Source organism: Nerophis ophidion, linkage group LG24 (genome assembly GCF_033978795.1).
Source record: "Nerophis ophidion isolate RoL-2023_Sa linkage group LG24, RoL_Noph_v1.0, whole genome shotgun sequence".
NCBI classification, from domain to species: Eukaryota; Metazoa; Chordata; class Actinopteri; order Syngnathiformes; family Syngnathidae; genus Nerophis; species Nerophis ophidion.
In genome coordinates, this window is record NC_084634.1 from 25,712,699 (window position 1) to 25,784,787 (window position 72,089).

The 72,089-nt window shown below is 40.8% G+C and overlaps 2 long non-coding RNA genes across 4 annotated transcripts; one reads left to right on the forward strand and one right to left on the reverse strand.

Annotated features, from left to right (window-relative positions):
- The first annotated feature begins 3,556 nt into the window (after positions 1 to 3,556).
- LOC133542267 (uncharacterized) lies at positions 3,557 to 12,095 on the forward strand. The gene is made up of 5 exons (XR_009804108.1): positions 3,557 to 3,800; positions 7,094 to 7,198; positions 7,350 to 7,443; positions 7,521 to 7,645; positions 7,733 to 12,095. It is a non-coding gene; the product is annotated as an uncharacterized LOC133542267 (long non-coding RNA).
- A 22,678-nt stretch (positions 12,096 to 34,773) lies between these two features.
- Positions 34,774 to 54,692, reverse strand: LOC133542600 (uncharacterized). 3 transcript variants are annotated; one of them, XR_009804197.1, is made up of 8 exons: positions 54,553 to 54,692; positions 51,614 to 51,748; positions 46,015 to 46,101; positions 45,310 to 45,408; positions 41,796 to 41,934; positions 36,606 to 36,696; positions 36,041 to 36,142; positions 34,774 to 35,114 (listed from the first exon to the last, which is right to left on the reverse strand). It is a non-coding gene; the product is annotated as an uncharacterized LOC133542600 (long non-coding RNA). The 3 variants fall into 3 exon arrangements; XR_009804196.1 differs by having other exon boundaries at positions 41,801 to 41,934; positions 51,601 to 51,748; XR_009804195.1 differs by having other exon boundaries at positions 51,601 to 51,748.
- Positions 54,693 to 72,089: the final 17,397 nt, after the last annotated feature.

A 72,089-nucleotide genomic window follows, 5' to 3' on the forward strand; every position in this document is an offset into this window, starting at 1 on the left:
GGCCTCCATCCTGCAGGACACCACACTGCATCAACATCCATGTCAACGAAGGTCACTAACAGCAACTACAAATATTTTAGGTCCAACATTCTAAAATGATCAACACACACTGAAGTGTGTGAACTGATCACAAGTCCATCACACAATGTAAAAAACATTTAAAACATATTTTTATTTAGCACATTTGATTTCCCTAAAACATTCTTGTATTATCTGCGATGAGATAGCGACTTGTCCAGGGTGTACACCGCCTTCCACCTGATTGTAGCTGAGATAGGCTCCAGCACCCCCCGCCACTCCGAAGAGAATAAGTGGTAGAAAATAGATGGATGGATGGGTTCTTGTATCATATCTACACTTTATAACTAATGACTTTAGGGTTTTTGTTAGTTTTGAAAGATCTTGTTGAATCCAGTATGTACACACGTTAAGATAACACAAGCCCATTTTAACTAGTTTGCTTCCTTGAAACGTCGAGATGGCAACATCCTACTCCTAAATCTTTTAACACACACTTAGCTGCTAACATCATGTACACCTGTGTCAAATAATAGTATATTGTGTTTTTTCTACCGTTTGTATTCATCGAAAGGAAGACAATAACTGTTGAGGACTGTAGAAACATTGTCGGTTAAATGGACAGCAAACACGACGAATGGAATAAAGAGTTAAAGAGTGTCGAACTTACATTTGAACTCATCGTCAAAATGTCTAAAGGTGACATGTTTGGAGCAGGGGCATCACTAGACCTAATACTGTACTGGGGCACACCTGAGGCACAAATAATTCATGTGAGTGTGCAAAGCGTGCAAGCCAAAACATTTTTAGCACTTATTTATCATAAAAAATACATAAATAGTGCTTTAAACTATGAAATCATATCAAAATATGTTGTATGGATCTTTGATTAACCACCTGAAATTAACTAATGCATTTGACCTACTTGTGCACTTTTTTACTCCAAACTTCTAAACTGCTACTGGTAAAAGCAAAAAGGAAGAGCAATGAATCTTTTTGAAATATATATCGAAGTAATCATCTGCAAATTTAACATGTACAAAAGTAAAACAAAAAATAAAGCACCCCTACATCTCTGGGTTGTTTTATATTATTTATTTTCCATTTATGGCAATGTGGCTAATCCTATTTCAGATACACAAAACCATAAAATATACACAAAACAATAAAGCCACAGTAGTACAATAAATGAACAACTATTGTGTGTCTGTTCAGGGAATCATTTTCTGAGAAGTAAACTGTAACGTCTTGTTTTTATTTTTGCAAAGTGGTCAATCACTCTGGACGGACATGGAAATATTACAGTAACTGTTATACAGTTGACCAGTGGTTCCCAACTGGTGGGTCGTCACATAAAAGTGGATTGTGTGTCATTTTCAGTGAGTCGCAGTCAAATGTGTGCATGAAAAAAAAAAAGTTTAGGGAGAAAAAAATCAAATTGTGGCAACAAAACCAGATTATTTTAGCCTTGTTTCTAGTGACTATTAGTGAGTATTTTAGTAAAAGGCAAACCGACTAACAAGTTGGAGGAGGACTCAGGACAGACATGGAAATATATTTTTTTTTAAATCCAAATGGGGCAACAAAACCCGATATCTTCAGCCATCTTTCTGAAAACAAATACAGAAATGTTACTATTTTTTTCTGGAAACAAAACCAGATGCTTTAGCTGTAGCCATTTTTCTGTGTGACAAAACACGATTATTTCAGTCAAAGTCACACCGATTAACAAGACAAGTCTACTGTGCTATTTTTCTGTGAAATAAACTTGAATGATTTAAAAATTTGGCTCCCAGCTTGATATGGAAAAATGTTTTTCTTCCTGAAGATAAACCATTTGAGAAGCACTCAACTCACACATGCTTATTCCAAATCATCATTGATGCAGAACCAGCAGACAATAACCAACATTATGTTTCATGTTCATTAGAAATTCCCCCGACAGCTCGTACAGCAAATTAATATGTTTGTCTTGATACAAGGAATAACGTTAGCTAACTTAGCATCAACTTAAGACAATGATGTTGCCTAGCTAGCTAGGACTTCACTTACATCTCTCATTCCTCGGTGCTTCTACTCTGCTGCGGGCGAATAACTTTCTGATATCCATCTAGGAGTTACAGTTTGAGTCAAATCAAAATCAAAATAATGTAATTAACAAATTGTTGTTGGCTAACGTTACCTACCTCACGCAGTGATTCGCATCGCCTCTCTCTCTCTCTCTCTCTCTTTCTCTCTCTCTCTCTCTCAACCGAAGTCTCGATCCACACTTGAGTATGTGCGCTGTTGTCTATCTTATGTAGACTTAAAACTCTGAAGCTTTTTTTTTTATTGGTGAAATTTATACTGGGGCACTGCAGATCAACAGTGGGGCACGTGCCCCAGTGAAATATGTCTGGCGACGCCCCTGGTTTGGAGATGTAACAAATAACGTCCACTCTGACCGATGTTCTGATGGGATTTAAAATTTCGTCTGCACGTGAAGGTATCGTCCAATCACTAATCGAGATGCTGCTCAGACATTCTGATTGGTGGAGGAAAGTTTTGTAAAAATGTTGTAAATTCATTTTATTTAAAATTATTATATTTGTGTTCGTTTTAGGTTCACACACATCCCACAATGTTTCTAAATGAAAAATACAAAGTAATAAATCCTCAAGATGTTGTGCACGGTTAAGTGACACGTGACTGACCTCTGACGTCATGAGTTTAAAGGTGAACTTTTTTAGATTGGTCACGTGTACTCCCGAAACCATCGAACACTTTTTAAACATCTGAGAAAACTTTGTGTCTCACAACTGACAAGTATATTCCTACAATGCCAAATGTAAGTTTTATTCACACTATTTGTTCATATATTAGTGCATGCTAACATGATTGTGTTTAAAACAAAAAAAAAATGCATCTTTTGCTATTATATTATCAGTAACAAGCTACGTATCTTAACTACATTTTCCTGTAGCTTGTCTACTTTTAGAGTCATATAGCTCGGTAGTTTACATCAACGCTACAAGTTACATCCATCCCTTAGCTACATTTAATCCAGAATAACTTGGAGTTTAGCTCACTACATTTTCCAAGTAGCTTGCTCATCACTGATCAGTTATGGGATGTAGTTAAATGTAATTAAAGGTGTTAGGGAGGACACTAATCAACTGTGAGGAGAATGTGCTAAAACTGAGGTGTCCAAAGTCCGGTCCCAAAGCCATTTCCAGCCAATGGTTAGGGTTTTTTGGCCCCCTACACGGTATAAAAATGATATTGATTTATCATCAATGATAACGCTAACAATTACCTGCTATAGTATTGTTATAGTCACCTGGGACGTAAAAGCAAAAAAATTTTTCAAATAGCTAATTCAATCTGGTTTGGTGGCTGCAGGATTAGGTCGCTGCTTTTTGCAGATGACGTGGTCCTGATGGCTATCTGACCAGGATCTTCAGCTCTCACTGGATCGGTCGCAGCCGAGTGTGAAGCGACTGGAAGTCGGGGTTTTCCTGCTTAGGCTGCTGCCCCCACGACCAGACCTCAGATAAGCAGAAGAAGATGGATGGCTTTTGGCACCCTGTGTTAGAAATACCATACCGACTTTGTGTTTTGGACTTGTAACCAGTTTATACACTTATTTGTTACACTTTAAAATGAAGAACAGTGTTTTCAGTTGCTGTTACTGATATTCTCTGACATGTATTTGAAGGTCGCTGTGGCAGCAGGAGTGGATCTGCACTGTCGTAAGGAAGCGTGCTGCCTTCATCAAGTGTCCCTGCTGCAGGGAGGACAAGGTAAGACATTTCAACCTATTAATAGGTCCAATCCTTACAAATGAATATGAACATTAGAAAAAAAAAATGTCAAAAAGACCACGTTTTTAAAAAGACAGATCTTCACATGGAGTATTACAAGCATAATGTTGTAGTAGTAAAGAGGACATCCTGTGTTGAACTTGTAGTCAGTCCACTGGTCAGAAGCTCCCCTGAAGAGGAAGCAATTCTCCAACATCCAACCTGTAGCAGAGGCACCCATTTCTCCCTCAGTCATCCCATATAAAGACCTACCAGTGGTGTCAGTTCTACAGTAATATATACTTTAGTCATTCCACAATGGGCAAATTCCACAGTTGCAGTGTAGATTTTACTTGCAGAAAAGCCTAAAATGTAATTAATACAATAACAAAATAACACTAGTATAGTAAACTAGTGGCTCTCAAACCTTTTTCATCATGCACCAACATTAAAATACAGTAGTGCAGTAGACCTAAGTATTCAGTAAAACAAGGCAGGTCTTATTTAAAAAGTACATTTAATATTTTGGATCACTGTAACATTACACACAATGCACAAACAATAATACTCCATATACAGTACATATTTACAGACTTCTTTGGCATACCAGTTTTAGAATCAGTAATGTAAACCAAAATATTGTACAAATTGCAGAAAAAAACAATGTAATAATACCCATATTGCACAGCAAATATTATACTATATACATGCAATAAAAATACTTGACATCCATATTGCACTTGGAGCAAACATTTTGCACACCAAAAAAAGATGAACATATATGTATTGTAGATTGTCATGGCTGTGGATAGAAAAGACCTGCAGTAGCACTGCCTCACATTTATTCTCCATCTGAACACATAAGTAGGGATGATGTTCAAAACCGGTTCTCCCGATTGTTCAATAAGAAAAGAACCGATTCCATGGATTCCAATCCCTTTTTGAGAACCGGTTTCCGTTATCGAAGCCACTATAGCCTATTTTCGCGGCCATAGGGAGCACTGTATTAAAATGTGCCGTGTCAGTTACCGGTGCGATTTCTGTATTTAACGCATAAATAAGGCCCGGTGCGGCGTCTTCAGTAATGCGGACGTTGCATCGATCCGTTGTGGTGAAGAAGGAGCTGAGCCGGAAGGCAAAGCTCTCAATTTACCGGTCGATCTACGTTCCCATCCTCACCTATGGTCATGAGCTTTGGGTCATGACCGAAAGGATAAGATCACGGGTACAAGCGGCCGAAATGAGTTTCCTCCGCCGGGTGGCGGGGCTCTCCCTTAGAGATAGGGTGAGAAGCTCTGCCATCCGGGAGGAGCTCAACATAAAGCCGCTGCTCCTCCACATGGAGAGGAGCCAGATGAAGTGGTTCGGGCATCTGGTCAGGATGCCACCCGAACGCCTCCCTAGGGAGGTGTTTAGGGCACATCCAGCTGGTAGGAGGCCACGGGGAAGACCCAGGACACGTTGGGAAGACTATGTCTCCCGGCTGGCCTGGGAACGCCTCGGGATCCCCCGGGAAGAGCTAGACGAAGTGGCTGGAGATAGGGAAGTCTGGGCTTCCCTGCTTAGGCTGCTGCCCCCGCGACCCGACCTCGGATAAGCGGAAGATGATGGATGGATGGATGGATAAGGCCCAGCGTATTTTTGGCCGCAGGCATGGTTAGACACACGCTAGCCTAAAACAAACGCTAGCATGCATGGACGCCGTTTTAAAAAGGCAGCTGGAGCCAAGTTGAGTTTGGTTGTACTTTATTGAATTATTTATCACTGTACTCACATTATTTTTTGATCAATCCTCATGCACAAATCCATTACACATAGTCATCTTCTGTGTCCGAAATGAACAGGTTGGAAAGTTCTACATCAAACACGCCAGATTCCCTCTCCTCATTTTCAAAGTCAGTCTTGTTGTCCGTTAGTATAACAAGCTACCACAACAGTAAAAGCAGACTTCTCTTGCCCGTTGTACGTATAAATTCACTAGCGTGCTGGTCCCCTTCTCCAAAAAGTGAAAGTGAGCGCCACCTCATCTATGTTGGTGATGTGTTTGTCGGCAATTTTTTAATTTACAACGCACATAGCAGCTCTATATGCTGACTGGGGGCGTGCCTTTAGCGTCAATTCGATAAGAGATTCAATAAGGAATCGGTTCGATAATGGCATCGAACTCGATAATTTCTAAACGAACATCACCCCTACCATAATCGTCCACGTCCCCTCAGTGGAGGAGTAGCATAGCATTTATCACCAGGTGGTGGATGACAATCAAATGTACGTTTGGCTTCAAAAATATGTTTTGTCAATGTTATATTTTTAATTTTTCTGAAGGAATCAATAAAGTACTATCTATTATGAGCATTTATTAATTTGACGTTTGTCGTAGGTTCAAGAATGGTCGGGCGAGTCTGTATACCGTATTTTTCGGATTATAAATCGTTTCGCACCGGCCGAAAATGCATAATAAAGAAGGAAAGATACATAAGTCGCACTCGAGTATAAGTCGCATTTTTGGGGGAAATTTGATTAAATTCAATACCAAGAATAGACATTTGAAAGGCAGTTTAAAATAAATAAAGAATAGTGAACTGTCTGAATAAGTGTACGTTATATGACGCATAAATAACCAACTGACAACGTGCCTGGTATGTTAACGTAACATATTATGGTAAGAGTCATTCAAATAACTATAACATAGAACATGCTATGCGTTTACCAAACAATCTGTCACTACTAATCGATAAATCCAATGAAATCTTCTTCCTCTGTGTCGCTTTTAAACAACTCTGTCAATTCCAAAGGTAGACAATGCGCTGCTACTCTTCTTTCGGTTCATTTAGTCTCTTACGTGAATGAGATAAATATTATTTAATATTTGACGGTAGTATGTTAAAAATTTCACACATAAATCGTTCCAGAGTATAAATCTAAAAAGAAAACTGCGATTTATAATCCGAAAAATACGGTAGTCTTAATCTCGGACGCGTCTTTAAACAAAAGTTGCGGGAGCGTCAGTCTCATTCCACGTTTAACGACACTGTGGGTTAAGATGGCCAAGTGAATATCACTCCCTCATACGGAAGTGGAGTCTTCCAATCTCTGTATGATATTGACCTTTAGATTGAGCCTAAACCACCTAAATTGCTGTGAAAGAGACTTTGAGCAAAGATGGAGAAGGGAGTAGACGACCAGAGGAGAAAGTGTGGGTCACCTTACACTTGTCCCTAAGTTTTCTTCATCTCTCCAACTATCCCTTGAAACGCAATTTATTCTTTCCTTTGTGATTTTTCCCCTTTTAGTGACCCCTAATCTGCCTCTCCTGACCTGTGCCTTCATCTTTGTATAACTGGAGTAACCCCACTAACTCAACAGCTGTGCAGAGCTACACAGAGACTAAAGTGTTGGTACGTAACACGCAGATACAGTGAGAGGAAGTTGATCATTATAGATTCTATAAATGATGCTGCGTGATGGAGAAAAGTCTGCTAAAAAAGCAAAGTGGGGGACAGAGCTGCATTGTGAGATTGACACCCTGACGTCTTTGCTCTCCAACAGGCTAAATTAGAACATCTAGGTGCCACACAGGGCGCAGGTGTGTGTTTTTTGCCCCATGGTCGAGGAAAGTGTTGATAAGGATGGCCAAGTACAGGTAAATATGACTATCAGACTAAGCTGTGTCCTCAAATGTAGAGGCACCCATTCCTTCCTCCTCAATCCCACACAAAGACCTGCAGGTGGCGTCAGTCCTTCCTCGTGTCCCAGAGATACATGTCAATTCTCCATCTGAACCAATAACTACCCAGTGGAGCAACGCCAGTGTGTTCATCACCAGGTGGTGGAGACAAACTGAGGTATGTTTGTCTTCAAGAAGATTTTTAAACAAGGTGTTTGCTCAATATTACGAGCATTTATTGATTTAAATTTGTTTCTGTGTTAAGTTCAAGAATGGTCACAGGCGTTCAAATAGCCTTGAGCTTGGGAGAAGCAGAGGGAGCGTCTGTTTTGTCCCACTTTGAAAGAGACTGTGGATGACGATGGCTAAGTCGCTATCAACTCATTATATAGAGTCTGGACAGCATCTCTGATTGGATGATTACCTGGTACCTGGATGACATTTGTGGTGTGTGGACCCACTCCAGGGAGGAGTTCAGTGTATTCCTGAACACGCTGAACACCCATAATAAAAACATCACCATCAAGCCTCCATCACATCACCTGGACTTCAAGGTCTTTTCCAAATAGACCGACACCCTCCTGTATAAAAGAAGCTTCCACCCCAAGCACACTTTTGCAGGGTTGGTGAAATCTCCACTGCTGAGGTTTAATAGGATCTGTACCTGGCAGAAGGATTTCACAGTAGCTACGAAGGTCCTCTTTTCAGCCCTGAGGAAGAGGGGCTACTCCAGGTCCTTTCTAAGGAGACAGACTAAGGTCTTCCTGGACTAGAAGAGGCCTCCCCCTGGAACATCCATGATTCCTCTCATCACCACCTACTCTCCTGCGGCCGTACAGGTCGCCAGAAATGTCAAGAACAACTTCCAAGCCTTTGTGGAGAGTAGTGGGAAGCTGCAGGACCACTACCTGGTGTCGGCCTATCGAAATAACCCCAACCTATATGAGCTGCAGGACAGGGCCCGGGCCAGCTCGCTCAGAGACTCGCCCCCGACTTGGAAGAGCGCTCTTTTCCGCTACACACCTTGGCTCGTCAACCGTCACAACGTGACCAGCACAAAAAAAATTGTGTGTAGGTCGTCTCCTGTCGACGATGGCACGTCATGTACGTTAGCAAAACGGGTACACGGACATCCAACATTTTTAGAATTCCAACAGAATCCATCACAATCGAATAGAAGCACAAAACTTTAGTTTTGAGAAAAGTTGTTAGTTTTATTAGAAATATCCAATTCAGACATTCTGACAAAGACATTTTCCCATGATTTTAAATGCAATTTTGACCCTTTTTTTGCAACCAAAATTTTAAATCACATCAGACAGAGTGGACGGTTATTTGTCACATCTCCAAACATGTCACCTTTAGACATTTTGACGACGAGTGCAAATGTAAGTTTGACACTCTTTAACTCTTTATTTCATTCGCCGTGTTTGCTGTCCATTTAGCCGACAATGCTTCGACATTCCTCAACATTCCTCAACAGTTATTCACTTCCTTTCGACAAAGACAAACGCTACAAAAACTAACTATTATTTGACACAAACAATGGCGTCTGAAGCAATATGCACTTTTAATGTTCACATTCCTTTGAAACCGGAAGAAAAGATGTTTACGACTGTGAATCCCTGATTAAGTCGCGGTAGAGGACGGATGAATTTGTAACACAAATCGACTGTCCGATTAATTAAACAAGAGAGAGGGATGTATTTAAAAATAAACACAACTGATAACTATTGTAACGACCTGCTGGTGGTTTAGAGCTCACGTTGGGAGATAAACCATGCTTTATATAACCTATTTTTAACACAAGATTGGCAATAAAAGTAAAAAAAAAATTACTTTCTGGGCACAACAACACAATATGCTGAAAAACGACACATTCCAACCACAGCTTTGCAGCCCGCATCGCCGCTAACGCGAAACTAGAATAATGGAAGATGCACGACAGGGTTTCAACTTTAAGTCAATATCACCAGCATTGATTGATCTGACGGTGACAATAGCTGTGTCCCAATTGAAAGTCTGCATCCCTCGAAGGGCAAATTTGAAAGCAGCTTACGTAACAAAGCTGCGGGAAGACTGTCCCAATTCATTCAATTCGAAGGCTCCTCCAAAAGCAGCCGACGAATGCGCCCTCCTTTTCCCTGTATTTGGAGGATGCACCACGACTATCCTTTGTGGCCTCCCATATCCCAATATGCTTTAAGCGCCTTTGTTCAACCCGGATCTTTTTGACGATGGCGGCAAATACAAGCAGCGGCACCAAATACACTTTCAAATGTAAGTATCCTCCGCAGGCTAGACTGTCCCATTTAACAACGGGTGATGCATCCTTCGGAGGTCCCTCGGAAGGTCCTGCCTACTGAGGCTGCGTAGAACGGGTCCTCCGAAGGATGCAGACCCTGAATTGGGACACAGCTACTGTTTTTGTTGTAGGTTCAAGAATGGCCAGCCACGTCCTTACAGCCTAGATCTGGGACGTGTCGTGAAACAAAAGCTGTGGAAACAGTTGCGCCCCACCTTTACTGAAACTGTGGCTGAGAAGGGAAGAGTGGATGTCACTCCATAATACGGAGGTGGAGTCCTCACACTTCTGTATGATGTCGACATTAGCCTGGAGCCCAAACCCCCTCAGTGGTTTTAAAAAAGTAGTTTGACTAAATATGAAGGAAAGGGTAGAAGACCAGAAGAGGAGGTCGGGGTCGTTAAAATGTCTCCCGTACTGTATCTTTAACAGTTTCTCCAAGAGCAGTGTTTTGGCGAGGAAAGTGGGGGTTGCGTGTTGTTGTGGGAAACACAGGATCTCGATCGGGTATTTTTAGCCATCCGTCGCATTATTTGTCCGTGCCGGATCTACCTAGTCATGTAGTTATTGACGAGCAGTTGTTTTGTTTCCATTTTAGTCAACACTCAGTATCAGGTGATGTGGGCGTTGAGCAGGAAAAACGGTCCCTTTGTGACTCTGCGTAATGGTTGAGAGGGAATTTTCAGTCAGTACAGCACATGTCTGCTGACACTGGTAACGTCTACATCTGCCCTCATCTGTGAGGATGGACAGTTCGCTGTGGTCGACAGTCACTCACGTAGCAGCTGTGGCTTGGTAGATGACAACGGTACCAGTGTAATACTGCACTTTTCCTGTTTAGATGAACTGCATCACTACATCTGTTGTTTGGCTGACGTTCACAGTCCAGGGCCGAACACTTTTGAGCTGTGTGGCGTTAGGGTTAGTGTAGGTCCAAGTCCAGCGTTGTCTGGAGCTTTTGTAGATAGTTGCATCTTTGAGATTAGATTAGATTAGATTAGATTAGATTAGATTAGATAGTACTTTATTTATTCCGTCAAGAGAGTTCCTTCAGGAAAATTACAATTTTCAGCACAATCCCATTCAAGATCAGACAAACATTACAGGGAGACAGAACAGGATCGCTGACGGGTCTGCCGGCTTCCAGCGCCCCTTACAAAAAAGATGACATACAGGTAAACAAGGGGGGGGGAGAAAAAAAAATAGAAGATTAAAATAAAATAAAAAAATAAAAACATCGGTCTTAGCCTAGGCCCTGGAGTGGGGGTGCAGACTGAGGCCAAGGGAAAAGAACAACTCATAGCCATAGTACACATCCCTCTTACTTGTGTGTAAGAGGGAAACATCAAACATCAAAGAACACAGAGGACATTAAAGACATTAAAGCAGCAGATACAACCAGACACTTCTACATACAGCTATGAATAAAAAGTAAAATAAACATATCCACTGTGGTGGCCTCTGCGGTGTTCCACGCCATCGTCCGCTGGGGAGGAGGGAGCATGGCCAGAGACAGGAGCAGACCCAACAAAGCAACCAAGACAGCCGACTCCACTCTCGGCCAGTGTCCAGTCCGCATGGATGAGCGAGGATACGTCCAAGGCGACTGAGGTGTCCGACACCTGCTCACCCAGTCAAGACACCGCGTAGCCTCTCCGTCCCAGCGCTCAGTGCGAGCTCCGCAGCCCTGTCCCCTCATCCGCATCTCCTCCAGTCCCTCCAAACAGACTCTGGTGTAGCAGACACCCAGCAGCTGGTCTCCATGGCCAAAAGGCTCCCAGGAGGCAGATCCAGAAGTCCACAAAAAAAGCACCACAGAGGTCACGAAAGTGCCACCCCTTGTCACACAGTCCCAAAGGGTCCCGGACCAAAAGGCAAAAAAATATAATAACACATGAAAACAAGAGGGAAACACAAAAGGATGACACAAGAGCACAGAGCTCCTGCCTACAGCAGCCACTACAGCAGCGCCATCTTGGAAAAAAAAAAACTGAACACTGCTGCAGCACCTGAGCTTAGTGACATCAATGATGTTTGTGCCACCACCTCCTTGTTTGAGAGTGATGCAGGTCAAGCTGTGAGCCAAGCACAATTTGGTGTTTCTGTGGAGAGTGGCTTCATAGAGATGAGCACTGCTCTGGCACCAAGATTTAGTGACCTTGAACATTTTTTTGCTGCCCCATCTGTGTCAGAGTGGGGCTGGTGTTGAAGCGAGCCCGGCACTGTCTGGAGCAGTATTTTGAGCATGTTGTAAGTATTGCCCCCGCAGAAGGTAATAGTCCGGTTAGAATGCTTTCTGACAAATTAAATGAGGCGATGTTTTTCCTTTTGTTGTTTCCAACGAGCACAAATACATCCCACATCAGCCGCATACATCGCTTAACATTGTCGCGCTATTTTAATAATTGGATAATGCATGCCGATGGCCGTTTTGCGCGCAATGTGGAGTATATATTCTTTAGCCATTATATGTCCGAAATGGACCAAGTGATATGTAGCATTTCGGTCGGGATGCGTTAAGGTAAGGGTGGGTCAGCCTTCTCAGGCGATTTTCCTGGGCATGCTACAGTTCGATGACGGTTTTCGTTTCCTTTGGCCCATTCGCGTTACGCCAGCTTTTTGGTCTTCGGGTCAGAAAGATCTTTTGGCTTGTGTCCGCCAATTGGGGATTCCAACATGGTTCTGCACCTTTTCTACTGCTGATTTGCGCTGGCAGAATCTCCTTGCCAGCATCCTGAGACAGGAAGGCAGACAACAGAGAGTAGAACAGTTAGACTAAGCCGCAACCCGGTCACAGCCGCGAGGTTGTTTGACTTTAGGTGGCACTGTTTTTTGAAGGAAGAACTCATGTCCCCATCTCAACCAGTTGGCAAGATTGTAGATTACTTTTATCAAATTGAGTTCCAGCAGTGTGGGTCCCCCCATGTTCATGTGCTGTTTTGGATTGAGGGAGCTCCCCAAATGTATAAATACAGCGATTTAGAAGTTGCAGAGTTTATTGATAAATATGTGACATGTGAGCTACCCTCAGACGATGACACACTATTAGAAGTTGTGTCATCAGTTCAAACGCATTCAAAACGGCATTCAAAGTCATGTCGTGATAATAAAACGAAATGCCGTTTCAATTTTCCAAAACCGATCTCTGGACGCACGTTCATCTGCAAAATCAAAAAATGTGTTTGTGCTAAAAAGGGAACGGGGACAGAGGGTAGTTGTATTTCAGAAAACAGGCCACAGTGCACCTGTCTGGAGGATGAGGGACAAAAGTATCCAAAGGAGGTTGCGCGGTTGATTATGTCGAGCGTAATGGATGCCATGGAGAGGAAGGAGCCTTTTGGTAGCATAGAAGAGTTGTTTGCCAGTGTGGGCATCAACCAGACAGTCTTTGAGCTCGCTTATAGACCAAGAATAAGGTGGTTTATTGGTGAGGGGTAAACGACACCTGGGTTAACCAGTATAACAGGAATTTATTTAAGTGTTTGAACACTAACATGGACATCAGCTTTGTCACTGACGCCTACGCAGTCATCGTATCCATAATAAAGTACATCACAAAAGCAGAGACAGAAATACGTCCGATATTGAGCAATGCCCTTAAATAAACAAGGAAATCTCTCTGCTAAGGATGCTTTAAAGAAACTGGGCAGTGTATATTTACACAACAGAGATGTCTGCGCTCAGGAGGCAGTGTATAGGCTAATGAGCATGCAATTGAAAGAATGTTCCAGGAAGGTTGTGTTTATTCCAACAGGGAATAACAATGTGCAGATGAGTTTACCCCTCAGTGTATTGTTGCAAAAGGCTTCCTCAGAGGGTCTTAGGTCAGAAGACATGTGGATGACAAGTATTGTAGATAGGTATAGGAACAGGCCCGATAGTGTCGTGTTTGAGAATACGTGCATAGCCACATTTTGTTCGGAGTATCGTGTTCTCAGCTAGAATGAAAAATCAGATAATAGAATTGCACTGCAAGTGGGTTTAGGGTTCATCTTGCGGAGAACACAAACTCAGTTTGCCGTCATTTGCTACATGCGATTCAAATTAGACAAACAGGAGGAAGCCCACTTTCAGAGTTTGCTGCAGTTGTTCCTTCCTCATAAAACTGATTTAAACCTCAAGCCGGAAGGCTTTGATTTCTATAAACAGTTCTGTGAGGAAGGTAATATGACGTTGGCTGGCGAGACCGCGTGGCCAGTGCGAGACGTCGTGGATAAAAACAGGGCAAAGTTTGAAGTGGACTGCCCTCGATTAGAGCAAGCACGGGAGATGGCGGACCGGTTCGATAATGTCGATGACGATGCGTGGGGGGACGTTTGTCGTGAACAGCAAATCGAACACATGGAATGTTTAGAGGAGAGGCGGCGACAGCAGCAGGGGGAAATTAGGGAAGAGCAGCTTGTTGAATTGGAGGAAAATGTCCCCGATTTGTTTTTTGGTGGTAAACAAGTAGCTCAATTTGAGAGAAACACCAACATTTTGTCTAGAAGAGAGGGTTTAGCTCTGGTCCATTCTCAGAATGAGACGCAGAGGAGCATTTTTGATAGGATTAGGAAATGGTGCCTAGAAAAGGTGAGGGGGAAAAACCCAACACCTTTCCATGCGCTCGTAACTGGTGGGGCAGGTACTGGAAAAAGCCATTCGATTAGAGCAGTGGTTCTTAACCTGGGATCGATCGAACCCTAAGGGTTCGGTGAGTCTGCCTCAGCGGTTAAGACACACCAGACTCATGAATTGATTAACGTGGACCCCGACTTAATTAAACAAGTTGAAAAACTTATTCAGGTGTTACCATTTAGTGGTCAATTGTACGGAATATGTACTGTATTGTGCAATCTACTAATACTAATAAAAGTTTCATTTAATCAATCAATCAATCAATCAATCGTGTAAATAAAAACATCTTCCTATCGGCGTATCTGTACTGTAAAGTTAACATTTGAATGACAATAAAAAGGAAGTCTAAGTATTGTGGATACCCCCCAATCAATGGTCCCTCTAATTTTACATCTAATTTGCAAGTGTGTAATTTGTTGTGAGTTCATGCACTGTGTTGGTTTTGTTCTTTGAACAAGGTGATGTTCATGCATGGTTCATGTTGTGAACTATTTAAAAAACAACAACATGTAACTGTCTTGAATTTGAAAATAAAAAAAACATTTTATTTTTCACTATAGATGTGTTCGGTGAATGTGCATATGAAACTGGTGGGGTTCGGTACCATCAACAAGGTTAAGAACCACTGGATTAGAGCTTTCCAGTACGAGGCAGGGAGACTATTGTCTCGTCTGTACCAACTGGGTGAAACCTGCGTACTCTTAACGGCTCCCACAGGCTTAGCTGCATACAATTTACATGCAGCCACAATTCACCACACCTTCAATATTGGCATGCAGGTTAGTTTACCGTAAATCCCTCTGGGTGAAGATAAGATAAACTCCTTGAGGGCTCAATTTGGTCACCTACAAATTCTAATCATTGACGAAATCAGTATGGTAGATCATCATCTTTTAGCTTATGTGCATGGCCGGTTAAGGCAAATTAAACAGACGGGAGACTTTTCTCCATTTGGCAACGTTAGTGTTGTAGCTGTCGGTGACTTCTATCAGTTGCGACCCGTCAAAAGGAGGCCGCTTTACACCAGTCAGGTGAATGTGGACCTCTAGTGTCATTTTACAAAACAGCACTAAAATAAATTGTGAGGCAAAAAGATAGTGTATTTTCTGAGCTGCTAAATAGACTTAGAGTTTGGTCAAAGCAAACCTCCTTATTGAAAAGTGACGTAGATATCCTCAAGTCCCGGGAGAAGAGAGCGCAGCTTTGCATATTTATCCCAGGAATATGCAAACCAGCACGCATAATCTGGAGCGATTATTCGCAACCTGTCCAGATTGTTACAATCGAGGCCCAGGATTTTATTAACAGTAAGAAGTCGGGTGAATTAAAGCGCATAACATCACGGCAAAACATCGTACACGTGTTTGGCCAAGAGTTTGTGTTAGGCTCCGAAAGCACGTGTAATGCTTTGCAAAAATGTTCACGTGGCAGACGGTCTGGTCAATGGCGCATGTGGAACAGTGACTTATATTCAATTTGGAGCAGATAAAGACTTTCCCCTCGCAGTCTATGTGAAATATGACGATCCAAAAATAGGCTCACATAGGAGGAAGCAACGTTCCCATGCTGCTGTAGAATGCACGCATTCTACTGCCATTGATCCTGTGGAGGATTCGGCGACAAAACATGGCGGTTTGCCTCGTCAGTTTCCTCTTAAACTCGCGTGGGCCTGCACTGTTCACAAAGTGCAAGGTCTAACTGTAGAGGAGGCTGTCGTGTGTTTAGGCAAGGTTTCTGCAGCTGGGCAGGCGTATGTCTCCCTCAGCCGTGTTAGGGATATGTCCGGCCTTGTGATCAGAGATTTTGAGGAAAAGGCCATTTACTGCAAGGATACCGTCATGGAGGTATTGGATAGCATGCCCCAATTTCTAATTGAACAGCCACAGCCTTTATTAGAAACTCACAATTATTTTTGTGTTTAATGAACGTTTGAAATTTAAGTTACCACGCCGCTCATTTGGTGTCTTACACGCAGCATTTACAGCTTAACTGTATTGCTGTCACAGAGACGTGGCTCAGTGCACAATCCTCAACAGACTGCGTCCAAATAGAGGGATACACTTTCCACAGGCGTCCTCGAGCCTTGTGTTACAGCAGCAATGATGTCAAATTATCTGAGACTAGAGATCTAGAACATGGCGGAGTGGGTTTAAATGTTGTAGATAATTCGGACTGTGAGATTCTGCAGGTGCCCAATTTAAATCTGGATTTGGTGTGCCTGTTTACCAAAGAGAACATTTTGATGGCAGTAATTTATTGTCCGCCATGTTATCCAAATTCACTTTTTAAACCAAATCTGGTTAAGTTACTTGATTGGGTAAATCCAATCAGTAAACCAATTGTTATAATGAGAGATTTTAATGAAGACCTTCTCAAACATACATCAATTGGTAAATTAATGGGCCAAAATAGATTTTATCAGCATGTAACACAAGAGACTACAGAAAATGGGACATTAATTGACCATGTTTATGTGAAAACAACGCAGTATGCTGTGTACTTTGAAGTGGTGTCCACTTATTTCAGTGACCACAAAGCCATCCTGTGTGGTTTTTGTGCTCAATATGAAGGGGATATGTTTGATTTGGATGTGTTGTTTGCAGATCATTTTGCTGATGAAGAGGGACTTTTTGATGGCGAGTCTAAGGCGGAGTAGGGTGAAACAGTCCCCAAACATCATCAAAATGATCTACAAACATATCAAAATATAACATCTTCATCTCGACCAGGAAAACCACTAGTAAATAAATAATTGTGTATGATTGACTGAAAGTGAAAACATCTAGCTTGTAGATAGAATTATTAGATGATTTGATGTAGAAATTTGATGTAGAAATGTTTTTTGGTGCATGCATTTTTCTGTGTTATATGTTTTGTTTGGTGTTTGTATGTCTTGTTGTCATGTCTTGTGATCATGTTTTGTTTAGTTATGTTCTGTTTGTTAAAAACGCCACTGGTTCCTGTTTTTTCACCCTCTTGTTTTGTTTCCATGTCAACTCATTAGTTTTACCTGTCTCACGTTTTGGACTCACGCACCTGTCTCAATCATGTCATTATTTAAGCCTGGTTTTTCAGTTGGTCATTTTGGTGTCGTCGATTTTTTTAATGCTCTGTTCATGCTGTTTCATGCAATACCTCTGCTCTTCTCATGCTCCATGCCTTACCAAGTACCGTATTTTTCGGACTATAAGTTGCAGTTTTTTTCATACTTTCATAGTTTGCACATCCTTTCAGACAGCAGGGCACTCCTATTATATCAAGGATCTTTGACAATGAGGCGCGACATACTCCGGAGCGACTTATGTGTGAAATTATTAACACATAACCATAAAATATCAAATAATATTATTTATCTCATTCGCGGAAGAGACAAAGAAAATGTCAGCAATCGTTACACACACGTTGACCAATAAGAATTCGGCGGGGTAGGGTCATGAAAGAAGTGCATTGTGGGTCATAGAATGCTAACTGCTATATGCTACGACCGTAGCTATTAATATGGATCATTACATCATTGGCGGTAACTTATAAAAACTGAGAAGGGCTGAACAAAAATGGCACCAAAAAGGAAATCATGTGCTGCAGATTACAAGCTGGACCTAGTGAAATATGCAGCAGAAAACGAAAAAAGGAAGCAGCGCGTACCTTTAGAGTTGGCAGAGTTGTTTAGAAGCGACATCGAGGAAGAAGATTTAGTTCATTTACCAAACGTATATTAAAGGCCTACTGAAACCCACTACTACCAACCTTGCAGTCTGATAGTTTATACAGTATATCAATGATGAAATCTTAACATTGCAACACATGCCAATACGGCCTTTTTAGTTTACTAAATTGCAATTTTAAATTTCCCGCGAAGTAACCTGTTGAAAACGTCGCAGAATGATGACGCTTATGTTAAAGCGTGCTTGTTACATTATTGGTTGGAGCGGACATTTCAGCCCAGCACTACTCATGGCTAAAAGTCCTCTCTTTTCATCGCATAATTACACAGTATTTTGGACATCTGTGTTGCTGAATCTTTTGCAATTTGTTCAATTAATAATGGAGACATTAAAGAAGAATGCTGTTGGTGGAAAGCGTTGGATTGCAGCTGCCTTTAGCAACCAAAACACAGCCGGTGTTTCTTTGTTTGTTGTGAAGCTTTAATATGGAGCAGGCTGGTCAAGCGAACATGTTTCTCTACCACATGTCAATCAGCAAAGTTTTGGATGAGAAAACTGTGATATTAAGTCGGCTCTTACCAGAGACTTGAGCAGAGTTTGCATCCCCCTGCAGCAGCTGTCAAAAAGGCAGCTGCGACTTTCTTGGCTCCTCCAATCGCTTCCCTTTAGAGACACTGGCGGTCACTGCAGCCCTCCGACATTCAGGTATGACTTTATAATCTCACTGAAATACTAGTAACACAATAAGCAGATAAGGGATTTTCCAGAATTATCCTAGTAAATGTGTCTAATAACATCTGAATCGCTCCCACTGCAGTCGCCTTTTTTTTTTCTTCTAGTGTTTCACCCTAACTTTCCTCATCCACAAATCGTTCATCCTCGCTCAAATTAATGGGGAAAACGTTGCTTTCTCAGTCCAAATGGCTCTTGCTGCTGGTGGCTATGATTATAAACAATGTGAGGCTGTGAGGAGCCCTACAACTTGACCTATTTTAAAAATGTGGGTCAAAGATCCTCCATTAGACATGAGCACTCTGCTGTTGTAGATACATATTTCGAACAAATCAAAGATAATGGTACTAAAAGGACCACTATGCTGTGCAAAAATGTTCATCCAAGATCCTCCCATATGACAGGAGCATGCTGATTTTTAGGACTTACTGTAAAATGTTGGTCAAAGAGCCTCTACATGACCGTAAAACTATTGTTTTTAAATATACACTGCAAAAAGGCTGGTCAGAGATCCTCTATATGGAAGGAGCACTGTACAAACACAAATCCATCCGTCCTTTTTCTACCGAGGGGGGGCTGGAGCGGCCTTTCCCGTTTGGAAGGCTATACACCCTGGACAAGTCGGCGCCTCATTGTCAAAGATCCTTGATATAACAGGAGTGCCCTGCTGTCTGAAAGGATGTGCAGCAAAAAAAAAAATACTCCTGACCGATCATTCTACATAACCGAAGCGCTCAGCTGTTTTTAACAACCTGCTGCATGAAATACATATTTCCACAACACAATTCAAAGATCATCTATATGACAGCAGGCCGCTGCTGTTTAAATACATAAAAAAAGAGACACAAAAGATCCTCTGTGACAGGAGCATGCTGCTGTTTTTAAGTACCTACCATAAAAATGTTGGTCAAAGATCATCTACATGGCATTAAAACTTTTTAATTACCCATTGCAAAAATGCTGCTCAGAGATTCTCTTCATGAGAGGAGCACTCCGCTGCTTTCAAATACATATTTCAAAACAGGAATCAAAGATCATGTATATAATATACCCACTGCTGTGCAAAATGCGTATCCAAGATCATCTATATGACAGGACACTGCTGCTTTTATGGACCTCCTGTAAAAAATGTTGCTCAAAGATCCTCTACGCAACAGTAACCCTGTTTTTTTTAACTACATATTTCAAAACACGAATCAAAGTTCATGTTTGACGGTGGCACTCTGCTGTGCCAAAATGCAGGTCAAAAATCTTTCCATGACAAGAGCACGTTTTTAACTACAGATTTCAAAAAACACAAATCAAAGATCATGAATATGACAGGAGAACTTTACCATGCATAAATGCTGGTCCAAGATTATCTATGTGATAAGACGCTGCTTTAAAGAACCCACTGCATCTATGTGACCGCAACGTTTTTTTAATTCTAATTTCAAAATAAATACCAAAGATCTTTGATGGGAGTACTGGTGTGCAAAAATTCTTGTCAAAGATCCTCAACATGGGAAGGAGCACTCTGTTGTTTTTAAATACAAATTTCAAAACACAAATCAAAGATCATGTTTGACGGGAGCAATCTGCTGTGGAAAAATGTTGTTCAAAGATCCTATAAATGACAGGTGCATTCTGCTGTTTTAAATGAATATTTCAATACACAAATCATATATCATGTTTGATGGAAAAACTCTGCAAAAATGCTGGTCAAAGGTCCTCCCCGCGACAGGAGCACTCTGCTGTATAATTCATTTTTCAAAACATGAGTCAAAGATCATAGTTGAGGGGAGCACTATGCTGTGGAAAATGCAGCTCAAAGATCCTCTAAATGTTAGGAACACTCCTATATTGAAGAAATATTTTAAGACATAAATCAAAGATCATGTTTGATGGCAGCACTGTGCTGTGGAAAAATGCATGTCAAAGATCATCTGACAGAAGCAGTGCTATTTTTTTTATAATTTTTTGAAATGCATATTTCAAAACAATCAGAGATCATGTATTTGACAGGAGCACTCTACTGTGCAAAAATGCTTGTCCAAGATCATCTATGTGACAGGAGGATGCTGATACTTTTAAGGATTCAAAGTAAAATTGTTGGTCAAAGGTCCTCTACGCGAAATCAACATTTTGGTTTTTAAATACATATTTCACAACACATATCAAAGATCATGGTTAACAGGAAGACTATGCTGTGCAAAATTGCTGGTCAAAGATCCTCTCTGTGACAGGAAGACTCTGCTGTTTTTAAATACATGTTACAAAACACGAATCAAAGATCATGTTTGAAGGGAGCACTATGCGCAAAAATGGTGCTCAAAGATCCTCTGTAACAGGAGCACTCTACAGTTTAAATTCATATTTCATTTTTCAAAACATGAATCAAAGATCATGTTTAAGTTTGACAGGAGCTATTTGCTGTGGAAAAATGCAGGTCAAAGATCCTCTAAATGACAGAAGCGTTCTGCTGTTTCAAAAAAAATTCAAAACATGAATCAAAGGTCATGTTTGATGGGAGCACTGTTCTGTGGAAAAAAAACAGGTCAAAGATCCTCTCTGTGCCATGAGCACTCTGCTGTTTTAAAAGAAATATTGTGAAACATAAATCAAAGATTATGTATTTGACAGGGGCACTCTTCTGTTTAAATGTATATTTCAAAACATGAATCAAAGATAATGTTAGACGGGAGCAGGCTACTATACAAAATGCAGGTCAAAGATCCTCTTTTGGCAGGAGCATTCTGCTGTTTTTAAATACATGTTAAAAAACACAAATCAAAGATCATTTAATAGACAGGAGCACTCTACAGTGCAAATATGCTGGTCCAAGATCATCTATGTTCCTGGAGCATGCTGCTGCTTTTAAGTAACAACTATAAAATGTTGGTCAAAGATTCTCTACTGACAGCAACATTGGTATTTTTAAATTCATATTATAAAACCCAAGTCAAAGATTTTGTTTGACAGGAGCACTGTACTGTGGAAAAATGGAAATCAAAGATCCTTTCTGTGACGAGCACTCTTATTTTTTTAAATGCATGTTATAAAACACAAATCAAAGATCTTGTTCGACGGGAGCACTCGATGTGGAAAATGCAGGTCAACGATCCTCTCTGTGACTGGAGCACTCTTCTGTTTTAAAATACATGTTAACAAACACAAATCAAAGATCTTGTTCGACAGGAGCACTGTGATGTGGAAAAACATAGGTCAAAGATAATTTTTGTGACAGGAGCACTCTTCTGTTTTAAAATACATGTTAACAAACACAAATCAAAGATCTTGTTCGACAGGAGCACTGTGATGTGGAAAAACATAGGTCAAAGATAATTTTTGTGACAGGAGCACTCTGCTGTTTTTAAATACACATTTCAAACCGCAATTCAAAGATCATTTATTGGACAGGGGCACTGCTGTTTTTGAATACATTTTACAAAACACAAATCAAAGATCTTGTTTGACGGGAGCACTGTCTGTGGAAAAACGCAGGTCAAAGATCCCCTCTGTGACAGGAGTACTCTGCTGTTTTTAATTACATGTTACAAAACACAAATCAAAGATCTTGTTCTACGGGAGCACTGTACTGTAGAAAAACGCAGGTCAAAGATCCTTTCTGTGACAGGAGCACTCTGTTGTTTTAAAATACATGTTAGAAAACACAAATCACAGATCTTGTTCGACGGGAGCACTGTGATGTGGAAAAACGTAGGTCAAAGATCCTCTCTGTGACAGGAGCACTCTGCTGTTTTTAAATACATGTTACAAAACACAAATCAAAGATCTTGTTCAACGGGAGCACTGTGATGTCGAAAAATGCAGGTCAAAGATCCTCTGGGACAGGAGCACTCTGCTGTTTTTAAATACACATTTCAAACCACAAATCAAAGATCATTTATTGGACAGGAGCACTCTGCTGTTTTTAAATACATCTTAGAAAACACAACTCAAAGATCTTGTTCGACGGGAGCACTGTGATGTGGAAAAACGTAGGTCAAAGATCCCCTCTGTGACAGGAGCACTCTGCTGTTTTTAAATACATGTTACAAAACACAAATCAAATATCTTGTTAGACAAGAGCACTAGGATGTGGAAAAATGCAGGTCAAAGATCCTCTGTGACAGGAGCACTCTGCTGTTTTTAAATACACATTTCCAAAACACAAATCAAATATAATTTACCGGATAGGAGCACTGTACAGTACAAAAATTCTGGTCAAAGATCATCTATGTTCCAGGAATACGCTGCTGCTTTTAAGTAACAACTGTAAATGGTTGGTCAAAGATTCTCAACATGACAGCAACATTGGTATTTTTAAATTCATATTTTAAAACACAAATCAAAGATCATGTTGGACGGGAGCACTCTGCTGCTTCTAAATACATGTTACAAAACACTAATCAAAGATCTTGTTTGACGGGAACACTGTGGTGTGGAAAATGCAGGTCAAAGATCCTCTCTGTGACAGGAGCACTCTGCTGTTTTAATATACATGTGACAAATCACAAATCAAAGATTGTGCTTGACGGGAGCACTGTACTGTAGAAAAACGCAGGTCAAAGATCCTTTCTGTGACAGGAGCACTCTGCTGTTTTTAAATAAACGTTACAAAACACAAATCAAAGATCTTGTTCGACAGGAGCACTAGGATGTGGAAAAATGCATTTCAAAGATAATTTCTGTGACAGGAGCACACTGTTCTTTTTAATTACACATTTCAAACCACAAATCAAAGATAATTTATTGGACAGAAACACTCTGCTATTTGTAAATACATGTTACAAAGCAAAAATCAAAGATCTTGTTTGACAGGCGCACTGTACTGTGGAAAAATGGAGATCAAAGATCCTTTCTGTGACAGGAGCACTCGGCTGTTTTTAAATACATGTTACAAAACACAAATCAAAGATCATGTTCGACAGGAGCACTGTACTGTGGAAAAATGCAGGTCAAAGATCCTCTGTGACAGGAGTTCTCTGCTGTTTTTAAATACACATTTCAAACCACAAATCAAAGATAATTTATTGGACAGGAGCACTCTGCTGTTTTTAAATACATGTTACAAAACACAAATCAAAGATCTTGTTCGACGGGAGCATTGTGATGTGGAAAAACACAGGTCAAAGATCCCCTCGATGACAGGAGCACTGTGCTGTTTTTAAATACACATTTCCAAAACACAAATCAAAGATCATTTACTAGACAGGAGCACTCTGCTGTTTTAAAATGCATGTTACAAAACACTATTCAAAGATCTTGTTCAACAGGAGCACTGTACAGTGGAAAAATGTAGGTCAAAGATCATTTCTGTGACGGGAGCACTCTGCCGTTTTTAAATACACATTTCAAACCACAAATCAAAGATCATTTATTGGACGGGCGCACTCTGCTGTTTTTAAACACATGTTACAAATCGCAAATCAAAGATCATGTTCGACGGGAGCACTGTGATGTGGAAAAAGGCAGGTCAAAGATCCTCTCTGTGACAATAACACTCTGTTTTTTTTTTAAATACACATTTCCAAAACACAAGTCAAATATAATTTACCGGACAGTAGCACTATACAGTACAAATATGCTGGTCAAAGATCATCTATGCTCCAGGAGCACGCTGCTGCTTTTAAGTAACAACTGTAAAAGTTTGGTCAAAGATTCTCTACGTGACAACAACATTGGTATTTTTAAAATTCATATTTTAAAACACAAATCAAGGATCATGTTTGACAGGAGAACTCTGCTGCTTTTTAATACATGTTACAAAACACTAATCAAAGATCTTGTTTGACGGGAGCACTGTGGTGTGGAAAATGCAGGTCAAAGATTCTCTCTGTGACCGGAGCACTCTGCTGTTTTAAAATGAACGTTACAAAACACATATCAAAGATCTTGTTTGACGGGGACACTGTACTGTAGAAACACGCAGGTCAAAGATCCTTTCTGCGACAGGAGCACTCTGCTGTTTTTAAGTACATGTGACAAAACACATATCAAAGATTGTGCTTGACGGGAGCACTGTACTGTAGAAAAACGCAGGTCAAAGATCCTTTCTGTGACAGGAGCACTCTGCTGTTTTAAAATGAACGTTACAAAACACGTATCAAAGACCTTGTTTGACGGGGACATTGTACTGTAGAAAAACGCAGGTCAAAGATCCTTTCTGTGACAGGAGCACTCTGCTGTTTTTAAATAAACGTTACAAAACACAAATCAAAGATCTTGTTCGACGGGAGCACTGGGATGTGGAAAAATGCATTTCAAAGATAATTTATGTGACAGGAGCACGCTGCTCTTTTTAATTACACATTTCAAACCAAAAATCAAAGATAATTTATTGGACAGGAGCCCTCTGCAGTTTTTAAATACACATTTCAAACCTCAAATCAAAGATAATTTATTGGACAGGAGCACTCTGCAGTTTTTAAATACACATTTCAAACCACAAATCAAAGATCATTTATTGGACAGAGGCCCCCTGCTGTATTTAAATACATGTTACAAAACAAAAATCAAAGATCTTGTTTGACAGGAGCACTGTACTGAGGAAAAATGGAGATCAAAGATCCTTTCTGTGACAGGAGCACTCGGCTGTTTTTAAATACTTGTTACAAAACACAAATCAAAGATCTTGCTTGACGGGAGCACTGTGATGTGGAAAAATGCAGGTAAAAGGTGGTTTCTGTGACAGGAGCACCCTGCTGTTTTTAAATACACATTTCAAACCACAGATCATTTATTGGACAGGAGCACTCTGATTTGTGTATTGTAACATGCATTTTAAAACAGCAGAGTGCTCCTGTCACAGAAATGATCTTTGACCTGTATTTTTCTACATCACAGTGCTCCCGTCAAGCAAGATCTTTGATTTGTGTTTTGGAAATGTGTATTTAAAAACAGCAGAGTGCTCACGTCACAGAGAGGATCTTTGACCTGTGTTTTTCCACATCACAGTGCTCCCGTCGAACAAGATCTTTGATTTGTGTTTTGTAACATGCATTTTAAAACCGCAAAGATCTTGTTTGACGGGAGCACTGTAATGTGGAAAAATGCAGGTCAAAGATCTTCTCTGTGGCAGGAGCATCTTGCTGTTTTTAAATACATTTGACAAAACACAAATCAAAGATTGTGCTTGACGGGAGCACTGTAATGTGGAAAAATGCAGGTCAAAGATCTTCTCTGTGGCAGGAGTATCTTGCTGTTTTTAAATACATTTGACAAAACACAAATCAAAGATTGTGCTTGACGGGAGCACTGTACTGTGGAAAAACGCAGGTCAAAGATCCTTTCTGTGACAGGAGCACTCTGCTGTTTTAAGTAAACGTTACAAAACACAAATCAAAGATCTTGTTCGACGGGAGCACTGTGATGTGGAAAAATGCATTTCAAAGATCATTTCTGGGACAGGAGCACGCTGCTGTTTTTAATTACACATTTCAAACCACAAATCAAAGATAATTTATTGGACAGAAGCACTCTGCTGTTTTTAAATACACATTTCAACCACAAATCAAAGATCATTTATTGGCCAGGGGCCCTCTGCTGTTTTTAAATACATGTTACAAAACAAAAATCAAAGATCTTGTTTGACAGGAGCACTGTACTGTGGAAAAATGGAAATCAAAGATCCTTTCTGTGACAGGAGCACTCGGCTGTTTTTAAATACGTTACAAAACACAAATCAAAGATTTTGTTCGACGGGAGCACTGTGATGTGGAAAAATGCAGGTCAAAGATCCTCTGTGACAGGAGTGCTCTGCTGTTTTTGAATACACATCCATCCATCCATCCATTTTCTACCGCTTATTCCCTTTCGGGGTCGCGGGGGGCGCTGGCGCCTATCTCAGCTACAATCGGGCGGAAGGCAGGGTACACCCTGGACAAGTCGCCACCTTATCGCAGGGCCAACACAGATAGACAGACAACATTCACACTCACATTCACACACTAGGGCCAATTTAGTGTTGCCAATCAACCTATCCCCAGGTGCATGTCTTTGGAAGTGGGAGGAAAAATACACATTTCAAACCATAAATCACAAAGATCATTTATTGGACAGGAGCACTCTGCTGTTTTTAAATACATGTTACAAAACACATTTTAAAGATCTTGTTCGACGCGAGCACTGTGATGTGGAAAAACGCAGGTCAAAGATCCCCTCTGTGACAGGAGTACTCTGCTGTTCTTAAATACACATTTCCAAAACACAAATCAAAGATCTTGCTTGACGGGAGCACTGTGATGTGGAAAAATACAGGTCAAAGATCATTTCTGTGACATGAGCACTCTGCTGTTTTTAAATACACATTTCAAACCACAAATCAAAGATCATTTATTGGAAAGGAGCACTCTGCTGTTTTAAAATGCATGTTACAAAACACAAATCAAAGATCTTGTTTGATGGGAGCACTGTACTGTGGAAAAACGCTGGTCAAAGATCTTTTCTGTGACAGAAGAACTCTGCAGTTTTAAAATATATGTTACAAAACACAAATCAAAGATCTTGTTTGACGGGAGCACTGTGATGTGGAAAAATGCAGGTCAAAGATCCTCTCTGTGACAGGACCACTCTGTTGTTTTAAAATACATGTTTCAAAACACTAATCAAAGATCTTTGTTCGATGAGAGCACTGTAGTGTGGAAAAATGTAGGCCAAAAATAATTTCTGTGACGGGAGCCCTCTGCCGTTTTTAACTACACATTTCAAACCACAAATCAAAGATCATTTATTGGACATGACCACTCTGCTGTTTTTAAATACATGTTACAAAACACAAATCAAAGATCATGTTCGACGGGAGCACTGTGATGTGGAAAAATGCAGGTCAAAGATCTTTTCTGTGACAATAGCACTCTGCTGTTTTTTTAAATACACATTTCCAAAACACAAGTCAAAGATCATTTATTGGACAGGAGCACTGTACAGTACAAATATGCTGGTCAAAGATCATCTATGCTCCAGGAGCACGCTGCTGCTTCTAAGTAAAAACTGTAAATGGTTGGTCAAAGATTCTCTACGTGACAGCAACATTGGTATTTTTAAATTCATATTTTAAAACACAAATCAAAGATCATGTTTGACGGGAGCGCTCTGCTGCTTTTAAATACATGTTACAAAACACTAATCAAAGTTCTTGTTTGACGGGAGCACTGTGGTGTGGAAAATGCAGGTCAAAGATCCTCTCTGTGACTGGAGCACTCTGTTGTTTTTAAATACACATTTTAAACCACAAATCAAAAATGGAAAAATGCAGGTCAAAGATCATTTCTGTGACAGGACCACTCTTCTTTTTTAAAATGCATGTTACAAAACAAAAATCAAAGATCTTGTTTGAAGGGAGCACTGTACTGTGGAAAAATGCAGGTCAAAGATCCTCTCTGTGACAGGAGCACTCTGCTGTTTCTAAATACATGTTACAAAACACAAATCAAAGATCATGTTTGACGGGGGCACTCTACTGTTTTTAAACACATATTTCTAAACACAAATCAAAGATCAGGTTTGACAGGAGCACCGTGCTGTGAAACAATGCTGGTCAAAGATCCTCTATGTTACAGGAGTCTTCTGCTGTTTTAAATTAATATTTCAAAACATCAATCAAAGATCATGTTTGATGGGAGCACTCTACCATGCAAAAATGCTGGTCCAAGATCATCTATACGACAGGAGGACACTGCTGCTTTTGAGGACCTGCTGTAAAAATGTTGGTCAAAGATCCTCTATACCCCAGTTAAATACCCACTGCAAAAGTGCTGGCCAGAGATCCTCTCTATGACAGGAGCACTGTGCAGTCTTGAAGGATGTCCTGTAACGCACTTGTCAAAGATCCTCTGTATGACAGGAGGTTGTGTTGTTTTTAAATACATATTTCATAACACCAGACGCCCCTCTCTTGAATGACCTTCTGCACGACACAAGTCAAAGATCGTCTATTGAAGGAGATCATGTTGCTGCATAAAAAGACAAAGACATGTTGCCCTATTTGAAGAGTAGGATTCATGGCTCTTTCAAGGGAGCCGTTCCTGTTAAAGAGTCGTTCAAAAGACCGGCTTGTTATATTTGAAAAATCAAGGAAAATCACATCAGTAGCAGATTAAAAATGTATGTTAACATTACTCTAACTCAATATTTGCTTTATTGGTGGAAATTATTCTGAAGTATGATTTAATTTGGCGTTTTATTGTATACTCGAAATTAGGCGCTATTGTATTATGGTATTTTAACAATGACATCACTATTGTGTATTTTCACTCACCTACAAAAACGTTCTAATAAAGAAAAAAAATAAAAATAAATGTTGATAATATAAATAAAACTACTGCACTCAGAAAAATGCCTCACAAACGACTCCCAATTGGTAATCGGTTTTCATTGTACACTTAAGAGTCGGTGAAAAGACTCGACTCGTTTGCGAACGTCCCATCACTTTGTCAAGCCTTTGTGAATTCTCATGCCCACAATTGAAGACAGACGAGTTGACTGAAACAAGCCTATTTTAAAGACTCGACTCGTTTGTGAACGTCCCATCACTTTTCCAAGCCTTTGTGAATTCTCTCATGCACACAATTGAAGACAGACAAGTTGACTTAAACAAGCTTATTTTAAAGCAAGGGTCACCAACCTTTTTGAAACCAAGAGCTACTTCTTGGGTACTGATTAATGTGAAGGGCTACCAGTTTGATACACACTTAAATAAATTGCCAGAAATAGCCAATTTGCTCAATTTACCTTTAATGAATAAATATATATATATATATATATATATGGGTATTTCTGTCAGTCATTCCGTCATACATTTTTTTCCCTTTTACGGAAGGTTTTTTGTCGAGAATAAATGATGAAAAATCAGTTAATTTGAACGGTTTAAAAGAGAAAACAGGAAAAAATTGAAAATTCAAATTTGAAACATAGTTTATCTTCAATTTCCACTCTTTAAAATTCAACCGAAAAAAAGAGAAAAACTAGCTAATACGAATCTTTTTCGAATCTCGATAATTTATCGAACATCATTAGTAATTTTTCCTGATTAAGATTAATTTTCGAATTTTGATGACATGTTTTAAATAGATTAAAATCCACATTGACATAAGATTTAAATTTGATTCTATAGATTTGCCAGAATATTTTTTTGGAATTTTAATCATAATACATTTTAAGACTCCTCTCTGAGCTGCTACCTTACCGTGGTAGAGGAGTTTGCGTGTCCCAATGATCCTAGGAGCTATGTTGTCTGGGGGCTTTCATGCCCCCTGGTAGGGTCTCCCAAGAAAAACAGGTCCTAGGTGAGTGATCAGACAAAGAGCAGCTCAAAGACTTCTATGGAATTACAACAAAATGAACTCAGATTTCCCTTGCCCGGACGCGGGTCACCGGGGCCCCGCTCTGGAGCCAGGCCCGGAGTTGGGGCACGATGGCGAGCGCCTGGTGGCCGGGCCTATCCCCATGGGGCCCGGCCGGGCACAGCCCGAAGAGGCAACGTGGGTCATCCCTCCAATGGGCTCACCACTCATAGGAGGGGCCGTAGAGGTCGGGTGCATTGTGAGCTGGGCGGCAGCCGAAGGCAGGGCACTTGGCGGTCCGATCCTCGGCTACAGAAGCTAGCTCTTGGGACGTGGAACGTCACCTCACTGGGGGGGAAGGAGCCTGAGCTAGTCCGCGAGGTAGAGAAGTTCCGACTGGATATAGTCGGACTCACCTCGACGCACAGCAAGGGCTCTGGAACCAGTTCTCTCGAGAGGGACTGGACCCTCTTCCACTCTGGCATTGCCGGCAGTGAGAGGCGACGGGCTGGGGTGGCAATCCTCGTTGCCCCCCGGCTCAAAGCCTGCACGTTTGAGTTCAACCCAGTGGACGAGAGGGTAGCTTCCCTTCGCCTTCGGGTGGGGGGACGGGTCCTGACTGTTGTATGTGCTTACGCACCAAACAGCAGTTCAGAATACCCACCCTTTTTGGGTACACTCGAGGGAGTACTGGAAAGTGCTCCCCCGGGTGATTCCCTTGTCCTACTGGGGGACTTCAACGCTCATGTTGGCAACGACAGTGAAACCTGGAGAGGCGTGATTGGGAAGAATGGTCGCCCGGATCTAAACCCGAGTGGTGTTTTGTTATTGGACTTTTGTGCTCGTCACGGATTGTCCATAACGAACACCATGTTCAAACATAAGGGTGTCCATATGTGCACTTGGCACCAGGACACCCTAGGCCGCAGTTCCATGATCGACTTTGTAGTTGTGTCATCGGATTTGCGGCCTTATGTTTTGGACACTCGGGTGAAGAGAGGGGCGGAGCTTTCTACCGATCACCACCTGGTGGTGAGTTGGCTGCGATGGTGTGGGAGGATGCCGGACAGACCTGGCAGGCCCAAACGCATTGTGAGGGTCTGCTGGGAACGTCTGGCAGAGTCTCCTGTCAGAGAGAGTTTCAATTCACACCTCCGGGAGAACTTTGAACATGTCACGAGGGAGGTGCGGGACATTGAGTCCGAGTGGACCATGTTCCGAACCTCTATTGTCGAGGCGGCTGATTGGAGCTGTGGCCGCAAGGTTGTTGGTGCCTGTCGTGGTGGTAATCCCAGAACCCGTTGGTGGACACCAGCAGTGAGGGATGCCGTCAAGCTGAAGAAGGAGTCCTATCGGGTTCTTTTGGCTCATAGGACTCCGGAGGCAGTGGACGGGTACCGACGGGCCAAGCGGTGTGCAGCTTTAGCGGTCGCAGAGGCAAAAACTCGGACATGGGAAGAGTTCGGGGAAGCCATGGAAAACGACTTCCGGACGGCTTCGAAGCGATTCTGGACCACCATACGCCGCCTCAGGAAGGGGAAGCAGTGCACTATCAACACCGTGTATGGTGCGGATGGTGTTCTGCTGACTTCGACTGCGGATGTTGTGGATCGGTGGAGGGAATACTTCGAAGACCTCCTCAATCCCACCAACACGTCTTCCTTTGAGGAAGCGGTGCCTGGGGAATCTGTAGTGGACTCTCCTATTTCTGGGGCTGAGGTCGCTGAGGTAGTTAAAAAGCTCGTCGGCGGCAAGGCCCCGGGGGAGGATGAGATCCGCCCGGAGTTCCTTAAGGCTCTGGATGCTGCGGGGATGTCTTGGTTGACAAGACTCTGCAGCACCGCGTGGACATCGGGGGCGGTACCTCTGGATTGGCAGACCGGGGTGGTGGTCCCTCTCTTTAAGAAGGGGGACCGGAGGGTGTGTTCCAACTATCGTGGGATCACACTCCTCAGCCTTCCCGGTAAGGTTTATTCAGGTGTACTGGAGAGGAGGCTTCGCCGGATAGTCGAACCTCGGATTCAGGAGGAACAGTGTGGTTTTCGTCCTGGTCGTGGAACTGTGGACCAGCTCTATACTCTCGGCAGGGTTTTTGAGGGTGCATGGGAGTTTGCCCAACCAGTCTACATGTGCTTTGTGGACTTGGAGAAGGCCTTCGACCGTGTCCCTCGGGGAGTCCTGTGGGGAGTGCTCAGAGAGTATGGGGTACCGGACTGTCTTATTGTGGCAGTCCGCTCCCTGTATGATCAGTGTCAGAGCTTGGTCCGCGTTGCTGGCAGTAAGTCGGACACGTTTCCAGTGAGGGTTGGACTCCGCCAAGGCTGTCCTTTGTCACCGATTCTGTTCATAACTTTTATGGACAGAATTTCTAGGCGCAGCCAAGGCGTTGAGGGGATCCGGTTTGGTGGCCACGGGATTAGGTCTCTGCTTTTTGCAGATGATGTGGTCCTGATGGCTTCATCTGGCCGGGATCTTCAGCTCTCACTGGATCGGTTCGCAGCAGAGTGTGAAGCGACCGGAATGAGAATCAGCACCTCCAAGTCCGAGTCCATGGTTCTCGCCCGGAAAAGGGTGGAGTGCCATCTCCGGGTTGGGGAGGAGACCCTGCCCCAAGTGGAGGAGTTCAAGTACCTAGGAGTCTTGTTCACGAGTGGGGGAAGAGTGGATCGTGAGATCGACAGGCGGATCGGTACGGCATCTTCAGTAATGCGGACGTTGTACCGATCCGTTGTGGTGAAGAAGGAGCTGAGCCGTAAGGCAAAGCTCTCAATTTACCGGTCGATCTACGTTCCCATCCTCACCTATGGTCATGAGCTTTGGGTCATGACCGAAAGGATAAGATCACGGGTACAAGCGGCCGAAATGAGTTTCCTCCGCCGGGTGGCGGGGCTCTCCCTTAGAGATAGGGTGAGAAGCTCTGCCATCCGGGAGGAGCTCAACGTAAATCCGCTGCTCCTCCACATCGAGAGGAGCCAGATGAGGTGGTTCGGGCATCTGGTCAGGATGCCACCCGAACGCCTCCCTAGGGAGGTGTTTAGGGCACGTCCAGCTGGTAGGAGGCCACGGGGAAGACCCAGGACACGTTGGGAAGACTATGTCTCCCGGCTGGCCTGGGAACGCCTCGGGATCCCCCGGGAAGAGCTAGACGAAGTGGCTGGAGAGAGGGAAGTCTGGGCTTCCCTGCTTAGGCTGCTGCCCCCGCGACCCGACCTCGGATAAGCGGAAGATGATGGATGGATGGATGATGGATAAATTTTAAGAAATATTTCACAAATATTCTTCGTCAAAAAAACAGAAGCTAAAATGAAGAATTAAATTAAAATGTATTTATCATTCTTTACAACAACAACAAAAAATTGAACATTGATTTAAATTGTCAGGAAAGAAGAGGTAAAAAGGTATATGTGTTTAAAACCCCTAAAATCATTTTTAAGGTTGTATCTTTTTCTCTAAAATTGTCTTTCTGAAAGTTATAAGAAGCAAAGTAAAAAAATAAACATTTATTTAAACAAGTGAAGATCAAGTCTTTAAAATAATTTCTTGGATTTTCAAATTCTATTTGAGTTTTGTCCCTCTTAAAATTACAAATGTCGAGCAAAGCGAGACCAGCTTGCTAGTAAATAAACAATTTCAAAAATACAGGCAGCTCACTAGTAAGTGCTGCTATTTCAGCTATTTTTAGAACAGGCCAGCGGGCGACTCATCTGGTCCTTACGGGCGACCTGGTGCCTGCGGGCACCGTGTTGGTAACCCGTTTTATAGACTCAACTCGTTTGCGAACATCCCATCACTTTTCCAAGCCTTTGTGAATTCTCTCATGCACACAATTGAAGACAGACAAGTTGACTTAAGCTTATTTTAAAGACTCGACTCGGTTGCGAACGTCCCATCACTTTACCACACTTTTGTAAATTCTCTCATGCATACAAATGAAGACAGACGAGTTGACTTAAACAAGCTTATTTTAAAGACTCGACTTGCTTGCGAACGTCCCATCACTTTTCCAAGCCTTTGTGAATTCTCTCATGCACACAATTGAAGACAGACGAGTTGACTTAAGCTTATTTTAAAGACTCGACTCGGTTGCGAACGTCCCATCACTTTTCCAAGCCTTTGTGAATTCTCTCATGCACACAAGTTTTAATGGATCTGCAAAATTGTTTAAATTTCCAAAGAGAACTTGTGAACCCCCCGCGCAAAGTTACCCAGTGGCATACCTCACATGTAACAGAACTGTCGCCAACCCAAAGAAATCTGCATGCAGGAAAAAACAGAAAAAGAAAAGAAAAGTGAAAGTAGAAATAAAATAGAACCAACAGGACATGTCATTGCCGTTCTCTTGGCTGGAGGAAAAATTCAAACGTTTCTGCGTCGGTTTGGCTCCGCACTCCAGCGCAAACTGATAAAGATTTCCGTTAAAGTGTAATTTCATTGGGTGGATGTGGCTCCGCCCACTCCACAGCCCCCGCCCCTGTCTTCCATATAAAGGCACAGGACAAAATAAACCCCGAAATACAAAAGGAGCTAAAAGCGCGGCGCTGTCACTTGGTAACAAATTGCAATCATTGAGATAACACAAACCTCCCCAAGTGTACAAAAGCACTTTTTCTTTGTTTTTCTTTTTGACTGGAGTTTGACTTAATGGACGCTGTGGGGGTGCAGGAGTGGGAAGGGGCTCCACTAGGAAATATTCAACATATGAGCTTGTCATCTTTTTTTTGTTTTGTTTTTTAATAATCCTTAAAAGAAAAATGACAGGAAACACGAGCGCTTCCCTTCAAAATAAAACTGCTGCTGAGGGAAAGTGGAAAAACATGGGGGGCGGGGTTAAGATGAAGGGGTTTTATTGTGATGAAGAAAGAGTGTCAGTGTGCAACGAGTCACGAGACGGTTAGAAGGTGGCAGACAGTTAAAGAGGGGAGATGTTTGTGTGTGCACGTGTGTTTTTCTCTGTATGTGTGTGTCGCTGCCAGTCGTTCAACTGCAGCACTTGCTCTTTCAGCCTGTGACTCCGCCCCCGCCTCTAATGTCCACATTTTTGCTGCTGGGCTCTTTTACAGGCGTCTGGAAAAAACAAAAATATCAAATGTAAAGAAATCGACTCCAATAAATGTACTCTGTACTTTTGCTTTAAACCCAGGATTGTGCTAATAAATATGACCAGTAGGTGGCGCCAATTCCTCAAACGCTTCAATTATTTTCAGGGGATGTTGTCCAACCTGCAGTAATCCAACTGTCACATTAAAGGCCTACTGAAACCCACTACTACCGACCACGCAGTCTGATAGTTTATATATCAATGATGAAATATTAACATTGCAACACATGCCAATATGGCCTTTTTAGTTTATTAAATTGCAATTTTAAATTTCCCGCGAGTTTCTTGTTGAAAACGTCGCGGAATGATAACGCGTGTACGCGTGGCGTCACGGACAGCCACACCTGCTCTACATCACAGGTTGTGCTTTGTTTTTCAGGATCTGCATCAAAACAACGTTAGTCAAAGATCTACAGTAAGACAGGAGGTGCTTTAGGCTCATTTGCAAAAAATGCCAGTCAAAGATTTGAAAGGTGTAGATTCCCAAAAACAGCAGAGTTCTCTCTTTTTATATGGAAGATCTTTGACCAGCCAAGATTCCCCAAAACAGCAGAGTGCTTCTTTCATATGTAAATCTTATGTCGTCAAATATTTCCCTAATAATAGAAGCAGATTCCAAAAAACAGCAGAATGCTCCTTTTCATATTGAAAATCTTTGGCATTTTTTGCAGATGATCCTTAAAAACAGCTCCTGTGGTATAGTAGATCTAGTGTTTGGCGTGGCAGTGTGTACCTTTAGACTTGTATAAAATGTTTTAATTGTGACTGTATTAGCCAGACAAACCAAAGAGGAATATTAATAAGTAATTTTAGGAAATATTAGTAAACTTGGTACAAATTAATTGAACATAACAGCGATTCAAATATAAGAAGAAGGTCAAAGTTCACGCACCTTTTTGAGGATGTCTTCTGCTAATGTGAGGAAAGCGTTCTCGATGTTGATGTTAGCTTTGGCGCTTGTCTCGAAAAACCTAATGCCGTGCTCTCTCGCAATCTGAGGAAGAAGCAGGAGAGTGGCTAAGAACAAGCTGCTGGCAGTGAAAATGGCTCCCTGTCTAAAAATAAAAATGTGTGATCTCCCGTGTGGCGAAGAGATCGGGTATCACTGGACCCCAGAAGCAACGATCACTATGTTAGATGAGAACAGTCCTAGGACTTATCAAAAGTCAAGAATCCCTGTTTGCTTTTAAATAACAGTTTGTCACGGCAACCTATGGACACACACACAGCCAGGACACATCTCATATTGCGGAAACACAAACAGTGTGTAGTGCGTGTAGAAACGTCTTGTTGATTTTAAGGCATGGTGTCATAACACAGATGCAGCATGTCCACGTCAGTAAAAAAAACTACACTTGCAAATGTAGCCTGATAATAAAACAATAACTAGTTGTCTTACTTAAACTTAGAACACACATCTAAGTAATAAAAATGTGTGGTCCGCGTCAGCATCTTACCTGCTCTCCCTTGGCTTTTGGTACAACCCTCTTATCTTCCATGTCACACTTGTTGCCTAGTAGCATTCTCTCAACCTCCGTCGTTCGCATGCTGCAAAAAATAAAAGAAAAACAATGTTACATTTACTTAAAGGCCTACTGAAACCCACTGCTACCCACCACGCAGTCTGATAGTTTATATATCAATGATGAAATATTAACATTGCAACACATGCTAATACAGCCTTTTTAGTTTACTATATTAAAATTTTAAATTTCCCGGGAGTTTCGTCTTCGAAACGTTGTGTAACGATGACGCGTACGGAAGACGTCACGGGTTTTTAGGAAGTATGAGCGCTGCGCACACACACAGCTATAAGTCGTCTGCTTTAACGGCATAATTATACAGTTTTTTGGACGTCTGCGTTGCTGAATCTTTTGCAATTTGTTCAATTAATATTGGAGAAGTCACAGTAGAATGATGGAGTTGGGAAACTTTAGCCTTTAGCCACACAAACACACGGTGATTCCTTGTTTAAGATTCCTGGAGGTGAAACTTTCCTATGCATCAGAGCGCGGTCAAGAGAACATGGATCCCGACCACATGTCAACCAGCAGGTTTCGGTGAGAAAATTGTGGTTACAAAGTCAGTTTTTACCGGAGAAAAGCTGAGCTTGTGCCGTCCATAGCTGCAGTCAACTCCCCTGATACACTGCGCGTCAAGACACCCGTGGAGACACCCTTCCGACTATCAGGTAATATTAAACTCACTAAAACACTAGAAACACAATAGAAAGATAAGGTATTTCCCAGAATTAACCTAGTAAATGTGTCTAAAAACATCGGAATCTGTCCCAATGCAATTGCGGTTTTTTGTAACCTTTTTTTTTTCTAGTCCTTCGCTATCAATATCCTCAAACACAAATCTTTTATCCTCGCTCAAATTAATGGAGAAATTGTCGTTTTCTCGGTCCGAATATCACTTTTTGTTGGAGGCTCCCATTAAAAACAATGTGAATATGTGAGGAGCCATCAAACATGTGACGTCATCGTCTGTCAGGCTTTACTATGGAACAGAGATGTCAAGCGAACGTGGTTGGATTGGACCACACACACAAAGTACAGTGTACTATGCAGCGACCATTTCGAAAGATCGTGTTTCGAATAGGGTCCCTTGCGAAGGGCAAAGATGGGCATTGCCAACACCCGTCAACTGGTGCTGAAAAAAGGTGCGGGGCTGACCTTCAGGTTGTACAAGTACGACCATATAATCTCACTAAAACACTAGTAACACAATAAGCAGATAAGGGATTTTCCAGAATTATCCTAGTAAATGTGTCTAATAACATCTGAATCGCTCCCACTGCCCTCGTCTATTTTTTTCCCTCCCTAGTCCTTCACTCTCATTTTCCTCATCTACGAATCTTTCATCCTAGCTCAAATTATTGGGGAAATCGTCGCTTTCTCGGTCCGAATCTCTCTCGCTGCTGGTGGCCATGATTGTAAACAATGTGAGGATGTAAGGAGCTCCACAACCCGTGACGTCACGCGTATATCCTCTGCTACTTCCGGTACAGGCAAGGCTTTTTTATTAGCGACCAAAAGTTGCAAACTTTATCGTCGATATTCTCTATTAAATCTTTTCAGCAAAAATATGGCAATATCGCAAAATGATCAAGTATGACACATAGAATGGACCTGTTATCCCCGTTTAAATAAGAAAATTTCATTTCAGTAGGCCTTTAATATGCAACATTAAAATATTAACAATGTTCACTAGAGGCAAGTTGTGACATCCCCAAGACTGGTGGTAGCAGAAGGGGGGCTTGGAAGCAGGGAAGGAGGGATCCAAGCGATTCCGTCACCCACCCTGTCCAATATTCGCTCCAAGGAACCACAAAATAAACCTTCTGAGGACTACACAACTACAGGAAACATGGCTGATGAGTTAAGCAATCAACAAGCTTAGCTGTTTTTTCTGGCGTATTATTGCTGTGAGAAGCAGCTTTTTCTTTGGCCACTTCAGTTTGTAAGAGAATTGTCCATCTGTTAGATAGCAAGCTAATTCCTGGTATATGAGGGTGACCTCTAAAACTTTGTGATGTCACAGATTATTCTCTTACCGTGCTCATCAGAGATGAACGACATGACCTCAAATTTATATCCCGATACATATCACATCCTCCTGAGATAACTACTGTATATACAGTAAATCACAATATATTATTTGGTATTTAAATGGTAACACAATCATTTCAAAATGAGTTAAAAAGGCTCCTAATTTGGCTGCCGATGTAACATTAAATCATTCTGTATTAGTTAGTCAAAACTATTATTAATCTACTTGCTAATTTACTGTTAATAGTTGGCTACTTTTTAGTGTAACATGTTTCTATCTACACTTCTGTTAAAATGTAATCAGCCTGTATTCTTCAGTTGTTTGGTTAATTCAAAAAAATTGGGTATTAATACAATACCCAATAGTTACAGGGGCATTATCGGTCTATGTTATTTTAGTATCAATCCTGATATTAAAATAATTCTAAAATTATTGATTTATTTAATTTTTCATCACAATTATAATCAGAATCAGATAAAAACATAGAATGGTGGTGTAATAATCTAAATTAAATATTTAAAGTATGTCCTACTATTGGCCCGTCTTCCGCCCGAATGCAACTGAGATAGGCTCCAGCACCCCCCACAACCCTGAAAGGGAGAAGCGGTAGAAAATGGATGAATGGATGGGTCAGATTTAAATCCTTTGGTTTTTGCCCTTAAAGTCCTCCTGTGTCCAGGGACTTTTAAGAGTTTGTAATCGATAACAAAAACAACAAAAGATTTTGTGAGAATAAAAATTTTTATCAAAATAAAAGGCTTTCCCACAGATTGCCAACATATGACATTACATAATTAGCAAAATATGAGATGATTTATTTTTCAAAGGCAAAAAACAGTGGTATTAGTAATTAGTTTTAAAATATGTATTTTTCTTACGGTACATCATATCGTTTTGGTCTATTTTGTCAATTCTTGATGCTTTTTGTACAATGAAGTTTGTTGAGAATTTTTCAAATATCTAAAGACTTCTCCAATCATTTTAGTGATATTTTCCTTTGGAAAAATCACTAGCAAAAAATCTAGCATCTTTTTCTGGTGTTATTGGAGACTGTACTCCTGTTTGGAGGCTATTTACTTCTGTCGCTGCATGTCTGTGACAAACAGCGAGAGCTGCAGCAAAACTGGCGTCAAAGTTGCTTTGCGTTGCTGCTTCAACTGCATTTTCTCACCTTAAAAAGCGGCAATTGTCCTCTTAATATTTGCACATGGTACATTTTGTAGATCGCTGTCCGCAAGTATATTTTGGATATATCAGTACTTCCACTTCGTAGACATGCCACCGCTCCAGACAATCACGTGCATATTGCTTACATCATCACAACTTCTGGTTTCGGCAGCGCTATTTCTGTGATTAAGGTCTTTTTTCTGAATGTTTGTTACATCGCTAGTCCATCGTGCACTACTAATAGGTAATATGTATACAATGTTTTACTTTAATTTGTATTCATGTAAAAAAAAACCTGATTTTGAAAGGTGCAGCGGCTTTTATTCTGCCGTGGCGGGTTACCCCGATCAATTACCGTATTTTTCGGAGTACAATTCGCACCATAGTATAAATCGCACCTGCCGAAAATGCATAAAAAAGAAGGAAAAAAACATATACGTCGCACTGGTATAAGTCGCATTTTTGGGGGAAATTTATTAGATAAAATCCAACAAGAACAGACATTTGAAAGGCAATTTAAAATAAATAAAGAATAGTGAACAACAGGCTATTATATGACATATAAATAACCAACTGAGAACTTTCATGCTTTTCAATGAACTAGAGGAAAATGTCTACCTTGGATTGGAAGTCAGCTGGCAGTTTTTGGCACATTGTTGTCCTTGCTCCGATAGAGAAGCGATTGCGTTGCATAAAGCGGTAACACCAAGAAGATCCTCCCGCAAAGTCTTTTAAATTCATCTTCTTAGCAACTACCTGGGCGTGGAGACGCAACCGTACGGTTGACAAGCTTCTCCCGGCAGCACGTTGTTCAAGCACCCATTTGTGAATTCGTTCCTCGAGCTGTGGCCACCTAGCTTTTTGCCCGCAATTAGCTTTTTTAGTTTTCTTCATTTCAGTAATAGTAGTCTCTGCTTTTCGCCAGTCCCTTACTACTCCAAACTTTCTTTCTGCTGCTCGATTGCCGTTTCCTGGTGCGTATTTCACTACTTCCAGCTTGTAACCTGCAGTATATGCTTTCCTTTTCGGTGCCATTTTTGTTCAGCCGTTTGTTTTTATAAGTTACCGCCAATGTACCGTAGCAGGTAGCGTCTTCTTTCCAACAATGCACTTCTGCCATGACCCGCCTCTGTCGAATTTTCATTGGTTGACGTGTGTGACGATTGCTGGAGCATCGTCTTTTCCCAAAATGCATTTCTGCCATGACCCGCGTCCGCCAAATTTTCATTGTTTAACGTGTGTGTGTGACGATTGCTGACATCCGGCTAGTCTCATACGTGAATGAGATAAATAATATTTGATATTTTACAGTAATGTGTTAATAATTTCACACATAAGTCACTCCGGAGTATACGTCGCACCCCCGGCCAAACTATGAAAAAAACTGACTTATATTCCGAAAAATACGGTACATGTGGGGAAAACCCTGAATTACTGTCGTATCCACCATCTGCTGATACTATACTTGGTAACGTTACTGTCGATAGTTGTATCAATTGACCCACCTCTGTTTACATTCAACAGCTCAAAATTACCGGTTAGTTCATCCTCCTACAGTGTAGTGTAGATTGATTAGCCATCTCTCGTCCTCCAGTGATAGTAAGACTTTTAAGAAACGTTATTTGCCGCCATAGAGTTGAGGATTGCTGACTTAGATGTGGCTTTGCACTATTGAGAGATGTTAACCGCTAGCGAGGACATTACACTCGTTCGCCTGTTGTGGTCAAATTTGCGGGGCACAGCTAAATGGTGTCGACATGCATTATGACGATAAAATGATAGTATTAAAAGCTTTATCGTTGGCCAAATTGATATAATTTATATGGCGCAGCCCTATTCTTCTGTGACAATCTATATTAGGTAGGTGTTTTGATACATCTCTTTTATTGGGTGTTATGGTATATGTTTGTGTGTTTGAGTCTCACTTCACCAATGTTGCGCAGCCACTTGCTGATGTTTTCAAAGATTTCGGCGTTGGTGATGTCATAGACCAGCATGATGCCCATGGCGCCTCTGTAGTAGGAAGTGGTGATGGTGTGGAACCGTTCCTGGCCCGCTGTGTCCCTACACAAACACGGACGACAAAGTTCCATTAATTTCACTCAATTTGTTTGTTCTTTACTTGCATCCCGTAAACAAATATGTGATGCATCACTTGCCAAAAAGGAATGGGACATTTCCTGTGGCTATAATGGCTTTGTGTCACAGGCTATCAGTCTGATTTGCTTGGCACACATTTCTACATAAAGCAGGGACACACAAGAGCGCCACAGCATGATTCAAACTAAAAATAGAGGCTTGTTTGCCCATTAACTTGTTTTATGGGGTAATACATAAGTGTGGCTAAATCATTTATGTACGCTTCATAAAGAAAAATACAACACATTAGCGCTTTATTGCTGATAGATAACTACGTATACTGGGACTTCTTACTCCTTTCAACTTTGGACATGTAGAACTATTATCCATGCAATTTACACTTAATGCATTCCAAATATGTCCTACATTATCTTAATGACTGTAATGACATCAGGGGCGGATGATAACGGTCATACAGTATAATAACAAATACAAATCAGATAGAATAATCTCTTCACATTCCAGTAATGCCTTACTGTATTAACACTGAGCCGAACTAAATCACGTTGAAACTTGTACACACAAAACGGCGGCCAATGCCACACACACACACACACACACACACACACACACACACACACACACACACACACACACACACACACACACACACACAGTCTACACTAGCATGCCTGGGAGATGGAAACAGTCAACATTCATCCATTGCCACCTACAAGAAGAGGCAACCAAGCAGGCTTACACAATAATCAAAACAGCATTAATGTTTGTGCTTTTTTCCCATAATTGTCACGTTCTTCTCATGATGAAGTATTACAAGATCATTTCATGGGGATTAAAATGTGATGAAACATCAACATAAGTGTCAGTGTTTGAGACAAGTGTGTAGTCACGTAGAGAACTGAAACAATGATCCAAAGTAAAAAAGAAAGAAATGTCAAGCAGAATTGATACACATATCAATGAAGAGTTCTCCTTTTCACTTCTTCCACCTTACTATTATTGCATGGATGTCATCTATTTTCAAAAAGACAAAAGATAATGGCGCATTATATTGACTAAATATCCACAAACACATCTTAAAGTAGGGCTGGGCAATGTATCGTATATATCGTAGGTTTGTCTATGTGCGATATAGAAAATGACTATATCGTAATATTCGATTATGTGTTCTCACACCGTTGCTTTACGCTGCAAGCATTACATTACTGGCGTTTCTCACTCCTTCTCGTCTCTCATTCTTACAGATAATGAAAACAAGCACGCTTTCTTACATACGTCACATACTCTCGCGAGTCTAGCATCATGGCTCTTGCCGATTAGAGAGGTAGCAGCATGGCTAACGTTAGCTTAGCCAGGTCGAGCGAGCGGAGCTTGTGACAATACAAGAGAGAGATGGTGCGAAACTTATCACAAATGGAGGAAGAACAATAAATGCCCAACATAAAGAGCAGGGGGTCCATCATCTGGCGGTGGTTTGGCTTCAAGTGGGAAGATATTCAGCAGACAACAACAATATGCTGTTCAATGTACTGTATGTACTATGATGATTAACCTGAGTGATGACTGTATTATGCTGATAGTATATATTTGTACCACGAATTGATTAAGGTGGACCCCGACTTAAATAAGTTGAAAAACTTATTCGAGTGTTACCATTTAGTGGTTAATTGTACGGAATATGTACTCTACTGCGCAATCTACTAATAAAAGTATCAATCAATCAATGCAAAGTATGCAGCAGAAGTGTTACTACAAAAAGGTAGCAACACTATCAATTTGTTCTTTCATTTAAAAAGTCACTCGTGAGAGAATGAAAAGTATTTAATAAATACAGTTTTGGTCAATTGACTTAGTTGTGATTTCGCTCTCAGCATGAAAGTTTAAAATGAGCATATATTAATGCAGCATTAAGAAGAATGTTTTAATGTAGACACATAGAATCATCAAACTGCTGTGATTATATGCATCAAGTGTTCATTCAAGGCCAAGGCAAAATATCGTAATATATATCGTATATCGCGATATGGCATAAAAATATTGCGATATTAATAAAAGCCAATATCGCCCAGTCCTACCGTGACGTCACGCGCACATCGTCTGCTACTTCCGGTACAAGCAAGGCTTTTTTATTAGCGACCAAAAGTTACAAACTTTATCGTTGATGTTCTCTACTAAATCCTTTCAGCAAAAATATGGCAATATCGCGAAATGATCAAGTATGACACATAGAATGGACCTGTAAGCCCCGTTTGAATAAGAAAATCTCATTTCAGTAGGCCTTTAACTTCTATATGTGAAAGTTATTTGAATGAGTCTTACCATAATTTTTTACGTTAACATACCAGGCACGTTCTCAGGTGGTTATTAATGCATCATATAATGTACAATTATTTAGCCTGTTGTTCACTATTCTTTATTTACTTTAAATTGCCTTTCAAATGTCTATTCTTGGTGTTGGATTTTATCAAATACATTTTCCCCAAAAATGGGACTTATACTCCAGTGCGATGTATAAACGTTTTTTTCCCTTCCTTATTATGCATTTTCGGCCGGTGCGACCTATACTCCGGAGTGAATTATAATTCGAAAAAAACGGTAATTGATTATGTGACACTTGTTAATTGTTAGCGTGTTAATGTTAGTTGTGTTTCAGCGTATTAGTTATTAATTTCACGCTGTAACGTAGCATGAAATTATTATATAAAGGTATAGCGATACTGTCCCAAATACGTATGGCTTTTTAAAATACCGGTAAATCCCGCAGCTCTAATTTGACGTCACCCTTGTTTTTGTTCTAAGTTCAAAATTACATCCAACCATGAGCATGGACGTCATATTAAGCAGCAGCTGTGGAAGTAAATATCACTCCAACATATAAATATGGAGTCTTTCTTCCGCCGTATGATGTTGATATTTCAATTTATCCGAACCTCCAAAGTTATTGAGAAAAAAAACTAACATTCATCAATGGAGTAAATGTAAGGTTAAGTGCATGTGCAGCTTAATGAAGCTCAGCGTAGAGAAGGTCTACCTGCTGTTTCCACTCAAAAAAGGAGATGGACACTTGAAGGTCTTCTCTAACCACAGCCAGCACACCATGAATTGATTAACGTGGACCCTGACTTAAACAAGTTGAAAAACTTATTCGGGTGTTACCATTTAGTGGTCAATTGTGCGGAATATGTACTGACAATATCGCGAAATGATCAAGTATGACACATAGTAGACACAATCTACTAATAAAAGTATCACTCAATCAATCAATCACTCAAACAGTCTCACATGTGATGTCAGAAAGGCACCAATGCCATCCTGACACAAAGATAAGAAAATACCAACACTATTGTGATGTCTCCAAGTAGCAGAGTGAAGGCTAATGGCTGATGTCCTGCCACTGAATGCAGAATATTCTTCTTGGAGCGATTCAGTGATGACATCCTGTAAATACATGAATATAATTAATTAACACATTTATTTTAATTTCCTAAATACATCAGAGTAGATGCAAAGTTAGTTAACTTTAGGGCTGCGCATCTCCATTTAGTTAGATTGTTTAAAAACATTTACTTTAAAAAGGTCTACTATGATAACCATTGGGGAGGAGGAATGGACCGATAGATGATGTAACCCCAAAATAATCTGCTCATCATGCATTGATTTGTACTTGCACAAGCTAGACCTAACATTGGTGGAGGTGGCCTAGCTAGGGCGGTACAGCTCGGCCGTGCCAGCAACTTGAGGGTCGCAGGTTCGATCCCCGCTTCCGCCATCCTAGTCACTGCCATTGTGTCCTTGGGCAAGACACTTTACCCACCTGCTCCCAGTGCCACCCACACTGGTCTAAATGTAACTTAGATATTGGGTTTCACTATGTAAAGCGCTTTGAGTCACTAGAGAAAAAGGGCTATATAAATATAATTCACTTCATTTCACAAACAGGCTGAATTTTTGGGTAGCTATGACTAATGTTGCTAATTAATTGTTGCTGTACTGTTTTGTACAATAAAATGAAAAAAGGGCCATTATAATAGAGTATAATTCTACCTGGTAAGTGTTCTTTCATTCAGTAGTTGGCTCCCCAAGGTACTTTATCAAGCAGCAGATGACGTCTGGTCTACTTTCAACATGTTCCTATAAAAAGCAATAAAATACATTAATGTATTCTCAATGGTTTATTCTTTGCACGGTCATGGTGACCTGAACCGTGTCCAAGCTGACTCAAAGGTCCTCAGTTTGGATGCTTACTTATCTGTGTGCAGAGGTGGGTAGAGTAGCCAGAAATTGTACTCAAGTAAGAGTACTGTTACTTTAGATATGTATTACTCAAGTAAAAGTAAGGAGTAGTCACCCAAGTATTTACCTGAGTAAAAGTAAAAAGTATGTTGAGAAAAAACTACAAGTACTGAGTAACCTGTTTGTTTAATGATGACGGCAACAAGTTATGTACAAAAACATAAAAATAGCAATGAACAAATTCAGAGCCAGCAATATCTCTTAAGCAACTAAAACAATAATATGTATTAAATAATATATATTTGGTTTTACACTGTATTAAAAAAAATGTGAAAATGAATTTTACCTTTGCAACCTCATGATACTATTGGCTAAGTTTTATATTCATGAATGTAAGTTTCTCAATACCCGACCTGTTTTTTTGCCTTTAAAAAAGGTTTAGAACTCTACATTAAAACACTCTACCTCTAACAACTAAAAAGCTATGAAAACGATGATGCTGTGTTCCAAATTTAAGTTATTTACTGAGATTGAGTGAGCTTATGGCTTTGCACTTTGTTTATTTATTTTTATATATCTTTTTTGCATTCTATTTTAGTTACTTTGAATTTACAACCCCCTGGTGCTGGTTTGTACGTTTTTTATACTGTTTTGTACTTACTTTGATTATTATTTTCTACTGTTTGCAAATGTTGAAATTTATAAATAAAGGTTTATAAAAAAAATGTTTAAAAAGTGTGCAGTTAATCATTTGACCACCTGGCTCTGTTTGATTGGTGAAACGGAGTCAAACGTCACCAGTGACTGCATTTGATTGGTGAAACGCAGGCATGTGATAAGATCCTACTTTGAAGGTCTGTCTGACAAACCAAAATAAAGCGTGCATTGACAAATCGATAAAAATCAGTAGCGAACTGAAAGTAGATAAATGGAGCGTTTCTTCTCTATAAATATACTCAAGTAAAAGTATGTTGCATTAAAACTACTATTGGAAGAAAAATGTATCCCAAAAGTTACTCAAGTAGATGTAGCGGAGTAAATGTAGCGTGTTACTACCCATCTCTGTCTGTGTGTCCTGTGAAGGACTGGTAACAGTCCAGAGTGGACCCTGCCTTTCACCTGAAGTCAGCTGGGATAGGCTCCATCTCCCTGCAAGCCTAACAGGATAAAGAGTAGAAAAAGGATGCAACAAAATAACGATTTTTCAAAACTATAATTGAAATAATGCTATCAATCAAATCCAATGTAATCAACAAATGTTGGTACATTTTTAAGTTATATGTTTTTTTGTCCTGAACATCTTCTCCAACTATAGTCTGTAAAATTTAAGTATCGTGGTTTACTCCTGCTGTTATGTTGTCAAGTTCCTCTCTGAAAAAGATGGTAACATCAATAATCTCAATTCAGCAGTACTATCCAGCAGCCCTGAAAAAACGCACTGCAGTAAGTGTAAAATGTTCACTAATTTTCAGTCCCTTCAGGATTTAGCAGGCTTTTTTGGTGGTTTAAAATTCCTGTGATTTGCGACAACTTTTTAAAAAAGTTACGGCAAAATTGCGATGCTATTGTTTTCGAATAACATTAAAGCGACTTGTGATTTTATGAATTTATTATCAATGTTTTAAGTGTTCCTTGAAACATAAACCTCAAAAGGCACATGATTGCAACAATTGGAAAATTACTTTATTGTACTCATTTCATACCAAGCAGTAGAGGCGGGGGAAACAACGGATTTTTAGATGCATCGCAACATGGACGATTATAGAATGATTAGTAAACATCAATAATCAATCTATTTATTTATTGTAAATAAAGTATTGCAGAACGTTCTCAAATTTGGCTGACTTCAGCGAGCCACCTCATCAAAAAATCCAAGCAGCTTTTTTACTAACAGGCAATTATGGTTTAGTTTTACACAGATTTTCAGTAATTTAGCACGTGGGAATTATTTTAACTGTCTTTTCAATTCCAGATGAATGTTGTTTTTTTTAACGTTGCAAGTGGTAAACACTTATTTGGTGAATCGAAAAAAAAAATGTAAAAGTGCATCAAGTACATAAATTAAAGACGCATAAATACTCTATTTTTAATGGAATCGTAAGGTGCCCGGATTCCCACCTCTGCCAAGCAGACCAAAAGTAGTCACAAGCAGCAAAAATCCACAAGCAAGGAAAATCACATATTCAGATATTAGTCAAATTCTCATAATGTTTTGATTAAAGGCCTACTGAAACCCACAAACTACCGACCACGCAGTCTGATAGTTTATACATCAATAGTGGAATATTAACATTGCAACACATGCCAATACTGCCAGTTTAGTTTACCAAATAGCAATTTTAAATTTCCCGCGAAGTGTCCTGTTGAAAATGTCGCGGGATGATGACGCGTGCGAGTGATGTCACGGACTGTCAGGAAATATTTTCGCTACACGACTCGCGGCTAAAAGTCGTCTGCTTTAACCGCAACACGTCACGTGTTTTTAAGAAGTATGAGCGCTGCGCACACACACAGCTATAAGTCGTCTGCTTTAAAGGCATAATTGTACAGTTTTTGGGACATCTGTGTTGCTGAATCTTGTGCAATTTGTTCAATTAATATTGGAGAAGTCAAAGTAGAAAGATGGAGTTGGGAAGCTTTAGCCTTTAGCCACACAAACACACAGTGATTCCTTGTTTAAAATTCCCTGAGGTGAAACTTTACTATGGATCAGAGCGGTCAAGCAAACATGGATCCCGACCAAATGTCAACCAGCAGTTTTCGGTGAGAAAATTGTGGTAAAAAAATCACCTCTTACCGGAGATCAGCTGGGCTTGCGCCGTCCATACAGCTGCTGTCGACTTGCCTCAGACATTGGCCTCAAGACACCCGTGGACACACCCCTCCGACTATCAGGTACTATTTAACTCACTAAAACCCTAGCAACACAATAGAACGATAAGGGATTTCCCAGAATTATCCTAGTAAATGTGTCTAAAAACATCTGAATCCGTCCCAATGCAATCGTCTTTTTTTTTTTTTTTTAACTTGATTTTTTTTTTTTCTATTCTTTCGCTATCAATATCCTCAAACACGAATCTTTTATCCTCGCTCAAATTAATGGGGAAATTGTCATTTTCTCGGTCCGAATAGCTCTCACTGCTGGTGGCTCCCATTAAAAACAATGCAAAAATGTGTGGAGCCCTGCAACTCGTGACGTCAAGCGCACATACTTCCGGTAAAGGCAGGGCTTTTCTATTAGCGACCAAAAGTTGTGAACTTTATCGTCGATGTTCTCTACTAAATCCTTTCAGCAAAAATATGGCAATATCGCGAAATGATCAAGTATGACACATAGAATGGACCTGATATTTCCGTTTAAATAAGGAAATCTCATTTCAGTAGGCCTTTAATTATAAGTACTATTAGTAATAATTATTCTTTATCATCTACTGTCTGGTCTGTCGTCCACAAGTCACAGATATTTGCCGTGTTCATTTTACGCACGATAAGTGTTTGTCAGTCTTCAACATTCATTTATGTTCCTACACATTTACTTCTGCACAGTAACAGCATTTGTGAACTTTTGAGAGCGATCTATATCAGTAATTATAGTTGGTAAATGAGCAGGCTTGGGCGATATTAACCTAACTCTCGCCAGATCTTTGTAGTTTGCCGAGCTCCACACAAGGATCTAGGAGTTCTCAATAGGAGATTTATTTCAGAAGGTAAGGCCTTGTAAAAAAATAATTGTATGTGATTGGATAAACTACTTGTCCGACATCAGTTATCTTGAAAGATGTACTACTTCAACCACTCACATCGAAATCAACCCGTGACGCTGATGAGAGCGACACTGTAAAATCCAAAACAGGACAGCTGACATATTTTTAACAACAGAGCGAAAAGTGCTTCGCTAGTCTTTTAAAGGATTAACATTCGATAGATTCGACAAAACAGTTGCAATAGCAGCGAGGGCTGTGTGCCGCCATTATTGTTTGAATCAAACAGTTGCTTCGGCGATACGTCACATCTATGAAATCCAGCCCGGCGATCCAGATTGGTTCATTACCAGAAGGTAGGGCCATGTATAAAAAACCATTGTATGTGATTGGATAAACCACTTGTCCGTCATCTTGAATGACGTACTACTTCAACCACTCATATCGAAATAACCTGTGACGCTGATGAGTGACACTAGAAATCCAAACCCGGTTGAAAGAAGAGCCAAAACATCCTTGCCACCAATAAATGCCTTCAAAACAGTTATCTGTTCATCTTTTAAAGAATCAATATTCGATAGATTCGACAAAACAGTTGCAATTGCAGAATCAATGTCCGCACACGACGCAGCGAGGGTTGTGTGCCGCCATTGTTCGAATCAAACAGTTGCTTCTGCGATACATCACATCTATGAAATCACACCCAGCGATCCTGATTGGTTCATTATTCTTTGCTATCTGGAAGGAGTTTGCAATGCCTTCGAGCCCAGAGCCTTGTGTTGAACTCGGCGAACTACAAGGGTCTGGCGAGTCAGGTTAGGGCGATATGGCCTGAAAATAAAATCTCAGATTGATTTACCAAAAAAAAAAAAGGATATACGATTTCCCCTCCCTACTTTTTTAAAAGACTTCATTTAATACAAATGATAAATTAAGAGCTTTCTGGCCAGCAATACTTGTGTATTGAATAAATACTTCTGTAAATAAAAATTTAGCATTGCACGCAAATAAATAATTATCAATAAAGGGAAATTTCAAAACTTCTGTCTTGAATAAAACACTTCTGTAAATAAAATGTGCATACGTTGTATGGAAATAAATAATCGAGTAAAACATTAAGAAGACTCGGCCTGGGAGATATATCCATTTTATCAATATATTCAAGTTTTTAGGTTGCAGATGATTTTAAAAATTTAAAAAAATATATTCTCTTGCTTCGGCATACTTTTGCCACCTCTAAATAGCACCCTTGGTCAATTGGAAATTGCATTTATTGGCAGGCCTGAATAAGTCATAAAAATAACAATAATTATTGATATTGATTAATATAAAAAACTTTTATCGTTACACAGTTTTCAGCCATATCGCCGAGCCCTAATCGGTATATTTTGATGAAGACGGAAAAACATGCGTACTCGTAAACAGCGCATGCAACAACAAGTTTCCATCTGTTTTGTTGTGTAGAATGGCCTTTGACGTGTCTTGGAACGCGACAGACGGATAAACCTTGAGATCACTCGACAAATTGTTTTTTGATAAAGTATAGGGATCTATTCCACTGTATAGTTAGATTTTTTAGCTTGCATCTTCTTTTTGCAGGAAGATCTAGGCCCCTTTGCGTACTCCAACAGTTTGCGCGCTGCTGGCTGCACAACATGCCATCTTGGCTTGGTTGACCACCATTTTTTTCACTTACAAGACGAACTCACGTGACGAAATACAAGCAATTAGTATATTGGGGGTTGTGTATCGGTGTCTGCGGTGCGATGAGGTGGAGACTTGTCCAGGGTGTACACCGCCTTCCGCCCACATGCAGCTGGGATAGGCTCCAGCACCTTCCCAACCTGGAGAGGGATAAGCGGTAGAAAAATGAATGGATGGGTTAAATATTGTAAAAGCAGTAGTGTGCCGTCAGGGCCAGCAAGGCCTTCTCTGCTGGCCTAACATAAGCAGAAATCATGATCATAACTAAAGATAAAACTTTTTTTTTATTCACTTTGCCTAAATATTAATAATTATTCATATTCTCTTTGGTTTGTTGGTAGCGGAGGGTGTATATTGTAGATATTGTAGCGTCCTGGAAGAGTTAGTGCTGCAAGGGGTTCTGGGTATTTGTTCGGTTGTGTTTATGTTGTGTTACGGTGCGGTTCTTCTCCCGAAAAGTGTTAGTCATTCTTGTTTGGTGTGGGTTCACAGTGTGGCGCATATTTGTAACAGTGTTAAAGTTGTTTATACAGTCACCCCCAGTGTGACCTGAATAGCTGTTAATCAAGTATGCCTTGCATTCACTTAAGTGTGTGTAAACGCCGCACACATTGTGTGACTAGGCCAACACGCTGTTTGTATGGAGGAAAAGCGGACGAGACGACAGGTTGTAGAGGACGCTAAAGGGAGTGCCTTTAAGGCACGCCCCCAATATTGTTGTCTGGGTGGAAATCGGGAGAAATTCGGGAGAATGGTTGCCCCGGGAGATTTTCGGGAGGAGCACTGAAAGTCGGAAGTCTACAGGGAAAATCGGGAGGGTTGGCAAGTATGGTCGGAGTTTACTGAAGGCCTAGCTGGGAAACGCACGGCCCGCCACATAGTAAAGCTGACCATGCGGGTGTTTAATGACAATGGCGCTCTTATGTTAAAACTTGTATTAAACGTTCTAAACAGGCTTTTTATTGCTCCAGCTATGCAAATGTTAGACTTCCAATTATTAATTCCTACTTAGCAGGAATTAATTTACCTGGATTAGGCCCAGAACCAATTAAAAGCAATAAACAATGGTCTCTGTACACTACATTGTTTGGAGTAGAGATGTCCGATAATGGCTTTTGCGCCGATATCCCGATATTGTCCAACTCTTAATTACCAATTCCGATATCAACCGATACTGATATATACAGTAATGGAATTAACACATTATTATGCCTAATTTTGTTGTGATGCCCCGCTAGATGCGTTAAACACTGTAACAAGGTTTTCCAAAATAAATCTACTCAAGTTATGGGAAAAAAAATGCCAACATGGCACTGCCATATTTATTATTGAAGTCACAAAGTACATAATTTTTTTTAAACAGGCCTCAAAAACAGCAGCTGGAAATTTGGGACATGCGCTCCCTGAGAGAGCATGAGGACGTTGAGGTGGGCGGGGCTGAGGTGGGGGTAAGGGGGTAGCGGGGGTGTATATTGTAGCTTACCGGAAGAGTTAGTGCTGCAAGGGATCTGGGTATTTGTTCTGTTGTGTTTGTGTTGTGTTACGGTGCGGATGTTCTCCTGAAATGTGTTTGTCATTCTGATTCGGTGTGGGTTCACAGTGTGGCGCATATTTGTAACAGTGTTAAAGTCGTTTATGAGGCCACCCTCAGTGTGACCTGTATGGCTGTTGACCAAGTATGCCTTGCAATCACTTGTATGTGTGAAAAGCCATAGATATGTGATTGACCCGGCACGCAAAGGCATGAATTGATTAACGTAGACCCCGATTTAAACTAGTTGAAAAACTTATTCGGGTATTACCATTTAGTGGTGAATTGTACGAAATATGTACTGAACTGTGCAATCTACTAATAAAAGTTTTAGTCAATCAATCAATAAAAGTGCCTTTAAGGTTTATTGATGCTCTGTACTTCTCCCTACGTCCATGTACCACGCCATACAGCACTGTTTTTAAAAGTCATAAATTTTACTTTTTAAAACTGATACCGATAATTTCCGGTATCACATTTTAAAGCATTTATCGGCCGATGACATCGGACGTTCGTTATTATCGGACATCTTTGATTTGAAGTCAGTTTAATTTGGACGGGATGATTCCTGAAGCTAACCCCACATAATTTGTTGTACTTTAACCAAAAAAACGAAAGAAAAAAAAGATGTCAGTGTGGACATGTCCACCATAATAGACATGGCTGAGCTAACATTAGCAGACATGTCCAGACAGCCTGATTCCCCTCTTATCTTGCCGCCAGGCAGATTTAGAAAATAAAGTGCACTCTTTAATCCACTATCCATAACAAATTATGATTTAATTTATGTATTTTATATTATAGAGTAAGGATTCTGAAACTTCCAGAAATGATTAAATTAGACTAAGAGGAATGTACTTGTGCTGTCAGCCAAATTTCTTCCCTCCCCTCCCCCATTTACTTCCGGGGTCAGGATTAATACAGACGTTTTGTTAACGCTATATTATATAAATATAACGCTATATTATATAAATATAACGCTATATTATAAAAATAAAGACGTTTTGTTAACGCTATATTATAAAAAAAATTAAAAACAATTTACAAACACAAAATATGGGATTACGCATTTACTTCCGGGGTCACGTTTCCTCTTATGTCATCCCATAGCTTGTGTTGTAAATTGTTTTTCAATTTTTTTTAATACAGCGTTAACAAAACGTCTGTATTTTTATAATATAGCGTTATATTTTTATAATATAGCGTTAACAAAACGTCTGTATTAATCATGACCCCGGAAGTAAAAAGGGGGGGGGTTGTAAGGAGAAGAAATTTGGCGTGACAGTACCAACCAGGTGTGGTTAGCTAGCAAACAATGCAGTCAATTAGCCTGTATATTATTCTTATGTTTTACACAAACAAACACGGTTGTAAAACACATGACATGAAGATGATAAAAATGGTACTACTTACATGAAATTCCTGTTATGTCCAAGGACGCACGGACATGGAAGGAGGGCTCAAGGTGGAACCACGTGAACTGCGCTGCGTCATCAACGCTCCACATCGCGGGAAAAACGCTTTACGGCAACACACATCACTGTCGTAACACAGCAGCCCACAACTGCATAACTGCAATTTTCCAATTCTGTGCACGGGCACGTTTATTCTGCAGGTGTCTAATTCACTCATCCAAGTCAGGCTTCTTGATAACTTTTTGTCTTGAGTGAAAATCTCACCTGACGTCATCGTATGAACTTTTATTGGAGATATTATTAGCTATTCTCAAACGGTGCTGCTGCAGGTACCACAAGCACAACGTATTGTTTTGTATTCATGTTCCCGGGTGCGGCGCACTCCATAAAGAATAAAGAAAAAGCATAAGGTAAATAGTGACAGTTTTAATATTTAATAAAGATTCTTTAAGTAAACACACAAGCTTTCATTGTCTTGTATAGATTATACATGTAACCGAAGGAAAATTAACTGTGGCAAAAAAAATATTAGTAGTGTTAATCATGGAAGTATACTTACAGTGAAATAATCATAATGATTTTAGGGATTTTTTTACTATAGTATTTTAATAAGTGTTCACTCTTGCAATGTTCTGCTTAAAGACAAGCATAAAAATATCTGATACAATATTACTGAGAATTAAAAAAACCCTCCATATATAAAATGATTATAATCTATTTTAATTAATATTACAAGTTGTATTTGAATCTTGTTTTTAATATTTTTGTGCAGCACTTTGGACGCATTTTTGTTTAAATGTGCTATATAAATAAAGTGAATTGGATTGGATTGATTTTAGTCAAGGCAAAAATAAATAACATGGGATAAGTGAAAAAACAAAACATTTCTTTAAGGGAATAACAGACATTGCCTAACTTTTTCAAGTAAAAAATTGACCTAACTTCCTTCTCTAACAGATTACTTATTTTTCATTTTGCACACAGTGGGGCACAGCATTGGGTACACCGACACAATTGCATGTTAACAGATTAATCTGTTAACATACAAAGCAGAACAAAAAAAATGCTGTTTTGATTTACTCCTTCAGAAAGTTATCTGAACGAAAATATTCATTACTGTAGTTGCAGTTTGCAAGGGTGTGCATTTTTGTTTATGTGAGGAATAGAATATTAGGAACAGGAACAGACGCATGTCATTGCTGTTCAGTGTACAAACCCCTTTTCCATATGAGTTGGGAAATTGTGTTGGATGTAAATATAAACGGAATAAAATGATTTGCAAATCCTTTTCAACCCATATTCAAATGAATGCACTACAAAGACAAGATATTTGATGTTCAAACTCATAAACTTTATATTTTTGTGCAAATAATAATTAACTTATAATTTCATGGCTGCAACACGTGCCAAAGTAGTTGGGAAAGGGCATGTTCACCACTGTATTACATCACCTTTACTTTTAACAACACTAAATAAACGTTTGGGAACTGAGGAAACTAATTGTTGAAGCTTTGAAAGTGGAATTCTTTCCTATTCTTGTTTTATGGAGAGTTTCAGTTGTTCAACAGTCCAGGGTCTCTGTTGTCGTATTTTACGCTTCATAATGCGCCACACATTTTGGATGGGAGACAGGTCTGGACTGCAGGCGGGCCAGGAAAGTACCCGCACTCTTTTTTACGAAGCAACGCTGTTGTAACATGTGCTGAATCTGGCTTGGCATTGTCTTGCTGAAATAAGCAGGAGCGTCCATGAAAAAGACGGCGCTTAGATGGCAGCATATGTTGTTCCAGAACATGTATGTACCTTTCAGCATTAATGGTGCCTTCACAGATGTGTAAGTTACCCATGCCTTGGGCGCTAATGCACCCCCATACCATCACAGACGCTGGCTTTTGAACTTTGCGTCGATAAGAGTCTGGATGGTTCGTTTCCCCTTTGGTCTGGATGACACGATGTCGAATTAATTTCCAAAAACAATTTGAAATGTGGACTCGTCAGACCACAGAACACTTTTCCACTTTGCATCAGTCCATCTTAGATGATCTCGGGCTCAGAGAAGCCGGCGGCGTTTCTGGATGTTGTTGATAAATGTCTTTCGCTTTGCATAGTAGAGCTTTAACTTGCACTTACAGATGTAGCGACGAACTGTATGTAGTGACAGTGGTTTTCTGAAGTGTTCATGAGCCCATGTGGTGATATACTTTAGAGATTGATGTCGATTTTTGATACAGTGCCGTCTGAGGGATCGAAGGTCACGGTCATTCAATGTTGGTTTCCAGCCATGCCGCTTACGTGGAGTGATTTCTCCAGATTCTCTGAACCTTTTGATGATATTATGGACCATAGATGTAGAAATCCCTAAATTTCTTGCAATTGCACTTTCAGAAACGTCGTTTGACTATTTGCTCACGCAGTTGTGGACAAAGGGGTGTACCTCGCCCCATCCTTTCTTGTGAAGGACTGAGCATTTTTTGGGAAGCTGTTTTTATACCCAATCATGGCACCCACCTGGTGTCAATTAGCCTGCACACCTGTGGGATGTTCCAAATAAGTGTTTGATGACAATTCCTCAACTTAATCAGTATTTATTGCCACCATTCCCAACTACTTTGTCATGTGTTGCTGGCATCAAATTCTAAAGTTAATGATTATTTGCAAAAAAAAAATGTTTATCAGTTTGAACATCAAATATGTTGTCTTTGTAGCATATTCAACTGAATATGGGTTGACAATTATTTACAAATCATTGTATTCTGTTTATATTTACATCTAACACAATTTCCCAACTCATATGGAAACAGGGTTTGTATTAAATGTTAGATACAAATAATGTATATGATATAAGTATAATTATTAATAATAATAATCATCTATAAGGGATTACTTGGTGGTAAAACAAAATATAATTTATTAAAGAAAATATTAAATATATACATAGAAAAAATATATACAATATAAATATAATTAACAAAATAATAATACATTAGATACAGTTTACAAAGTAGTGTGTTGTATGGTATTGATTTATTATCAATGATAACGCTAACAATTATTTGCTATAGTATTGTTGTCACCTGGGACGCAAAAGATACGTTTTTTTTCCTATAGCTATTCAGTAAATTCAATCTGGTTTGGTGGCTGCAGGATTAGGTCGCTGCTTTTTGCAGATGATGTGGTCCTGATGGCCTCATCTGGCCAGGATCTTCAGCTCTCACTGGATCGGTTCGCAGCCGAGTGTGAAGCGACTGGGATAAGAATCAGCACCTCCAAGTCTAAGGTTCTCGCCTGGAAAAGGCTGGAGTGCCATCTCCGAGTTGGGCAGGAGACCCTGCTGCCACATGTGGAGGAGTTCAAGTACCTCAAGGTCAATGTTCATGAATGAGGGAAAGAGTGGATCGTGAGATCGACATGCGGATCGGTGCGGCGTTTTCAGTAATGCGGACGCCGTATCGATCCGTTGTGGTGAAGAAGGAGCTGAGCCGGAAGGCAGTGCTCTCAATTTACAGGTCGATCTACGTTCCCACCCTCACCTATGGCCATGAGCTTTGGGTTATGACCGAAAAGAAAAGATCACGGGTACAAGCGGCCGAAATGAGTTTCTTCCGCCGGGTGGCGGGGTTCTCCCTTAGAGATACGGTGAGAAACTCAAAGTAAAGGCGCTACTTCTCTTGGTCAAGATGTCCTCCGAACGCCTCCCCAGGGAGGTTTTCCCTGCTTAGGCTGCTGCCCCCACGACCTGACCTCGGAGAAGCAGAAGAAGATGGATGGCTTTTGGCACCCTGTGTTAGAAATACCATACCGACTTTGTGTTTTGGACTTGTAATCATTTTACACACGTATTTGGTACACTTTAAAACAGTAGTTCTTAACTTTGTTGGAGATACCCAACCCCACCAGTTTCATACGCGCCTTCACCGAACTCTTCGTTAGTAAAAAAATATATATCCATCCATCCATTTCCTACCGCTTATTCCCTTTTGGGGTCACGGGGGGCGCTGGCGCCTATCTCAGCTACAATCGGGCGGAAGGCGGGGTACACCCTGGACAAGTCGCCACCTCATCGCAGGGCCAACACAGATAGACAACATTCACACTCACATTCACACACTAGGGCCAATTTAGTGTTGCCAATCAACCTATCCCCAGGTGCATGTCTTTGGAAGTGGGAGGAAGCCGGAGTACCCGGAGGGAACCCACGCATTCACGGGGAAAACATGCAAAATCCACACAGAAGCCTGGATTTGAACCCAGGACTGCAGGACCTCCGTATTGTGAGGCAGACGCACTAACCCCTCTGCCACCGTGAAGCCCTATATATTTTTTCAAATTCAAGACAAAGGTATGTTTTTTTTTTTTACTGGTGCACAAAATGAACCGTGCATGAACATCACCTTGTTCAAAGAACAACACAAACACAGTGCATGAACTCACAACAAATTACACACCTGCAAATCAGAGGGAAAATTGTTTGGGGGTATCCGTAATACGCCGATAGGGAGAGTTTTTTTTTTTACACGATGAGTTGGGTGTGTCTTGACCTCAGCGGCGGAGGCTACGACAAACCCCTGAGGCCGACTCACCAAACCCGTAGGGTTTGATCCAACCCAGGTTAAGAACCATTGCTTTAAAATGATGAACAGTGTTTTCAGTTGCCGTTACTGATATTCTCTGACATGTATTTGGAGGTCGCTGTGGCAGCAGGAGTGGATCTGCACTGTCGTAAGCAAGTGTGCTGCCTTCATAAAGTGTCCCTGCTGCAGGGAGGACAAGGTAAGACATTTCAACCTATTAATAGGTCCAATCCTTACAAATGAATACAAACATTAGAAAAAAATGTCAAAAAGACCACTTGTTAAAAATACATCTTCACATGGAGTTATACAAACATAATGTTGTAGTAGTAAACAAGACATCCTGTGTTGAACTTGTAGTCAGTCCACTGGTCAGAAGCTCCCCAGAAGAGGAAGCAATTCAACATCCAACCTGTAGCAGAGGCACCCATTTCTCCCTCAGTCACCCCTTATAAAGACCTACCAGTGGTGTCAGTCCTACAGTAAAATATACTCTAGTCAAGTGGTTCTCAAATGGGGGTACACATACCCCTGGGAGTACTTGAAGGTATGCCAAGGGGTACGTGAGATTTTTAAAAAATATTCTAAAAATAGCAACAATTTAAAAATCCTTTAATACTTCAACAAAATATGAATGCAAGTTCATAAACTGTGAAAATAAATGCAACAATGCAATATTCAGTGTTGACAGCTAGATTTTTTGTTGACATGTTCCATAGATATTGATGTTAAAGATTTTTTTTGTGAAGAAATGTTTAGAATTAAGTTCATGAATCCAGATGGATCTCTATTACAATCCCCAAAGAGGGCACTTTAAGTTGATGATTACTTCTATGTGTAAAAATCTTTATTTAATATGGAATCACTTGTTTATTTTTCAACAAGTTTTTAGTTATTTTTATCTTTTTTCCCAAAAAGTTCAAGAAATACCACTACAGATTAGCAATATTTTGCAGTTATACAATTTAATAAATCAGAAACATAGTGCTGTATTTTACAAACCCTGTTTCCATTTGAGTTGGGAAATTGTGTTAGATGTAAATATAAACGGAATACAATGTTTTGCAAATCATTTTCAACCCATATTCAGTTATATACGCTACAAAGACAACATATTTGATGTTCAAACTGATAAACATTTTTTGGTTTGCAAATAATCATTAACTTTAGAATTTGATGCCACCAACACGTGACAAAGAAGTTGGGAAAGGTGGCAATAAATACTAAAAACGTTGAGGAATGCTCATCAAACACTTATTTGGAACAACCCACAGGTGTGCAGGCTAATTGGGAACAGGTGGGTGGCATGATTGGGTATAAAAGCAGCTTCAATGAAATGCTAAGTAATTCACAAACAAGGATGGGATGAGGGTCACCACTTTGTAAGCAAATTGTCGAACAGCTTTAGAACAATATTTCTCAATGAGCTATTGCAAAGAATTTAGAGATTTTACCATCTACGGTCCGTAAAATCATCAAAAGGTTCAGAGAATCTGGAGAAATCACTGCACGTAATCGATGATATTACGGACCTTTGATCCTTCAGGTGGTGCTGCATCAAAGACAGACATCAGGGAGTAAAGGATATCAACACATTGGCTCAGGAACACTTCAGAAAACCACTGTCAGTAACTACAGTTGGTCGCTACATCTGTAAGTGCAAGTTAAAACTCTACTATGCAAAGCAAAAGTCATTTATCAACAATACCAAGAAACACCGCCAGCTTCGCTTGGGCCCGAGATCATCTATGATGGACTGATGCAAAGTGGAAAAGTGTTCTGTGGTCTGACGAGTCCACATTTGAAATTATATTTGGAAACTGTGGACGTTGTGTCCTCCGGAATAAAGAGGAAAATAACCATCCGGATTGTTATAGGCGCAAAGTTCGAAAGCCAGCATTTGTGATGGTATAGGAGTGTGTTAGTGCCAAAGGCATGGGTAACTTACACATTTGTGAAGGAACCAATAATGCTGAATGGTCCACACAGGTTTTGGAGCTACATATGTTGTCATCCAAGCAACGTTATCATGGACGCCAATGTTTATTTCAGCAAGACAATGTCAAGCCACGTGTTACAACAGCGTGGCTTCCTAGTAAAAGAGTGCGGGTACTTTCCTGGCCCGCCTGCAGTCTAGACCTGTCCCCCATCGAAAATGCGTGGCGCATTATGAAGCGTAAAATACAACAGCGGAGACCTCGGACTGTTGAACGACTGAAGCTCTACATAAAACAAGAATGGGAAAGAATTCCACTTCCAAAGCTTCAACAATTAGTTTTCTCACTTTCCAAACGTTTATTGAGTGTTGTTAAAAGAAAAGTTGATGTAATACAGTGGTGAACATGCCCTTTCCCAACTACTTTGGCATGTGTTGCAGCCATGAAATTGTAAGTTAATTATTTGCAAAAAAAATAAAACAAGGTTTATGAGTTTGAACATCAAATATCTTGTAGTTGTAGTGCATTCAATTGAATATGGGCTGAAAATGATTTGCAAATCATTGTATTCCGTTTATATTTACATCTAACACAATTTCCAAACTCATATGGAAACAGGGTTTGTACTTCCTTATCTCTTTTTTTCAACCAAAAAGGCTTTGCTCTGATTAGGGGGTACATCACTTAAAAAACGTTGAGAACCAACGGGCAAATTCCACAGTTGCAGTGTAGATTTTACTTGCAAAAAAGCCTAAAATGTAATTATTACAATAACAAAATAACACTAGTATAGTAAAGCAGTCGCCCTGAAACTTTTTTCATCATGCATTAACATTAAAACACAGTAGTGCAGTAGACCTAAGTATTCAGTAAAACAAGGCAGGTCTTATTTAACAAGTACATTTAATATTTTGGATCACTGTAACATTACACACTAGAGATGCGCGGATTGCGGTCTCATCCGCGCAGTCCGCAGATAAACCGCGGGTCGGGCGGGTGACATGACGAAAAAATTTATTTTAATTAGATTCGGGCGGGTGGCGGTTGAACCATCCGGAAATATTTGATATAAATGGTTCTGGGATCGGTATCCTTTGCTATTCAAAGAGCCATTTAAGACCCGTGTCACAAAGCGAAGAAGACAATAGGAGACGCTAATATTCTCTAGAATGACTGCCGGCAGTCACCCAGACAATAAGTATTAGGGCGTGCTATGAAGCCATTGGCTTTGTCGCCTTCTGCAACATGTACAATCTGCTTGTCACTCCAGGATCATATTGTGTGTGGCTTCCGCGGCAACACGCACACGACTGCAAGGCATACTGGGTGACACAGAGTACACTAATGGTTGTGATGTAAATATTTTAACACTCTTAGTAATATGCGCCACGCTGTGAAGCCACACAATACAAGATTGACAAACACATTTCGGGAGAACATCCTCACAGTAACACAACATAAACACAACACAACAAATACCCAGAATCCTTTGTATCTGTGACACCCCTGACTATTTAATACACCCCGCTAGCAGCAAACCCCGCCACCCCCCTACCCATCCCCCCGTGTGTCGGTAAGGTGGGCGGGGTTGGGGGCGCGGGGGTGTAAAATATATTCAGGAGTGTCACGGATACAAAGGATTCTGGGTATTTGTTGTGTTGCGTTTATCTTGTGTTATTGTGAGGATGTTCTCCCGGAATGTGTTTGTCAATCTTGTTTGGTGTGGCTTCACAGCGTGGCGCATATTAGTAAGTGTTAAAGTTGTTTATATCACAACCATCAGTGTACTCCGTATCACCCAGTATGCCTTTCAATCTTGTACGTGTGATTGCGGAAGCTGCACACAACATGTTGCCGGACAAACAATTGTTTCATACATGTTGTTGAAGGTGTCAAAGGCAATGGCTTCACAGCACGCCTATATTCTTGTCATCATGATGATCGCTATTGGATAGTCGAGAGAATGTTAGCGGCTCCAATTGACTTCATTACTCTGTGAAACAGATTTAAATAGCTCTGTGAGTGGTACAGGCGGCCGACCTCTGGTGTATTTCAGCGGGCGGGTAAGGTTCTGATAAAATGTTGGTTCGGGTATACGGCGGGTGGATGACGACTTTGGTGATGCGGTTGCGGATGATATATTTGCCTATCGGCGCATCTCTATTTCACACACTGCACAAACAATAATACGCCATATGCAGTACATATTTACAGAATTCTTTGGCATACCACAGTTTTAGAATCAGTAATGTAAACAAAAATATTGTACAAATTGCAGAAAAAAACGATGTAATAATACCCATATTGCACAGCAAATATTATACTATATACATGCAATAAAAATACTTGACATCCATATTGCACTTGGAGCAAACATTTTGCACACAAAAAAAGATGAACATATATGTATTTTAGATTGTCATGGCTGTGGATAGAAAAGACCTGCAATAGCACTCCCTTACATTTATTCTCCATCTGAACACATTAGTAGGGAAGATGTTCGAAACCGGTTCTCCCGATTGTTCAATAAGAAAAGAACCGATTCCATGGATTCCAATCCCTTTTTGAGAACCGGTTTCCATTATCGAAGCCACTATAGCATTTTTTCGCGACCATAGGGTGCACCGTATTAAAATGTGCCGTGTCAGTTACCGGTGCGATTTCTGTATTTCACGCATAAATAAGGCGCAGCGTATTTTTGGGCGCAGGCATGGTTAAACCCACGCTAGCCTAAAACATACGCTAGCATGCATGGACACTGTTTTAAAAAGGCAGCAGGAGAAAAGCTGAGTTCGGTTGTACTTTATTGAATTATTTATCATTGTACTCACATTATTTTTTGATCAATCCTCATGCACAAATCCATCATACGTACAGTCCTCATCTTCCGTGTCCGAAATGAACAGCTGGGCAAGTTCTCCATCAAACACGCCAGATTCCCTGTCCTCATTTTCAAAGTCAGTCTCGTTGTCCATTAGCATAGAAAGCTAGCACAACAGTAAAAGCAGACTTCTCTTGCCCCGTTGTGCGTCTAGATTCACTAGCGTGCTGGTCCCCTTCTTCAAAAAGTGAAAGTGAGCGCCATCTCATCTATGTTGGTGATGTGTTTGTCGGCAATTATTTAATTTACAACGCACATAGCAGCACTATATGCTCACTGGGGGCGTGCCTTTAGCGTCCATTCGATAAGAGATTCAATAAGGAATCGGTTCGATAATGGCATCAAACTCGATAATTTCTAAACGAACATCATCCCTACACATAAGTATCCACATCCTCTCAGTGGAGGAGTAGCATTTATCACCAGGTGGTGGATGACAATCAAATGTATTTTGGGCTTAGAAAATATGTTTTGTCAATTTTATATTTTAAATTTTTCTGAAGGAATCAATAAAGTACTATCTATTATGAGCATTTATTAATTTGACGTTTGTCGTAGGTTCAAGAATGGTCGGGCGAGTCCGTATACCGTATTTTTCGGATTATAAATCGCTTCGCACCGGCCAGAAATCCATAATAAAGAAGGAAAGATAAATAAGTCACACTCGAGTATAAGTCGCATTTTTGGGGGAAATTTGAACAATTTCGATACCAGGAATAGAAATTTGAAAGGCAATTTAAAATAAATAAAGAATAGTGAACTGGCTGAATAAGTGCACGTTACATGACGCATAAATAACCAACTGACAACGTGCCTGGTATGTTAATGTAACATATTATGGAAAGAGTCATTCAAATAACTATTACTTTTAGAACAAGCTATACGTTTACCAAACAAAAAATCTGTCACTCCTAATCGATAAATCCAATGAAATCTTCTTCCTCTGTGTCGCTTTTAAACAACTCTACCAACTCCAAAGGTAGACAATGCGCTGCTACTCTTCTATCGGTACGTTTAGTCTCTGACGTGAATGACATAATTATTATTTGATATTTGACGGTAATATGTTAATAATTTCACACATAAATCGCTCCAGAGTATAAATCTCACCCCCGGCAAAACTATGAAAAAAAACTGGGATTTATAATCCGAAAAATACGGTTGTCTTAATCTTGGACGAGTCGTTAAACAAAAGCTGCGGGAACGTCAGTCTCATTCCACGTTTAACGACACTGTGGGTGAAGATGGCCAAGTGAATATCACTCCATCATACGGAAGTGGAGTCTTCCAATCTCTGTATGATATTGACCTTTCAATTGAGCCTAAACCACCTAAATTGCTGTGAAAGAGACTTTGAGCAAAGATGGAGAAGGGAGTACACAACCAGAGGAGAAAGTGTGGGTCACCTTTAACTTGTCCATAAGTCTTCTTCATCACTCCAACTATCCCTTGAAACACAATTTATTCTTTCCTTTGCGATTTTTCCACTTTTAGTGACCCCTAATCTGCCTCTCCTGACCCCTGCCTTCATCTTTGTAGAACTGGACTAACCCCACTAACTCAACAGCTGTGCAGAGTTACACAGAGACTAAAGTGTTGTTACGTAACACGCAGATACAGTGAGAGGAAGTTGATCATCTATAAACGCAGAGGATGCTGAGTGATGGAGGAAAGTCTGCTAGAAAACCAAAATGGGGGACAGAGCTGCATTGTGAGATTGAGACCCTGACATCTTTCCTCTCCAACAGGCTAAATTAGAACATCTAGGTGCTACACAGGGCGCAGGTGTGTGTTTCTCGACCCGTGGTCTAGGGAAGTGTTGATAAGGATGGCTAAGTACAGGTAAATATGACTATCATACTAAACTGTGTCCACGAGCAGAGGCACCCATTCCTTCCTCCTCAATCCCACACAAAGACCTGCAGGTGGCGTCAGTCCTTCCTCGTGTCTCAGAGATACATGTCAATTCTCCATCTGAACCAATAACTACCCAGTGGAGCAACAACAGCGTGTTCATCACCAGACAAACTGAGGTATGTTAGTCTTCAAAAAGATTTGGAAACAAGGTGTTTGCTCAATATTACGAGCATTTATTGATTTGAATTTGTTTCTGTGTTAAAATCAAGAATGGTTACAGGCATTCAAATAGCCTTGAGCTTGGGAGAAGCAGGGGGAGCGTCTGTCTCGCCCCACTTTGAAAGAGACTGTGGATGAGAATGGCTAAGTGGCTATCACCTCATTATATAGAGTCTGGACAGCATTTCTGATTGGATGATTACCTGGTACCTGGACGACATTTGTGGTGTGTGGACCCACTCCAGGGAGGAGTTCAGTGTATTCCTGAACACACTGAACACCCATAAAAAAAACATCACCATCAAGTCTCCATCATATCGCCTGGACTTATTTTCCAAGTAGACCGACACCCTCCAGTATAAAAGAAGCTTCCACCCCAAGCACACTTTGCAGGGTTGGTGAAATCTCCACCGCTGAGGTTTCATAGGATCTGTACCAGGCAGGACTTCACAGTAGCCACGAGGGTCCTCTTTTCAACCCTGAGGAAGAGGGGCTACTCCAGGTCCTTTCTCAGGAGACAGACTAAGGTCTTCCTGGACTAAAAGAGGCCTCCCCCTGGAATATCCATGATTCCTCTCATCAACACCTACTCTCCTGCGGCCGTACATGTTGCCAGAAAGGTCAAGAACAACTTTCAGGCCTTTGTGGAGAGTAGTGGGAAGCTGCAGGACCACTACCTGGTGTCGGCCTATCGAAATAACCCCAATCTATGTGAGTTGCAGGTCAAGGCCCAGGCCAGCTCGCTCAGAGAATCGCCCCCGACTTGGAAGAGCGCTCTTTTCCGCCACACACCGTGGCTCATCAACCGTCACAACGTGACCAGCACAAAAACAGTTGTGTGTAGGCCGTCTCCTGTCGACAATGGCACGTCATGTACGTTACCAAAACGGGTTCACGGACATCCAGCATTTTTAGAATTCCAACAGAATCCATCACAGTCGAATAGAAGCACAAAACTTTAGCTGTGAGAAAAGTTGTTAGTTTTATTAAAAATATCCAGTTCAGACATTCTGACAAAGACATTTTCTCATGATTTTAAATGTAATTTTGACCCTTTTTACCGACAATGTTTCTACAAGAACTTGTGACGTCAGAGGTCAGTCACTTGTCACTTAACTGTATAGCAACATTATGACGATTTATTCATTTGTATTTTTCATTTAGTAACATTATGGGGTGTATGGAAACTTAAAATTAACAAAAATAATACTTTGAAATAAACTGAATTTACAAAATTTAAAAAAGACCAACTTTCTTCCACCAATCAGAATATCTGAACGACATCTCGATCAGTGATTGGACAATACCTTCACGTGCAACTGAAATTTTAATTCCCGTCAAAACATCACACAGGGTGGACGGTTATTTGTCACATCTCCAAACATGTCACCGTTAGACATTTTAAACGATGAGTGCAAATGTAAGTTTGACACTCTAACGCTTTATTTCATTCGCCGTTTTTGGTGTCCATTTAACAGACAATGCTTCGACATTCCTCAGCAGTTATTCTCTTCCTTTCTACAAAGACAAACGCTAGAGAAACTAACTATTATTTGACACAAACGATGGCGTCTGAAGCAACATGCACTTTTAATGTTCACATTGCTTCGAAACCGGAAGAAAAGACATTTACGACTGTGAATCTTTGATTAAGTCACGGTAGACGACGGAAGTATTTGTAACACAAATCGACTGTCTGATTAATTAAACAAGAGAAAGGGATGTATTTAAAAATAAACACAACAGATAACTATTGTAACCACCTGCTGGTGTTAATGTTTAGAGCTTACATTGGGAGATGAACCGTGCTTTTTATAACCTATTTTTAACACAAGATTGGCAATAAAAGTAAAAAAAACAATTACTCTCTGGGCGCAACAACACAATATGCTGAAAAACGACACATTCGAAACACAGCTTTGAAGCCCGCATCGCCGCAAACGCTAAGCTAGAATAATGGAAGATGCAACGGAGTTTCAACTTTAGGTCAATATCACCTGCATTGATTGATCTGACCGTGACATTAGCTGTGTCCCAATTCAATGTCTGCATCCTTCAAAGGGCAAAATTGAAAGCTGCTTACATAACTCTGCGGGAAGGCTGTCCCAATTCAATTCGAAAGCTCCTCCAAAAGCAGCCGACGAATGCGCCCTCCTTTTTCCTGTATTTAAAGGATGCACCGCGACTATACTTTGTGGCCTCCCATATCCCATGATGTTTTACGTGCCTTTGTTCAATTCGGATCTTTTTTGACGATGGCGGCAAATACAAGCAGTGGCACCGGCAGCTAATACAATTTCAAATGTAAGTGTCCTCCGCAGGCTGGACTGTCCCATTTAACAACGGCTGACGCATCCTTCGGAGGTGCCTCCGAAGGTCCTGCCTACTGAGGCTGCGTAAGCCGGGTCCTCCGAAGGATGCATACCCTGAACTGGGACACAGCTACTGTTTCTGTTGTAGGTTCAAGAATGGCCAGCCAAGTCCTTACAGCCTAGATCTGGGACGTGTCGTGAAACAAAAGCTGTGGAAACAGTTGCGCTCCACTTTTACTGAAACTGTGGCTGAGAAGGGAAGAGGGGATGTTACTCCATAATACGGAGGTGGAGTCCTCGCACCTCTGTATGATGTCGACGTTAGCCTGGAGCCCAAACCCCCTCAGTGGTTTTAAAAAAGTGGTTTGAGTAAATATGAAGGAAAGAGTAGAAGAGCAGAAGAGGAGGTGGGGGTCGTTAACATGTCTCCCGTCCGGTAACTTTAACAGTTTCTCCACGCGCAGTGTTTTGGCGAGGGAAGTGAGGGTTGCGTGTTTTCGTGGGAGACACAGGATCTCGATCGCATCCTGTATTCCAGCGACAAATTTTACAGTAGTAAGCGCAATCTTGGTATTTTTAGCCATCCGTCACATTATTTGTCCGTGCCGGATCTACCTAGTCATGTAGCTATTGACGAGCAGTTGTTTTGTTTCCATTTTAGTCAACACCCATTATCAGGTGATGTGGGTATTGAGCAGAAAAACAGTCCCTTTGTGACTCTGCGTAATGGACTAGATGGAATTTTCAGGCAGTACAGCGCGTGTCTGCTGACACTGATGACGTCTACATCTGCCATCATCTGTGAGGATCGACAGTTCGCTGTGATCGACAGTCACTCACGTAGTAGCTGTGGCCTGGTAGTTGACAACGGTACCAGTGTAATACTGCACTTTTCCTGTTTAGATGACCTGCATCACTACATCTGTTGTTTGGATGACGCTCTCAGTCCAGGGCCGAAGCCTTTTGAGCTGTGTGGCGTTAGGGTTAGTGTAGGTCCAAGTCACACATTGTCTGGAGCTTCTGTAGAGAGTTGCATCTTTGAGATGAACACTGCTGCAGCACCTGAGCTGAGTGACATCAATGATGTTTGTGCCACCACCTCGTTGTTTGAGAGTGATGCAGGGCAAGCTGTGAGCAACGCACAATTCGGTGTTTCTGTGGAGAGTTGCTTCATAGAGATGAGCACTGCTCCGGCACCAGGAATTAGTGACCTTGAATAATTTTTTGCAGCCCCATCTGTGTCAGAGTAGGGCTGGTGTTGGCGCTTCTGTTCTCACTTTTTTAAGTGAAGTTAACAGTGGCTCAACAGCAGAATTCGTTGCCACTGATGGCAAAAAGCGTAAGATTTTATCCCGTGAACGGATGTCAAAACAATCAAAACGTTTTGATAGCGTTATAGTCAACTCTGATGTAGTGTTTATCACTGCATCAGAGAGTGAGAAACAGTTTTTCTGTCACCTAGGTGATGACGTTTTTAGGGCTTTGTGTAGTCAATTAACAGTAGATTTTCTGAAAGTCAGTGGTCTGGTGCATAGAGAGGTGGGCTAGTTAGGTGTTCCCTGCCATAGCGAGAAAATAGTTCCAGGTGTGAACTGCTTTTTTAGAGCTGTTTCTCAGGCTGTCAGTGGTTCACAGAAGAACCATCGTAAGATTAGACTGGCAGCCTGTAGAGAGCTAGGAAAAAATTAGGCTAGGTATAGGGGTATTTTGAGGAGCGATATGTCGCTCTAAGAGTATATCAAGCAGGCCGGAATGAAGTGTGTCAAGACCTGGACCACAGATGTTGAAATCCAGGCTACTGCAGATTATTTAGGATTTGACATTTTTACATTTGATGATGGTCGTTGGCTAAAGTATAGTTGCAGGAGTTAAGTGTTTGTCAGCGGACTGCATTTACTTGGAGAATGTCGGGGGCCAGCATTTTGAGTACGTTGTTTGTGTTATAAAGCCTGGACTGCAAAGCTGTCATGGTTATTGTAAATTAGGCAGGGATATAGGCTGTAGCACTAGGTCTTCAGTGAAAGATGGAGAGGGGCAGGCAGTAGATGGGATAGATTGTCTATATTCAGATAAATATTTTATAGAGGTTATAGAGGGCAGTAAAATAAGTAGGGATTCTAGTGCGACAAAGTATTTAAAGCATAAGAAAAGACTGCAGGATACATTTAATGTTAGACGTTGAGAGAGACATGCCCTGCTTTATGGGAAAATATATAGTGAGGACTTGAACTTCATGGAGAGCAATACATCACAAAGTTCAGAGAAATACAGATATAGTTTTGAGCACAGGGACAGGGTGAAAGCAAGCAGTGTAGGGAAGTACAGGGATAAAATTGAGCACAGGGAAAGGCTTAAATTTGGGAGTTAAGTGGCGAGTGAAATAAAACAGTGATCATTTGGAACACAGTGTAGGGAAATATGGGTAATTTAGAACACAAGGGTAATTTAGAACACAAGGAAAGGGTTAAACTAGGCAGCAAAAGGCAGTACAGTGTTAGTTTAAAACATAGGCAGCAAGTGATAGCTAGTGTACAGCTGAGCTGGAAGCAGAGGCTGGAGAGGTCTGGAGATTTTGGTTTTATCATGGATAGTTTTTTGGATAAGGTTAGACATGGACCGGATTTTATGTGTAGTGTTTGTCATAGGCTGCTGTTTAAATATCAGGTACTGCGCTGTGAGAGGGAAGTATATGCAGTAAGTTTAGCAACGACTGGCATTGCAAATAATTGCATTAGCGAGCATTATCTGCATAGTTGTGATGATAAGTGTGTTGAGCCCTGTCTCATTGTTGCGTCCAGAGGTCAGTTGTGGATTTGCTTTACTTGTCATAGTAAGATCAGTAAAGGTGAAATCCCAGCTAAATGTTGGAACAACAACTTAGATATAGACCCCATTCCTCCAGAACTGGGATGTCTGAATAGCTTAGAGCAGCACCTGATAGCTTTACGCATCCATTTTATAAAGGTGTTGGCGTTGCCTAAGGGTGGTCAGAATGGTCTACATGGGCCCGTTACTTGTGTTCCGGCGAACATTGTACAAACCACCAATGTGTTGCCGCGGTCCAGTACGGAGGGGTCTCCGCTTCAAGTTAATTAAAGCGAAAATTAACTTACAAAGGACACTACGGGTATCAATTTGTTGACTCGTGGCGTGTCAGGCGGTGATAGATTACTTAAAGAGAACCAATGTCTTCTATAAAAACATAGAGTTCAACGAGGAATGGTTAAATTATTTTTGTAGGGAGGAAGAGGTTGTCGTAGAGGTTGGTCAGGCTGGTCAGGGTGACCAGGTTGTTTTTGACAGACAGTACAGTGAGGATGAGGCTGTAGAGCAGGAAATTGGGGCAGAAGAGGTATCAGAAGACATGGCACAAGATGAAACGTTACATGACAGACAAGTGCACTGCATGTTTCAGGACACTTGACTTATGCCTGTTGATATTGGTCAGAAAGCATTAGATCAGTATTTTGAGCATGTTGTGTGGTGAAGGTAATAGTCCGGTTAGAATGCTTTCTGACAAATTAAATGTTTCTAACGAGCACAAATGCATTCCACACCAGCCGCAAGCATCGCTTAACATTGTCGCGCTATTTTAATAATCGGATAATGCATGCCGACGTCCGTTTTATACGCAATGTGGAATATATATTCTTTAGCCGGTATATGTCCGAAATGGACCAAGTGATAAGTAGCATTCCGGTCGCGATGTTTTAAGGTAAGGGGGGATCAGCATTCTCAGGGATTTTCCCGGGCATGCT